This window comes from Rhipicephalus microplus, chromosome 5 (assembly GCF_043290135.1).
Source record: "Rhipicephalus microplus isolate Deutch F79 chromosome 5, USDA_Rmic, whole genome shotgun sequence".
Taxonomy (NCBI): domain Eukaryota; kingdom Metazoa; phylum Arthropoda; class Arachnida; order Ixodida; family Ixodidae; genus Rhipicephalus; species Rhipicephalus microplus.
Genome location: NC_134704.1, coordinates 157,830,051 through 157,902,139, shown reverse-complemented (window position 1 = coordinate 157,902,139; position 72,089 = coordinate 157,830,051). Strand labels below are relative to the sequence as shown.

Sequence of the window (72,089 nt, the reverse complement as noted above, 5' to 3'; positions counted from 1 at the left end):
CGGGATACAGACGCCCAGACACAGAAGAGCTTCATGGACCTTCCTCCATCTCGTCTGGAAAATTCTGGCCCTCAGTCAAGCTCGTCTTCACGGGAATGTCCGCGTACTATGCCTGGTCGCTCACCTTCACCCCGTCGTCGCTCCCTGTCACCCATGCGTCGTCGGCCAGCTCCTGAACACGAGGGAAACTAACCGCCGCAGTTCAGGAGGCAAGAACTGCGCTGTCGAAATGCTCAAGTCCTCGCACATTGCCGTCGAATATTGTCGACGTTTTTGTAGAAGGTAGTCGAGCATATGCTCTAGTGGATACCGGTGCTGCCGTTTCCGTGATAGACGCTAAACTTTGCCGCAAGCTCCGAAAAGTGACGACGCCTCTTAATATGATGTCCTTGCAAATAGCAAATGGGGACCCGGTTCAGCCTGTAGCCGCCTGTACTGTCCGACTGATGATCGTGAAGGACCACTACACTGTTGAGTTTATTGTCTTTTCGTCATGCTCACACGACATCATACTCAGATGGGATTTTTTGTCGCGTAACCATGCCGTTATTGATTGTGCAAGATTGGAGCTTGAACATTTCTCGTTTTACGACCAACCAACCAGCCACATTCAGCCCGCCATACACAAACTCGTCGTCAAAGAAGGCACTGAAATTCTTCCGACAGCAGCTGTGTTGCTCCCCGTGTTCTGTGACGGCATTAGGAACGAAGCTGCATTCTTTGAGCCATCAAGCGTCTTCCTTAGTCGAAGATCACTTCTTCTGCCTTATTCAACCCTCTCTATTTCTGAAGGAAACAGTGCTCTTTGCCTCATCAATCCCCTTCGGTATCCCGTCGAACTGTTTCAAGGTGCATCTCTTGGACACGTGCGTGCCATTATTAAAGAACAAATTTTTACCATGCCGCCAGATTGTTCCGGTGAATACGACGCCATCAGTGCCATCAACCCTTCCAATATACCACCTTGCGAGCTTTTCAATTCATTGATTGCCGAAGGACTATCGCCATCTGAACGCTCTGAGCTTCTTCAGCTGCTCTACCAGTTTCGTGAATCCTTTGACGTTGCTCAACCTACCCTTGGCCGAACTCCCAGTTTTTTTCACTGCATCGACACAGCTTCCCACGCGCCAGTACGACAGCGACCATACCGTGTTTCCGCCATGGAACGACAGGTTATCACCAAACAGGTTGACGATATGCTCAAGCGCAACGTTATCCGACCTTCCCAAAGTCCATGGGCATCGCCTGTCGTTCTCGTTAAGAAGAAGGATTGTACAATTCGCTTCTGCGTTGATTACAGGCGCTTAAGTAAGATCACTCGCAAAGACGTGTACTCTTTGCCCAGGATTGATGACGCCCTTGATTGCTTACAAGGTGCCGAGTTTTTTTCGTCGTTAGATTAGCGTTCGCGGTATCGGCAGGTGCTCTTAGCAGATGGTGATCGTCCAAAAACAGCCTTCGTGACACCGGACGGGCTATATGAGTTCAATGTCAGGCCCTTCGGCCCCTGCAATGGGCCGGCCACATTCGAGCACATGATGGACTCGGTTCTGCGGGGTTTGAAATGAAACATATGCCTCTGCTACTTCGACGATATCGTCGTCTTTGCACCCGATTTCGCAACACATCTTGTACGCCTGAAACATGTCCTCACGTCTCTGAAGAATGTCAGGTCCAACTGAATCTCAAGAAATGCCACTTCGCTGCTCAGACGCTCACCATTCTCGGTCACGTATCAAAGGATGGCGTTCTTCCCGACCCGGCTAAACTACGCGCTGTCGCTGAATTCCCCAAACCGACGACTGTAAAACAGTTACGCAGCTTTGTAGGATTGTGCTTCTACTTTCGTCGGTTTGTGCGCAACTTTGCCTCCATAACTGCCAATTTGACTAAACTTTTAAGCAGTGCGAACGACATCTCATCATGGTCTTCCGATTGTGATCATGCATTTACCACTCTTCGCCGTCTCCTAACATCACCGCCTATATTGCACCACTATGATCCCACGGCTGCAACTGAAATCTATACAGACGCCAGCGGTGTCGGTCTCAGTGCAGTTCTCGCTCAACGCAAGCCTGGATCCCCTGAGTATGTCGTCGCCTACGCCAGCAGAACGCTCAAGAAGGCTGAGGTAAACTACAGTGTTACCGAAAAAGAGTGCTTAGCCATACTTTGGGCGATTGTGAAATTTCGCCCGTACTTATATGGCCGCACCTTTGCTGTAGTTACAGACCATCATGCCTTATGTTGGTTGTCGTCGCTGAAGGATCCATCAGGTCGTCTTGCTCGTTGGGCTCTGCGACTTCAAGAGTATGACATCCACGTCGTGTACCGTTCCGGCCGCCAACATGCCGATGCTCATGCACTCTCACGATCACCACTGTCTGCTGAGGTTGCCTCTATATCTTCTATTGAACATGCGCTGTCCGCTCTTGACATCGACACAATGACCTCTGCACAGCGCGACGATTTATGGATAACTTCGCTTCTGGACGTCTTATTTGGGGTACCGACACTACCCACCACTCGAGCAATGCGACGCCAGGCTTCTCACTTCACCATTTGAGGTGGCCTCTTGCACCGGCGCAATTACTCACCAGACGGCAGGAAGTGGCTGCTCGTTATTCCCCGAAAGCTGCGATCTACAATCTGTCAATCATTTCACTCCGACCCGTAATGCGCTAACGCCGGTGTCTTCAAGACCTGCGAACGTTTAAGGAAGCGGTACTACTGGCGTGGGATGTTTACTTTTGTTCGACAGTTTATTCGCGGCTGCCACGAGTGTCAGCGACGAAAACAGCCACCGAATGCAGGAGCAGCTCCACTACAGCCGCTTGCGTGCCCTGACCGTCCATTCGATTGAGTCGGAATTGGCCTTTATGGACCACTGCCATTGACCACAGAAGGTAACCGGTGGGCTATCGTTGCAGTATATCACCTGACACGGTACGCCGAAACCACTTCTCTTCCTACGGCGACCGCCCAGGACGTCGCATCTTTCATCCTCCATCGGTTTGTGTTGCGTCACGGCCCTCTTCGTGAGCTCCTCAGTGACCGGGGCCGTGTTATTCTATCCGACGTAATCCAAACACTTCTCCGTCAGTACCATATTGTACACCGGATAAGTACTGCTTACCACCCTTAGACGAATGGCCTGACTGAGTGGTTTATTCGGACCCTGGGTGACATGCTCGCGACGCATGTGGCATCTGACCAAACGAACTGAGACCTGGTTCTTCCGTTTGCGACCTACGCGTAAAACACCGCTACCCAAGTCACCACCGGCTTTTCCCCATTCTACCTTCTATACGGACGTCAACCATCGCACACAATTGACACTTTGCTGTCATAAGCACCAGATGTATCTGAGTGCACGACCGTGTCTGAAGCCGTCCGTCACGCTGAAGAATGCCGCCAACTAGCGAAGCAGTTTACATCGGCTGACCAGCAAGGCCAGGAAAAGGCCCGCGATGACGACCATCCTCCAGCCGCAGAGTTCTCCCCTGGAACCCTTGTATGGCTGTATGTACTACCCTGTGCACCTGGTTTGTCTACCAAGCTACTTTCAAATTACCATAGCTATACCGCGTGGTAGAGCGCACATCGCCCGTAAATTACGCCATTGAACCGCTTACGCCACTCGGTGACCATCGTCGGCGTAGGCACGATATTATTTATGTGGACCGCTTGAAGCCATACTTCGACCCGCTCGTTCCCACCTGTTAGATCGCCAGGATGACTTCAACTTTCTCGACGGGGGCAATTATAATGAAGGAATGATTACAACAAAAGACAACAGCAAGCATCATCGCAAAGTAAGGCACCACGAGGTCGGCGCTCGAGCTTCTCCATCTTCCTCGTCCTGTCGCTATCTCGAATCTTCCACCTGCCCGTTTGGTTCGCCCAATAAACCTCTTTACATTATTATTATTATTATTATTAGTATTATTATTATTATTAATATTATTATTATTATTATTATTATTATTATTATTATTATTATTATTATTATTATTATTATTATTATTATTATTATTATTATTATTATAAGACATAATAATATAATATTATTATAATAATCACAAATACCAACAGTAACAGGCAGTCTAAATTGAAAAGAAAGTGTGATTACGCCAAAAATTTGTCGAGCGCTGAAGTGCCAAAGCCTGGTAGGCACCAAAAAAGCAAGCGCGTTACGATGGTCCTAAATTAAGGCAAACAAAATAAATTAACATGATATAGTATAAAAAGTCCTAGTGCTCAATAAACACAAAAACAGCAATAATTCTTAAACAGGATCACCATGCAACTATAATGAAACAAACCTGTATTTTAACTAATTTCATTTGAAACTTTCAACGTGGCACTTTCGAATCCCAAGAGAAATACCACGACACAAATGCCAGTGAAGATGGGCGTTGTCTTGGTTCTATTTTGTTAGTCTGCTATTATTATAATCACGTGTATGACCTACTAGTGCATAACCGATACTAAAGGCTGAAACGCCATCACCAATACTGTGATATTTCAGGTCATTGTAAAAAAATGGTGAAATAATTTCAAGGCGCAAATCGAGAACTTTATTCAGAAATATTTATTGTGACAGCATCCAACGAAGGCATAATAATTCCGGGTGAAACACGATGTTCAAAATAGTTGTACTGGTGGGTGCTCCCAGGTAAATAATCAATTTTCCTGCCCCCTTCGTCCGCGATGCCTGCAAAAAACAAATCGTTTGGCATATTATCAGTACACGCCGCTTTTAACACAGCACGCAAAAGTGTAAAGTGCCGCAGTAACGTAAAACTCACTGTTCAGCAAAATGCATAGACTGATCGAATCATGTTCACGTTTTACTGGACTTTAGTCAAACATTGATTACAATGATTATTCACTTGAACCATTATTTTTTATGTTTAGAACATCATGCTGAGCATTCGAGGCGTGCTATCTACCTAGCGTTTCATCACGACACGAAGGCCTTATGGAAATCGTAGCAGCATGAAGTGCGGAAGGAGTGCCTACGCGGTGGGTACTATGTTGCTGCGGCGAAACTAAAACGGAAAGAGTTCCTCAAAGCGCAGCTTGTTAGCCTACTTCCTTTGCCGTTACGTATGTATCCATTGACGTATGCATCATTTGTGTTATGCTGCGACATTTGGCTTCTTCTCAAGAAGTCCTGCATTTGCATTTTACGTATACCTTCTTTAAATAAGAATAATATTATGCTAAGAAAACCAAAACGCGAATCTATCATTTTTCCATCAGCTTTAAGTCCAATTTTGTTTGTTATGTCGGAGATAATATTGTATTTGTGTACGTGTGACATGCGAACTCTTCGATGAAGCTAATGTGAAGGCAATATGTACATTCCCACACTAAATATTTCTTCAAACTATATACTTGATCTGTCAGCTTTAGTCTATGTTGGTCGCAATGACTAATTTTGCGAAGCTGTATAGTATGAAAACTTGATGTTAGCTATCCTGGCCTAATGCTGCCTATATTCCTCTAAAAAACTAAGCGAAATAACTTCTACCTGTTAAAACACATCGGTGGCACTCAAGACACAGTTGAATTCTTCGTAGACTGTGACTGCGATAATGTTAATTAGTTGGATTGAAACCACAATTTATGAGAGACATTGTACTATAGGCCTAGAGAATTTTGACAATATGGCGTTCTTTAATGTGCACCTAACTCTCAGTACGCAAACCCCATGCATTGTGACCTATATTTCCATCGAAAATTTGGCCTCGGCGGTCAGGACTCACTCTCGCAATCTTCGGGAGAGGAGTCGAGTACCATAACCACGAGACAACCGCGGTCGTTTGAACCCTGCGACGTACATCTCTAATTCGACCATTTTGCAAGTATACTACATTCAATGTGGTAATTCTGAAACTCCTATATTTATTTATTTTCGCTGCTCTGCGCTCCAAGACGCCCATTTTTCCGTGAGCCATGAATAAAAGTGGTTATAGTGATGAACCTGCGCATCCTCTTTCTGTCGCTTTCTTCATCGTTTTATTCCTGTTCTACTTCCCTCTCCTGTAACACGTGCGCCAATTTCTCCGGTGGAGGACGCGATAACTCTGGCGGGGCAAACAAAGCGCACACACCGAGAGTGAGAAAAGGAAATAGGAAGAGATGGGAACCAAAAAAACTGTGGAAAACTTTCGTGAGCCGATGTTCGAGTGCGCTTGCCCGCTATCTGACGACCACCGTCTGAACCGTTCGGCTACCAGCACAGCCTAGTAGAGAATAGTATAGTTGCGAGCCTCGTATATTTTAATGAGGTATAATATTATAGTGTAATATAATTAGTGTAATAGTGAAAGGGGGTGGGAAACAGAAATTGGCTAAAGAAAGCAGATATTCGAGGAAATACGAGGGTAATAGGGGGAGTATTTAAGGTAATGCATTGAAAGAACAGAAAGAGTGAACTAAAGGCAGTAAGTGGCAGAACGATAAAGAAAATCCGAAAGAGTTGAAGTAGGGTACGAGAGAAAGCGATTGAAAGTGAAAGCAAGAAAAAGATGGAGAAAACAGAATAAAGAAAAGGGGTTTAGAAACTCTCAGAATGAAGTAGAAGAAAAAAATTCACGAATCTCCACGAAGTGAATCATGAAGAGTGGGCGTAGCCCTAGAGATCATTCAGTGTTACCGTAAATCACCCGCGACAATATCCCCTCGCGGATGTTATTATGTTCACAACCGCTAGACAACGCTCCTGTTTAGTAAATTTAGTGAATGGTTTAGCGCATTAGAGCAGTCCCCGAACCACATGGATGGGTGGATGGATGAATGAACTTTATTTGAACCTTCGGAATGCGCTTTAGCACGTTGTGGGCCTCCCCTACGTCGAAACCTCTCTGCTGCGTTGTGGGCTCGGTAGACTGCCCATAACTGTTGTTAGAGTCCGGAGCTTGTAATAGCACCCTCCCATTTGGATGGCGTGATGACTTCCCCACAGTGTAACACGGCGCACCGCAAGAGCATATGTTCCAAGTTAGCTATATCGTCGCAGAAGAAACATGTATTGTTTGTCTGTATTTTGGGATAACTTTTGTTCAATAGCACGGGGTTCAGGTACGCTTAATTTCATGTAACGTAGGAACAAAACAGTTTTACCTGCAAGCGTGGAGACAATATTTTTCACCACACTGAAAACTAAGCAGACCTCAGGATCTGACACTCAAGCTTCTTCAGGCCCGAACCACATGTCGGACAAAAAATAACTATGAGGATTTTCAATTGTGTATAGAAAGAGAGTTTGCAATTTAGAGTACTTTGTACTCTAGCATGAAAGAGTAGAAAGCCGTCCGAGTTACCAGGGCATTACTGTCTGGCTGTACGAAGAGATAGCGGCTGCTTTTTGTGCATTGAACTTCGGAATAGTCTTAAACGTTATTTCTTTGCCACTTTTATAGTGTTGTGGCCTTTCATTCTGTTTTGGTTAGCAGCCTTTTATGTTTTCCTTATTGTTAACCCTTTGTTTTGCCATGCTTTGACTGATGGGTGGATGAATGCAGAGCTGTGAGCCACCGAGCCGCACCGCCTTAACCGCCTGTTTCCGTTCAAGCTGGTCGCGCTACCACCGAAGTTTTGAAAGGTACCCCGCCGCCACCGAGCAATATTTGGCGGCACGCCTCCGTTAGTCTTTTATTCAAGTCAGAACAGAGAATCTCGAAGTAAACTTCTGCACCGGGCGATCTCTTCTCAATTTGTGCATCTAAATTAACCAGTCCATTTCAGCCACTGTTCATTTGAGGAAGCTCAGCAAGCGGCGCATCCTCTGTTTCCGTTTATTTTTTGTCAATTTGACGTCACGCAGATGTCGTTAGTCTTGACTCAAGCTAGAAGAATTGAAGGCGCTTCAACTAAAGAGGGAAAAATATGAAAGACAGTGCTCTTGGCATCAATAAGCCAACCACTTCTCAAACCCATATCCCCTCCTACTTTTCTCACAATTTCCATGTGCTCTTATATTCTTTTTCCTTGGTGAGCTCACGGGAACAAAACAAATGTTCAAGAGCGTGCGCGTGCCTATAGCACCCAGTGGCCCACACACCGAGTTCCCCCGATTCAGCTCCCCCCTGAGCTCTCGTTACAGTATACAGCAGGCTCCTCTTTCATATTTTATGGGTGGGGGCTTATTCTCAGTGTGTGCCCTAAGAGGACTGTTTATTAAGGCGCAGCTGAGTGGCTGGAGTTCAGCGACCAGCGTGCCCCCTGTTTCCGTTTCATTCACAACATCATTTAGACTTCACAAAGCTTTAATAGCTCTCGACGCTATAAAGAGAGTGATGGAATGCAGTTCAGCGCAACGAACGCAGTGCTTAGACATCCTCAGTTAGGCCAGCCTTTCGAAGGCCATGAACAGCTGCTCCTCGCCGCGACGCCGGTGCCACCACACTCCACCTGACTCGCCCACGTTGAGCCCTACCTTCAGAAATCACAGCATTGTTAACCATGGAAGTGGTCGAAGTCGAAAAAACTGAGATCGCCCCTGAAGACGCCACCTTCGAAGCCGGATGGATCTCTAGCCACCGAAACAAGCAACGCAAGCATGCCTCGAACGCTCCGGCATCGCCAACTGGCCAAGGAAGCGCGTCCGATACCCCAATGCTGAGCGGATCTGCCCAGCGTCTCCCTCACAAACCCAGGCAACCGCGTCTGCCAGATGATCATGTGAAAGTTGTGATTCGCCCGAAGGACGGCCTCAATCTCTCCAAAGTGGGGGAAGCACAACTGCGCGATGCTATTCTAGGCGAAGTGGATCTGCACGCAACGCTACTCAAAGAGGACATTTACCGCACATGCGTTGAAGCTAATCTCATCGTAGTAAGCACACCTCATCTATCCAACGCAGAAATCTACAGTCGGATCCCCAAACTACAGGTGGAAACTAAAACCTATGACGTTCGAGCCTACGTTACTTCCTCTGAGAACACATCAAAGGGAGTGATCCACCATATTCCCCCCTACGACTCTCAGCAAGTCTTGTTAATGACCGCAACCCCACGATACTACAAGCTCGCCGAATGGGAAAGACAAACACGGTACTCATTGTATTCGATGCCGACCAAGTCCCTTTCCATGTCTACAATCGAGGAGCCGAATACAAATGTTACCTACATAAGAAGCACACCGAAGTCTGCGACAAATGCGGGGCAGTCGGCCACCGCTCGGATGTCTGCCCCAAACCAAATGCCGTAATCTGCACGCTCTCTGGCTCAGCCAACCCTGCTACTGCTCATCCGTGCACCCTTAAGTGTCTTCTGTGCGGCCAAGCCCACCAGACAGGTGACAAAACCTGTACTCAACGCTACCAGACACCTCGCCTTCTCATTTATTGTCGCGAAGAAAAAGCTAAGCTCCAACAACAACAGTACCTCTTAACCATGATTTCCACGCAAGATGCTCATCCGGAACGCCAAAAGGTGCAGCCCAGCGACACCCGCACCCGCAGTACCAGTCCAACCTCGAAGCGTCGTGACTCATGCAGCAGATCAAAGCAGCGACGCAATAATCAGCCCCAGGAGCTCCGATTGGGATCTGCGGCACCCGAGGCTTCGGATGGTCCCCCCCCCCCCCTTCAGCAGCGGCAACCTAGTCTCACCCTCGCCACCCCTACGGTAAGCTGGGCTAGCATTGCCTCCCAACCTGCTCCTATACATAATACAACCCCTACAAGTACACACACTACCACACCTAATAAGGAAACCATGTTAAGTACTATCACACTGGAGCTGCGTTCACTCCGTACGTTAGCAGAAGCACTTCGCGTTGAAAACGCTGCTCTTCGAAAACGACTTGCCCAGCAACCTCCGTCCTCTTCTTTGATTCACTCCGCTGACCTCCACGCCAATACCACCCCACACCCCTACCCCCTAAACGAAAGGCTCCAGACAGAGAAGAACCAGCCATACCATCGTCGCAACCACCTACCGCCTCAGCACCCATTTTGCCTGTAGAATCTGTACCGCAGCAGCAACTCCGCGAGACGATTCAAACCATACTTGAACGGCAGTTACCGATAATGCTTGAACAGACCATCGCGCAAACGCTAGAGCAATCTCTCGATTTAATCCTCACAGCAAAGTTAGAGCACCAACTCACCTTAATGCTCGACGGAAAGCTGGAAGCCCGAGCGACAATTATCCAGAACAACCTTGAAGCCACACTTTCGAGTCTTCTTGCCAGCTACAATAGCAGAGTCACGGAGCTTGAGCGGTGTACACATCGCTCTCGCTCACACTCGCATCAGAAGCCTTATAGGCCGCATTAACCAAGATGGCCGTGAGTAATCCATACACTCAGTACAGCATCTGGCAGTGGAACTGCCGTAGCTACCGCCGTAAAAGGAGCGTGCTACAACAATTTCTATCAACACTCAAAGAAACAGATACACCAGATATTATTGCGTTACAGGAATCAGGCGGACAGGCTAAGCTGGTCGGATACGCCTCCTTTACGGCTGCTCAAGCCCCTGACAGTCGCGAAGTTCTTACCACCCTCGTGAAATGAAATATCCCTGTAATTCAACACCCCTCGCTCTCTGATACAGTGCCACACATAGTATTGGAAATCCTCTCTTCATCTCACCGGACATCCACCAGTATGTTCTTGGTCAATGTTTACAGCAGCCCACGACAACCACATTGCTTTCACAAGCTCCTGTCTTATGTCAAGAAGTTGGCAAGAATTTCCCCCTCCTTGTGGCAGGGGATTTTAACGCTCCCTCACCCGCTTGGGGCTACATTCCCGACACCAGAAAAGGGCGAATGCTGTGGCAAGACAACCACAACCTTGGCTACACCCTTATCACAGACCCGGCATAACCTACGCGGTTGGGCAACAGCGTTGCCAGAGACACCACTCCTGACCTCACTTTCACTGCGAACATTACGGATGCAGAGTGGTCCAACCTTCATGAACATCTAGGCAGCAACCACTACATAATACAAACGATCGTCAAGGCTGGCCCGCAGCGCAGGAAATCCAAACAGCCTGCCCTCGTTGACTGGGATGTCTTGCGCGAATTGAGGGCAACGGCCTCTCCAGACTCTGCCACCTCGATCAACCAATGAACAGCTTCCTTACTAAGAGACGTTAAGCGTTCTACCAAGACTCCCCCAGAAGACGCCGTAGGCGACACGGTAGACACCAAGCTGCTGCACGTGTGGGAGGCCCTCGCTGGTCTGCGCAAGCGCTATAACTCCAACAAATTAAACCGCTCATCAGGCAAACGCATTGCTATATTAACGCGTCAAATTGAAGATTACGCTTTTCAACCCTCCCGCCAGAACTGGCATCAGCTTTGTAACGTTATGGAACGCTTACATAACGTGTCCAAAACGTGGAATATTCTTCGTAGTATGATAGAACCAACATCGACAAAAACTGCACAGCGCCACTCCTTAATCACCGCTCTGCAGAATTATCCAGGTACCAATGAAGACCTTATTCAAGACGTATCCAGTCAGTACATTGTCAGTGCCACTTCGGTTGATCTCCCATGCTACAATGACATGGATAATCCAGTCCTCAATTCCCAGATTACAAAAGCGGAAGTGAGGTCCACAGTTTCACAACTGAGACCGCAATCAGCGCCTGGCCCGGATAAAATTACAAATAAAATCTTACAAAACATTGACGAAGAATGACTTGAAACGCTCACATCTTATCTGCAAACGGTTCGGGAGTCGTGAGAAATACCAACAACATGGAAAACCGCCACAGTCATTCTGATACCTAAACCAGAAAAACCACTCACTACCGAGAACCTTCGGCCAATATCTCTCACATCCTGTATCGGCAAGGTACTCGAGCATGTTATTCACAATCGACTACAAAGGTACATGGAAGAACATGCCCTCTACCCGCATACAATGCTCGGATTCCGCCCTAAACTTTCGACACAAGACGTGATGCTGCAACTGAAGAGTCACATTATCGACGGTGAAGACGGCTCTCGGTATGGAACACGTGCTATTCTGGGGCTAGACCTTACCAAGGCATTTGACAATGTGCTACATTCATCCATCCTTGCCACCCTCGCCACGCTCAACGTAGGCACCCGTACCTACCGTACATCCGCAACTTTTTAACGGACAGGACAGCCACACTTTCGGTCAACGATTTGCCTGCACCTTCCATCACTCTCGGTGGGAAAGGAACAACACAGGGGTCGGTCCTCTCTCCGTTCCTTTTCAACCTGGCCATGCTTCACCTTCCGCCACTTCTAGAAGATATACCCCACCTCCACCAAAGCATATACGCGGCCGATATCACCTTTTGGATTGCCAGAGGCAGTGACGGAGAGATACAAGATGCATTTCAATTGGCGATTGATAGAAACACGACTTACGCTGAACAACGAGGATTGTCCTACTCGCCCCAAAAGTCAGGGTTACTCGTCTATCGACCTAGATCTCCCTACAACAGAAACCTTCCCACGATAAACCTGCATGTGCAACATCACCCTATACGAACAGTCCCTACCATTCGCGTATTGGGCTTCCGCATTCAGCAGAACGGCGGCAATTCGGAAACAATGCAACTACTACACCATCACGTCTATCAGACTACCAGGCTCATCTCCCGCATCGCCAATAAACAGCACGGCATGAAAGAGGCCAATATCATACGACTGGTGACCGTCTTCTCCATAAGCAGAATCCTTTACGTTGCTCCATTTATAAAACTTACCCTCACCGACAAGAAAAAACTAAACATAATGATCAGGCGCTGCTACAAGTGCGTGCTGCATCTCCCCATGTCTACGCCCAATGCGAAACTCAATGACCTAGGACTTCACGATACTATAGACGAATTCATTGAAGCCCAACGTATATCGTACTACGAACGATCAGGCCAAACTCCTACAGGACGTCATCTCATGTGCGCACTCGGCATACCTTACGTCTCCCAGTTTGGCCAGAAACTCCCAATTCCTTCGGACATTCGCTACACTTTCGTGATTCCCCCCATACCACTCAATATGCACCCTGAATATAACGTGGAAAGACGAGTAGACCACGCCAAGCAACTAGGCAAGCGTTACGCGAAAGCCATGTACGTGGCGTATGTAGACGCAGCGGAACATCCTACGCATCGGGCCGTGGCCCTCGCTGTCGCCACCGGGCCGCAGTACATAATTACCACAACTGGCACCATTCGCGCAAACAAACCAGAAGAAGGCGAAGAAGCAGCCATCGCTCTCGCCTACGCTTCAACTCAAGCATCCTGCATCATCAGCGACTCCAAGACTGCCATCCGCAACTTCACCCAAGGTTTGATCTCCCAACCGGCGCTCCAAATTCTCACAAGTACACGTCTGTTACGTCGTCGCCGCGTTGAGATCATCTGGACTCCGGGCCACTCGGGGCTTGCGGGGAACGAACACGCTCGTGACGCCGCGCGAGCTCTCGTCCACCGGGCACGTCATCCAACAGAGCACCACCCCTCGCGACCTGACGCGGCTGAGCGAGAGATGATGGTCACCTCGTTTCGCGACAATGCGAGGGACAGAATGGTTACCTTTGGAGAAATCCTAATGTATTACCGCAAGGCGAGACTTAAATACCCACCACCAGACAAGTGCCTTAGTAAGCAGCAGTCCACTACCTGGCGTCTATTACAGACACGCACTATCCCCTGTCCGTCACTGTACAGCCGTATTTACCCCGCTATTCACACACCACAATGCAAAACGTGCGGTGCACCTAACGCTGAGCTCCACCATAATATATGGGCCTGCCCCGAAGCTACTCACTCAGTTAAACACAGCACGAACCCTACATTCACAATCACCACGGCCGAGCAGTGGGAGGCTTTGCTGCTCAGCACGTTCCCGGAGGACCAGCTCTGGGCTGTCCGGCTGGCCGAAGACGCCGCCAGGTCAAGGCCTGGCCGCCGCCTGAGGAAGGGGGTTACAGAGGGGCCCGTCTCCCGGCCCCCCGCCACCTTTGACCCCAGCAGGGACACTTGAATAAAGTTTATTCTCTCTCTCTCTCTCTTCCGAAGGCCATGCACAAATTCTGACCGCGTAAGCCATTGAATCAGGTTTAACGCACCTGTGAAGGTCGCTGTGCATTCCCTGCGTCGATCTCAAACATCTCGGACACATGCATATGTATGTTCCGACTTGACAAGCTACTGCAGCCTTAAATTCTATCCATTTACAATGGCAGTTTGCCCGTGAATTTGTTGCATCGACGTGGTCAGGAGCAAACATCACGGCTCCCCCGTTCTTTCAGTAACTGAGAACGCACTGCCGAAACGGACTGTGGAAATCTCCTTCAGATGCGCACATCTGGAGTATCTCCCCAGAAATTGTTGAATATCCTCCTCCAGAACTGATAAGAGTATTGCCAGTTCTTAACGCAGCGGCATTTCCAAGCGTTATTCGGCGAGGACCCAACTCGTGGGATAGCGTATTCGCGGAGTCTGAGACATACGACATCGTTCATACATTATTAAAGGAGAAAAGCACTGTTATCAAATGGGTTAAAACACTACTTTTCTAAATTTTCACTCTAGCAAACCGATAAATATATAGAGAGGTTGGGCAATGAAAAAGTTCAAACAAAAGATAGCTGAGCCAATCGGTAAGTATTCATCTTATTTCACACGATGTGAATTCCAACACTGACAGAAGAGTAAAGTCATGAAAATGATCAGCTATCTCTCACGTAGGCTACCACGCCAAACACTGAGAGAAAATGTGCAGATAAGTTTTTTTTTAAACGCGAAGCGCTGAAAAGACCCGGGCTATCCTATGCTGTTACCGTGTGCTGTTGCAGCTTGGCGTAACGCAGCCGGATCCACGTATAGCATACAGCCATGTGTGGAATATTGAGTGCGCTCTTCTTATTGGAGAAGTCTGCTTCCTCTTGTTCTTCGTTTGTCTTGCTGATTGCATTCAGTGCAGAGCAGTTTAGGGGCACACATGCAGTCGTTGCTTGGCACAACAGAGGCAAAGTCTCTTATAAAAACACGAAAAAGAAATGAGAAGCAGGCATAAACATGCAGAAAGAAATAAAAAAGAGGCAGAAATAGTAAGAATCAGAAAAAAGAAACGAATATATATACGGGTGACATAAATAGAAATAAATAGAGAAAATGAAAACAGCAAAGCAAAAAAGAGAGGAGGAAACAAAGAAAAAGAAATTGGCAGATCCTACGTACAGTGAGAAGTGATGACATGCGAAGCAGGAATGAAAAAGGTTGATATTTCACTTTAAAATCAGCACAACAATACAAAGTGAAGGTAAATGATGCCGTACATGACTTCCGTGTAATGATTATCTTGTTTGAATGTGTCGCTTACATTCGTCATCTATTCAGGACACATGATACCAAATTTATTATATCTGGAGCTAGCAAAACGACCACGAGCATGCTATGAGCGTGGTAAGTTGTCCCGTTCTTACATGAAATGCGTGTCGGATTATCTTGTTTCCACCAGTAATATACTTTCTTCGTCCATTGACGTCACGGAATACCGAATTTCGTATATATGGAGCGAGCAAGATGGCCGCAAGCGCATCTTGAAGGGCCCAGTAACGTTGACGGCAAAGTAACGTTGACGCGCGCGCTTGCTGGGCACAGCGTCGTTACGTTAGCAAAACGTGAGCACTCTATACTCTGACGCCAGGTGCAACCGGTGTCGGCGCGGCCCGACGGCAACTGGCACCGCGAAATGCGACATGATGCATTTGGCGTCAATGCGTTACCCAGACAACACTGCTTCTCCCTCTTTTCGTGATGGAGGGATGCCGGATGCACTGAAACGCGCATGCGTTAAAGCAACATCGGCTTGACCTGACAAAATGAACGCTGGTGAGAGCTCGCACTACGTCGCGTCGAAATTTATTGGCGCCTTGACTGTGACATGTAGTCATGTTCTCACATGACATTCGTCTCATCATTATTAAGCTTGCACAAATAACATACCTTCGTCATTCATTGACGTCCCGTAATACCAAATTTGGCATATGTAAAGCTAGCGGCAAGGCCGTGGACGCATCATGAGTGTGACATGTAGTGATGTTGGTACATGACACGCCAGTCAAGATTACCATATTTGTATGTCTCATTTACCTATGTCCTGCGTTCACTTCACGTAGTACCGAGTTCGGTACATGTGAACCTACCGAAACGGCCGCCAGCGCATCATGAGCGTAGCATGTAGTTATGTTGTTACGTGACACGCATCTCATCTTTATTATGTTTGCACCTCTATCATACTTTCGTCATCCATTCACGTCCCGTAATACCAAATTTAGTGTAAGTGAAGCTAGTGAAATGGCGGCCAGCGCATCATGAAAGTGGCATGTAGTCATGTTACATGACACGTATTTCATGATTATCATGCTTACACAAGTCACCTACCTTCGTCATCCATTGACGTACCCTAATACCAAATTTGGTGTATGTGACGCTAGTGAAACGCCCGCGAACACATCATGAGGTTTGCATGTAGTCATGTTTTTTCGTAACACGCATGTCATAATTTTCATGTTAAGGTCTGTTGCTTGTGTTTGCCATGCAATGATGTCATACCATACCAGTTTTACAGCATGCAATGTGAACTAAACCACCGCGAGAGCTGCAGAACCAAGAAATGTAAATCATGACATTCATGACATACATGTCAAGATTTTCATGTTATGACAAGTCAAATATGTTTTTCATACAGTAATGTTATGCTTTACCAAGTTTGGTATCGATACCATTATTGAAACGGCCAGGAGAGGTAAGAGTCTCAGGCGGCTAGATAGATAGATAGATAGATAGATAGATAGATAGATAGATAGATAGATAGATAGATAGATAGATAGATAGATAGATAGATAGATAGATAGATAGATAGATAGATAGATAGATAGATAGATAGATAGATAGATAGATAGATAGATAGATAGATAGATAGATAGATAGATAGATACGCACAATGTCACCGAAGTTCGCTAAGAAATGCTTTGCATTTAAAATCGAGACCTCCTTTTCACCCGATGTGCGCTATTTCAGTTAGCAGCGTTCGGGGACAATCCTATGTTCGTGTATGCATGCCCGTGCTGTGTTTTTGAAGGCTCGAAAACACGCTCTGAAAACACAAACTCGACTGCGTTATTCTTTGTGCTTTAGTCTTTGTTATCAGCTTATTTTTTTAGAGAGGGGCGCTGTTTGTGACGCCAGAACAGTAATTCACGTCATTTGATTGGGGCACATACTCTTGATCAGTTCATATTCGCGGGATATCAGTTGTGAATAGCCTCCTAACCTGCTTTGTCATGAATTAGCTCATCCGTTCTTCCTCACCTTACATGATTAGCGCGCGCGAACAACTGAATTCATTTCATATTGCGCAAACAGAACCAACAAAGTGTATAGCTAGCAAGCTGGATATTCTGATTCAAAGCTTGGAGCTGGCATTGTAATCTTGCTTTATGAGGAAACAAGTACCGATGCGGTATGGCCAGAAAGCATTGTAGTGAGGGTGAGAACTATACCAATTGAAGAGACACCAGAGTATCTTATTCTTCCAACAGCCGAACATCTTGCAGCGGAGGCGATGTACCTCTGCATAAAAAAGGCCGTATCTGCATGTTTCATTGCAAATTTCGTCCAAAGATGATAGTATTGCGTCTGGAGAGAGTGAGTGAAACGTTTATTTGGTGTTCTGCGCAAAAAAATTGGTGAATAGAATTCTAGGGGCAGTGTTTCGATGCACGCAGCGGATGCGAATGAACGCATCGAGGCACTCTGCGGTGTGAGACATGAGCGCCGTCTGGCAGTTACCTTGGAAAACGAAGGGAGAGTCTCTGATATGGCAAGCGCGTGGCGTGCGCGCCCGTCTAGGAGGCCATATTCTGTAGAATGCAAGGCGATGGGTAATTGCCACCACCACATCGTCTTAGCTTAAGTCAGTGTATATGCTAAAGGTAGCACATACACTATATCTTGTCTTATCCAGAGCCATGTCTTAGCAAAGCGTTGGAAACACTTGCCTTCTTGTGCATAGCGTCGTTGCAGTGTCAGCGTAGCGTAATAAACTCTACAGTCCTTAGAATTAATCATTCATGCCCTCTTTAGTATGATGAAACACAACGCATCGTATTCACGTATCGATATTGCGCCTCAGACATGCGCAATATGTTTATTCAATAATTACGCTAGTATGAACGCAGAAACCAGAACAATAATGGCATGGTCCCTAGAATATATCCTAGGAACAATAATATTGGTGGGCACTGCGGATGTGGTTGGATTTGAGCCGTTTACGGTATCGTTTCGGGGAACAAGCAGACAAACAGACAAAGAGACCCACAGACTAGAATTTTTGCGTCGAAGTACCTCAAGAAAGATTAACGTCATTAAAAAAAGAGGGAGGGGGCGGCCTGCTTTCTTGATTCCTATGTATTTTTATCGCAATAACAATAGCATCAACACTCTGTACAGGTTTGTAAGACCATCGCTATCATACGTATAACTTCTAAATCAATAACCTTTGCACGCGCTGTATGTATGCTGCACTGGTGAGTAAAATCTCGCGAATGCTAGCGAGGTAAACACTGAAGCATAGCTAAGCAAGCTGCCCATCTGCGTCGCACGGAGGCGCATGCGATAATTTCACCTGGCAGACGAGGCCTGCCGACGATAGCTCCTCAGTTGGTAGAGTATCTACAATTTCGTTCTAGCCACCCTATTTTCAGTCATAGCTGCAGAAAAAAAACGTCCTGTCCGCCTTTCACTGGACCAATAATTATGAAGGGGCGCCGAGGTAGGAGGTCTGCGTGCCCGAACCACGACCGCGAACTTTGCTTATAAGGAAACTTTGTCTTGGGCGATCGCGCGCCAAATCTCGGCGGGCATCACCAAGCCGCTCGTATGCGCATTTTATACGCACTATATGATCTTACCGATCATGTTATAACCACTGGTACGCTAAACTGCATGAAAACTTCTGCTTTCCCGGGGGCAACCCTATTGCCGTACAACAGAGTTTTGTAGACTTAAGCAAGGTCACAATAAAAAGAAATGACTCGTAACTTTAGTTCGTTCTAACATTACAACATGCTTCGCTCTATCAAGAAACTAATTTTTTTTTTCAAAATTAGAGGAACGAAGACCTCTCCCCACCAGCTTTTGTATCTCCACCCCTCCCCGCGCCACGCCCCGATCAGATGAACCCCGCGTCGGTGACGCGCCGCCACCGCAGGTAGAAACTTTGGCGCGTCGCCGCCGGCAGTATGGGTACTGGCGCACAGGTCTAGTTGAATGTCCCTGTTTTTACAGTGTTCGGGCCCTTTGTTTTGTTTTTCCTGGTTAACAGACCCTTTTTAGCCTTTTTTTGTTTTTCACAGATGCTTCAGCTTGCTCCCACGCACCTGTGCTACATCTGCTGTATATACGCCAGCCGGCGCATTATATGCGGTGTTAAGGTACTTCGCTGCTATAAAATAAAAATATGCAGACATAAAACTGGCGTTCCCGTGGTGGTCTAGTGGCTAAGGTACTCGGCTTCTCACCCGCAGGTTGCGGGATTGAATCGTGGCTGCAACGGCTGTATTTTCGATGGAGGTGAAAATGCTGTAGACCCGTGTGCTCTGCTTTGGGTGCACGGTAAAGAACCCTGCGTGGGTCGACACTTCCGGAGCCCTCCACTACTGCGTCCATCATAATCATGTGATGGTTTTGGGACGTTACACACCACATATCAATGAAATCAATAAAAAAATGAAATGCAATACACAGCGAAATAGCAACAGCCAAGACTGCCTAGCAGAGTATGAAAACTAATGCCCATCAGTTCTACTCTCTCTTTCTATGGTTCTTCGAGTGTAGGCTACTCAAATTCGGTTTTCGCTTGTACTTTTTTCTTCGTAAATTTTTGAATTTCTGTTTTCTATATCTGTATTTTTTGTCATAATTCTTCAACCATCTTAAAAATCAGAGTTTTTTTTTTTTTTGTTGCGTGGGAGAGCCGGGGGGGGGGGGGGAGGGGGTAGTATCAATTGACTCAAAATCCACGCACTTGACTGCACCTTTCCTTTACAGTGAGACTTGGTAAGTTTGGGTACAAAAAAAATAGCGGTGCTGCTTCTCAAAACATTGCTAAAAATAGCAATGCAGCCCGAGTATTCTACCTACGATAACAAGGCTTCAGTGGACGGCTTCAAAACAGCTCAAGCGCTTACGTTAACTTGTAATACATAGTATTTTCTTCGGCGCTTGCCCTGCCACACCAGAACGTGTTTGTAGCAACACATGGCTTAGATCTAACTTATCGCACGAGCAGATGCCATGAGCGAATAACGGCTACACTTTAAAGGGTCCCTGAAACATTTTTTTCAAGTAACCTTGGAATGAACTCTCTAAAAGAGCTTATTACCTCACAGATTAAACAGCGCAAAAGTTTTAAGAATCTGTCCTGTGCAAGTGGAGTTTCAAAAATTCGTCGCATGCAGCAACTGCATTCTCTCTTCTTTCGTCCCGACAAGAGCGCTGGAAGCTAAGCAGTGAGGGATTGCAGGTGCAAAGAAAAATGTCATGGTTGCCTCTTGACCTTGAGCACTTCTTTTTTTTTTTCTTCGATTGCGCGCCTTTTTCAGTGACACCGTAAGCGCACGCGTAGACAAGTTACGGCTCGACGCGGAAATCTCTGTAACGACTGAGCGTGCCATGTTCAAATTAGCCAATGGCTGATAGATGGGCTTACTACGAGTAATTTTTGGGATTATTGCGGGATTTCTGAAGAGAAGAAAAAAGCAATGTTTAGCTACTTTGGTAATTTATTTTGAATTCGAGGCCACTTGCTGTGCTATAATATTAGGCTTGCCTGTTGTCGGGAGAATCTACCACCGATCAGCAGCGCTTTCTGACCATGCTCAAAAAGTGTCGCAGGGACCCTTTGAAAAAAACAGTTATTATACTTTTTTTTGCTCTGACTTGCGAGTATAACTCTCTTTTTAAAAAATCACGTTCTCCATATCTGTGGGTCACTATACTCCCATCTCAAACTTGTGTTGCATGGGTCCATAGGTCGGCAGAAAACGTGCTCATTTATACTCACTCGTCAAATTCATTTCGCCTTCGGGACTCATTCGGACATAGATACACCGAAATGTTGTCCCACCACATTCACTAGGGCTGCGATTGAAGTAAACTTTTCGTAGCCAGTGTCACTCGTACGCACTCAGGAAACTTTTTCTTAGCTGGACTCACTCAGACTCAGACTGTGGCTCTTATTGGAGCGTTTTTTATATCGTACTTTAAAATATGAAATCAAAGGTAACAATCCATTCTGTACTTTCTTGTTGAAAGAGATGGCTCATACGGAATATGTTTATTGAAAATTCTCGTAAAGGAACTTACGGGGCTGTGTTGAAGTTACGCCCCCCCCCCATTCTCCGTAACTCACGCTTCCTATAAAAACAATTGAACCATCTCCCGCTAAATGTAAGCATGTGTAGATGCGAAGCAGTGGTCGCGAACGCTTACACTGGCGGCGACGTTGCACTGGTGCTCGATAAGCGAAGGCCGAGCAAAGACGCTGTTGACCGATTCCAGTGCGTACATATATGGGTGGCCAGTGAACGGTTTTACAGTGCGAGGTGAACGGTTTTGCAGCGCGAGCAGCCAGATTTTACTAAGAGACGCTGCCTCCGTGGGCCTTGCGAGGCGAGAAAGGGGAAAGGGAGTGACAGTTTAGTGCGTGTCTTCATGGGCCCGCACGAGACACGAGCATGCGCGTGTCGGCACGAGATGCGAGCATGTGGTGCGAAACACGATAGGCGAGCATGCGCAGTGGGTGTATACAGTGGGACAACATTACAGACTAGTCAAAGAGCTGCTTCGAAATTAAAAATATTGGTTTCCTTTACGAATGGTGGTGCTTTGAAGTATGTGTGTGCACGTGTAAGTCTAAAAGCTTATGCTTATGTTTAAGTCAAGTGAAACCATATATCGGCAAAAAAGTGTGAAGCTCACTCAGACTCACTAAAGAAGCACATTTTGGAATAGGGCAGCATTCCGACTTACCAAAATTTTCATTACCTGGACTCAGTCAAACTCAGATTCATTAAAATGTTTCTCAAGTGGACTTCTTCGGACTCAAGCTCACCGAAATATTACTCAGCCGGACCCACTCAGAATCAATCTCATGCGTCAATCTGAGTCTGAATACGCGAGTTTGAGTGAGTTTTCTGAATAATGAGTGAGTTTACAGACCTACGCTTAAGTGTTACCCACAAGTGTGAACGCGCTTCTTTGAAACGTCATACATGGCAGACTTGGACTACCAAGGAGTCACACATAGCTTTTTTTTCTTCTTCTATAGTGTATGGGTGCAAGAACATCAGCACGATATTTACGAAAAGCAATAAAACATTCGCCACTGCACTTAAAGTTTTGAAAAAGGGCTCGTACTTGATTGTTTACTCTACGAACGGCCAATCTCGCATCAGAACTTAAACAGCGTACTTCCGTTACATCCAATAGACATTCTGGATAACCACGTACAGCTATCTTTGCAATGAACTTCTACATATGTTGTATCCAGCGATCATGGTACTGCTTTGAAAAGATTAAAGGACGGTGGAACTAACGTATCCAGCATCTATTCATAATCAACATACTCCTCGAAATTTTCTCACAATAATGCCGCACAAGCATTGCAACATACCTGTCACAAATATTAAATGCGAAGCATTTTTCATCAAACTTCAATGACTTTGAGCGCATCTATCTATCTATCCATCTATCTATCTATCTATCTATCTATCTATCTATCTATCTATCTATCTATCTATCTATCTATCTATCTATCTATCTAGCCGCCTATGACATTTAGCTCTCCTGGCCGTTTTAATATTGGTATATATATCAACATTTGTATAGTATAACATCTCTGTATGACGATCATAAACCAGTAGTCATAACATGAAACTCATGACATGCTTATTGTGAATGTCATGATTTACATTTCATGGCCTTGCTGCTCTTGAGGTGGTTTCGAGAACATGACATGTTGCAAGACTGGTATGGTTTGACATGATTGCACGGCGAACACAAGCGATAGACTCTAACATGAGAATCATGATATGCGTGTCATGTAACAACATGACTACATGCCACACTCATGATACGCTCGCTGCCGTTTCGCTAGCTTCACATACACCAAATTTGGTATTACAAAACGTGAATAGATGACGAAAGTATGTGACTGGTGCAACATGATAATCATGAGATTCGTGTTATGCATCAACATGACTACATGCCACGCTCATGCTCACGGCCGTTTCGCTAGCTCCACTTATACCAAGTTTGATATCACGGGACGTGAACAGATGACGATGGTATGTGAGTGATGCAAACATTATATTCATCAGGTGCGTGTCATGCAACAACATGATTACATGTCACACTCATGATACGTTCGCGGATTTTCCTAGCTTCACATATACCAAATTTATTATTACGGGACGTGAATGGATGATGAAGGTATGTTGCTGGTGCAAACATAATAATGCGATGCGTGTCATGTAACAACAAGATTACGTGTCACACTTACGACGCACTCGCGCCCATTTCACTAGCTTCACATATACCAAACTTCGTATTACGGGACGTGAATGGACGACGATAGAAATGTGACTGGTGCAGACATGATATACATGATATGCGTGTGATAAAACAATATGACTACATGCCACGCTCATGATGCGCTCGCGGCTGTTCCGCTAGCTCCACATATAAAAATTTTGCTCTTACGTGACGTCAATGAACGATGAAGGTATATGCCTGCTGCAAGTATGACAACATACCACGCACATGATGTGTTCTCAGCCATTTTGATAGCTCCGCATATACCAAATTTTTTATCACGTAACGCGAATAGACGACAAAGTTAAATGACGCATTCAAATATGATAATCATGATATGCATGTCATATAAAGCATGACTACATGCTATGCTCATTGTGCGCTCACGGCCGTTTCGCTTGCTTCACATATATCCAATTTGGTACCAGGTGACGTGAATAGACGACGAAAGTTAATGACACGTCCAAACGGGGTAATCGTGACATGGAAGTCATGGACAGCATAATTTACTTCCGCCTTGTAACCTTGTGCTGATTCCATAGTGATATCTCAACCTTCTTCATTCGTGCTTGGCATATCATCGATTCCAATTGTACGTTAGATCTGCCATTTTTTTTATCTTGGGATTGCTTGCGAAGTATGCATTTGAAAGATAGACAAGGGACGCGAGTGTGGCAATATAAACACACTTTAGCACCCAAAACAGACAATATAACACAGAATTCGCGTTAAATCAATCAATAACAATAACACAAAAAAATTCAAATATCACTCAATACCTCAACAACTATCCACGTACATGGGCAAACCCAAACTGGCTGATCCACCGCTAGCCCTAGCCGCTAGCCCTAAGACAATATATGGTGTCAACAATTGAGCGTTCTTGAAGTTTTCGCGTTGCGACTCGTTGCCCCTTGCGTGTTGACGTCTTGTCAAGTCCTCCGTCTTTGACGGGCTGCTCTACTTCTTTATGGTAGCCATCAATTGCTACCACTGGCCGAACCGCTCTTGCTTATTGCCGGTGTCCCGGTCTTCATCTCAGTCTTCAGCCTCTCTAGGCCCCACTCGTAAGGGACTCCACCACTGACGTGTCCACCGGGCTGACTGGTGTGAACTGCTCCCTACCTAGCGCGATGTGGGGAAGCCGCAAGTTCACCGGAACATCTGGGCAAGCTTGTGGAAAGTCCGCGCAGCCTCACTTGGGACCTCAGAGGTCGACGGCCACTTCCCGGGTTCCTCGCACCGACATTTTTTAGAACCAGGCGGTCATGCTGCTCCCGCCGCCGTAGCGACGCTCGTTTCCCACGTATTCGTAGCTCTACGTACTAACACACAGAGCCAACTCATCTTCTGGGATTTTCCTCTCGTGCCACGAGCCTTTGTCCGACTAATCTCTTGCGTCTACGGGACTGGTGCGCGTGCTCTCAGATGACTCCTCTCACCTCGTGCACCGTCACCTCGCTTCGGCGTTCGGCACGCGCCTCGTGCCTCTCCTTTCAGGAAAGAGTCCCACATCAAACTGACCCACTCTGAATTGCTTTGTAAACAGCGGCAGCATTCGATCAACCTGCTCCTAGTTTGATACTTTCATAAAACATGAAAACGTGTTTCAATTAGTGCGAATGGTCCTGCCATAACTTCGTCCCGTTACCGTAACCAACGACCTAATTAGATATAAGTAAAAATTCAGTGATGAAGGCTATATACGAGTTCACACATGCTACATTACGACGTTTCCGTCTGTTTTTGGTCTTTGGGGTTCTCCAAGGTGGTCTTGTTCGGTCTAGCATTCTTGCTTCGATAACTTGCCTTCGATATTGCAACAAAAGCCCTGACGACTGATGTGCGCATTGGAGCACACATAGAATAAAAACAAACACGCTTAACACAAATACCGAGCTGAAAGAAAAAGTATTCATAGTTTCTCATGAATTTCTGGCTCTGCACTTCTCCACGAGCATTTTTTGAGCCTTATAGAAACTCGATTAAGAAAAACAAAATCTAAAATGAGCGTTCTCATTTAAAGACTGTTGTTTTGCATGTTTTAAATACCTTCGTTTTCGCGTAGCCCTGACGCTCGTGTAAACTGATTTGCCTTTGTAGTTCACTTTTTTTAAAACGCAAAAATAACTAAAAGTGAAAAGTATCTTCTTTTGGCATAGTTTGTTGTTTTGATTCCTACAAGAACATTTAGGGCTCTACGTATTGTCGTGTCTTTACAGCCAGCTTAAACTGAAAATCTTTTAGTAATCACTTCAAGGAAGTATGCATCGTAATTCATTTGGGAATATATTGGCTCGAAAACATACGGGTTCATTAGTCTCACCGCGTGCTGCTGAAACTAATATTAGGCGTACGCGATGCTTGTACGTTCAACGTCAATACAATTCTTAGGAACATTTGCATTTGCTATTAGCACTCTGCTATTGCATGTCCACGTGCCAGGTGCATGCTACAGCTAAGTTACAGCACTATTGCTCATATGGCCCTACGTTTTTGCACCGTTTTCTTTTAAATATTGCTGTGATTTCATCGATGTTTGCTGACTAAAAAGCTAATCCTCTTTTTACTTTTAGTTAGGAGGTCCCCCTGACATTTTTTACTTTGAGACCTCCGATTGTTCATTCAACATGCAAAAATGTATTCATAAAAATGTATCTATTTTTGAATAAACAACAACAACAACAACAACAACAACAAGTCTAATTAGTACCCAACAAGCTAACGTCACGGGCTTTATCGCCAGCCACTGCACAGACGGTGTTCGTGATCGGCGACGTCTGTTTATTCATATTGAGAGTTGACTTCCTCGGTGATTTCTAAGTCCATGTGCGCGTTCGCGATCAGTGCCTTAAGGACAACGCATCATCGCTCGGTGTTACTTAGTCTTTGGTCTCAGGAATCATTGAAATTCTCAAGCATGGATTGGAAGAAAGAAGTGTCAGCCGATTTTTGGTGGTGGACAAATGTTTTATATGTGTTGTGGTGACCCTCGTCCGTAGGCGCCATGCTGTTCATGAGAAGCAGAGCCGAGCACCGTTCCCACGCCCGGAACCCCAGTTCTCTCGGGAACAAGCGTTCAGCGGAGGGGGACCAACAGCAGAATGAGAAGACGATATGAGAAGCGAAGAAGAGGACCCGGCACTCGATCGCCCAGCTGCGTCGAAGGTCAAGGGATCAACTCAGCGAGCCAGTGCCCTTGGCTTGTGCTCGTGCCCGCCGCCCATTCTTCATATTTTATTTACAACACACTAATGTGGCCACAAAAACTTATGAAGTACTGCCTGCTTCGAGAAGATACAGTTTACGTACCGATAGCTTGATGATGGAGCCGGATGCCAACTTTAAACGGCACGCTCATGCGATGTTGTCGCGGCCGGGAAGCAGTTCGGTTACGCGAGCTATCTTCCACGTTATTGGCAGTGAGTCACCGTGCGCCAAGACAACTTCGCCGACTTGAAGTCGGCGAAGTTGTCTTGGCGCACGGTGACTCACTGCCTTGTCTTGGCAGTGAGTTGTCTTGTCTTGTCTTGGCAGTTGAAGTTGTCTTGGCGCACGGTAGAACCCCGTGGCTTGCGTGTTCAGCCACGGGGTTCTACCCCGTGGGCTGAACACGCAAGCAACAAGTACTCCTTTCTCCAGCGTTTCCAAAGATGATTCATCAGCGCTTGTCGATGGCGCGCTCGACGTCACAGATCGGCGATTGTTGACAGAGGTATAGCCGCGCCAAAATGTTGCGGCAAGCTTCTCGCCTTCCGTATTACAGGCACTGGATCTTTACCTCAAGGCAGTACCTGTGGAAGGCTTCTCCTGTGCATTGTTGAACAATTAAAGCTCGCAGCGTGCGGGTTAACTAAAAGCAAACTGCGGGTCTCTTTGCCCAATCAGAGTCTTCTGTCTCTCATTGCCCATTAGCAGCGACTGGCATGTTCCAGTACAAAACACTGGTCAATTACTGCGTGCTTTGCGCGTCCCCTGGTTTCTCTCCTGCGCAACGCCACGAAAAAGAGAGAGAGAGAGAAAACTTTATTAAAAAGTCAGTCAATTGTTCAGGCAAAGCCCGTCACCCCTAGCTGTCGGCCGGAATCCCTTGGGACGCGGCAGCAGCAAGGGCTTGACTGATGATGTCGCGCTGGACGTTGGGGTCTGGGATGCGGAGCAGGGCCTCCCTGGACCCTACAGCGTGAAAACCATTGTTTTGACTTTGACATGTCCAAACCATGTGAACCAAATTCGCTACCTCATCACAAAATTTACACTGGGACTGGAAAAGGGCGGGCTGTTACTTGCTGTAAAGTGTGGGGTTTGGAAAAACCCCGGTCTGTAACTTTCGCCACAAAACCTCGTTTTTCTTACTCAGTGAGTTGTCCGCTCTCGGCTATACTTGCTGATTCAGCCTGTGGTGTCAACGATTTCATGGTATGTGCGCATATCTTCACTTCTTTGTTCGGTAATTAGGGATGTTCCAGGTGTCGACCGGTAGGTGAGACCTCGGGCGACCGAATGAGCCTCCTCGCTCCCTCTAAGTCACTGGTGAGCTGGAGCCCAGATGAGCAGAACCTGCTCTTTGGGTACTCCTATCATGTTTAATGTACGGACGGCAGTCCCCGTCACTCTTCCCGATTCATAATTTCGCACGGCGTTTTTGTAGTCGCTGATGACCACCCTGACCCCCTTTTGGCTGATGTCCAAAGCTATGGCCACTTCCTCGGCCTCTACAGTCTCGACACCAAGGACTGTGCAGCACGCAATCAGGCCACTATCTTCCCTGACCGCCACTGCCGTGTGTGCCGCTTTGCTTTCATATTCCGCAGCGTCTGTATACGCGATGTCCTGTCGACCGGTGTACCTGGATTGTAATGCCTCTGCCCTGGCTTTACGCCTGCCTTCGTGAAAGGTAGGGTTCAAATTTCTGGGTAGCGGAGGTATCTTTATCCTGTGCCTGATCTGTATCGGTATGTCTTTTGAACGCGCTTGCTCACGCGTGAGTTCATAGCCTAATATCTTTAATATTGCTCTCGCCAATTCAGATCCGAGTTGTCTTGGATGTTGTGCGGTCACAGTAGCCTCAATCAGCCCATCGAGTGTGTTAGATACCCCTAACTTCATAAGTCTGTTAGTGGAAGTGTTTAGGGGCAGTCTGAGCGCGACTTTCACACTTTTCTTGATAATGGTGTCGAGTTTGCCTCGCTCCACTTGGTTTCATTTTATATAAGGTGCCACGTACACTATCCTACTTATTGTGAAGGTCTGCACTAATCTAAGAAGGTTCACCTGCTTCATCCAAGCATACCTGTTTTCTATTCGTCTTATGAGACGACATAGCTGATTAGAACTGGCTTCTAACCTAGCAAGAGTTTCAGAATTCTTATGGTTAGCCTGAATTCTCAGTCCAAGGACACGGATACTGTCGACCATGGGGATCTCTACGCCGTTAACATACAAGTGGATGTCCACTTCAGGCTTGTTGTGGAGCCGCCGTTTTCCGGCGGGCATGAGGAAGAGTGCTTCCGACTTTTCGGGCGAGAATTTATGCCCTTTGGGTTCCAGGTAGTCCACGATTTTATCAATGGCGATTTGCAGAGAACCTTCCATTCGACCGTCACTGCCCTCGTTCATCCATATAGTTAAGTCATCCGTCTAAATGGTGTGATTTAAATTCTCAATATCCTTTAACTGTTTAGGCAGTTTCAACATCACAATGTGGAAAAGGGTGGGTGATAACACCGAGCCCTGAGGTGCCACACTGTTGCCTAATTCATTGTCCTCGATGGATTCTTCCCCGATTTTTAGAGTGGCTGTCCTGTTCGAAAGGAAGTCCCTGACGTAGTCATAAACTCGCTTTCCGATGTTCAGGGAGCTCAGATTCTCCAAGATCGATATGTGGCTCACGTTGTCAAATGCTTTTGCCACATCTAACCCCACGATAACAACTCCGTTTCACGTTGGCTTGTCTATAATTTGTTCCTTGAGCTGAAGCATCACATCGCACGTCAATAGTCGGGGTCGGAAACCGATCATGGTGCCCGGATACATACCATTGTCTTCCATGTACCTATTGAGCCCCGTCTGAACGACACACTCCATGAGCTTACCAACGCAAGACGTTAACGATATCGGCCTAAGATTCTCGAAACCGAGATTTTTACCCAGTTTAGGAATGAAAATTACATTTGCGAAATTCACCCCTGCGGTATCGTCTCTTTTTCTCAACAGTCCTGCATGTACGTTGCGAGGTTAGCGATGGACCTATTGTCTAAATTACGGAGCATTTTGTTGGTCACTCTGTCCGGCACTGCCGCTGATCTAGTCCTTAGCCGATTAATCTCCGCTCGCACCTCAGCCAGAGAGATAAGAGCGTCGAAGGCTGCATTTTCCCGTCCTCCATGATCTGGGAGAGGTTCGGATCCAGTGGGATTATAGTATCTGCTCCGAACCTCTTCTAAGAGTCCCTTTCTAGTGCCTTCAAATTGGTGCGCCATCCGTTCCGATTGCTGTTTAGACGCTGTCTCCGTGCTCTCCGGTTCTAAAAGGTCACGAAGAAGTCGCCACGTCCCGGCCGTTCTTATATTTCTATCCATCTCCTGACAGACGTTCCCCCAGCTTTGCTTCGTGAGCGTGATGGCGTGCTCTTCAGTTTGCCTTTTTAAAGCCGGCATTTGTTTCCTTATACTCCCATCCCATCTCCTCTGTTGGAGTCGGCAGCATCAACACAGCCTCCAGTGTAAGCGTTCGTGCCGGCTGCTTTGCATCTGCGCATGGTTCCCCTTAGTGGGAGATGGTGTCAATTTCGCCAATAGCCCTCATCAGAATGCCGCCACCGTTGCCACAAATAGAGCCCACGCCCTCACGCTTTAGAGCACGAAACGATACTGGGAAAGCTGCTCCAGTGGGTACACCCGATAAGCAGAAACTCTATACTATGTTCGTCGTCTACAAATATTTGAGGCTAGGAAACTCTCCCTGACTATCACGGTGCACGAAAACGTCTGAACGTGTATATTGCGCTGCCACAAATTTCGAAGATTTTCAGAACCATAGAGCAAGTGACTGGTAAGACGGTGAACACACATTTATCACGCGCAAACACCTCTCAAGAAGCCAGTGATACCAATTACTGGTCCTCGCGTTTTGATTACTGAGTGGTGGGCCCTCTCTACTCAGCCCACATTAGCATGCGAGGTTATGAGGCCCCATGTTTATCGTGCTCTGGTCCCACAAAGGTGAAAATTTGCTTTAAGAAAAGCTAGAACTATGATCTAGTTGAATACGCGAAATAACAAACCTTCTAAGCATTTAAATAAAAACTGAACAATTTAAAACAGGCAGTAGTACAAAGGGGGCACTGCTTATCAAATAATTTCTTGCTTACTAAGCGACATCTCCTTGTAACAGTGGTAATTTCGCGTCTGTGAAATTGCGCTTCAGAAACATGCTGAAAATTCTTTTTCTTTTTCGCGTTCTTTTAACCTAGCTACCCGCGTATTTGTGCTCTTGGAAATATTATCGTAAAAATTGGGAGAGGCATGCCTGCGCAACACCTTTTTAACTAGCTTTAAATTGCTGTTGTGATAGCTCATGACGCCTTTGTCACCTCTCGTAATATCTGGCCAACATGCTCGGTGAGGATTTACGTACATTGCTGCATAGAGTAACTTCGGAATAGTCTGTTTCGTCGATTCTATTTATTCTAACTCTTTGAACACGTTATGGAAGAGATGCAAGGTATATTTTGCTGTTGTTTGCAACTGATATTCAGCATCGACACTGTTGTGGCCCGGGGTCTATTCGACGCTTTCCCGCTGACGTGGGTTGCCGAAACGTCAGGGTTACGTCGGACCCGGATTCCTGTGGTAGCGTGGCGCAGCTTCGGGTGGAGGAAATCAACGCTGACAAAGAAGGAAGTGAAAAAAAGGGTTAGTGACACTATTTATACTTATTTACAGCATAGAGAGCAAGATGCCAAGTTGGGCCAGTTATATTACGTTCATAATTGAAAGTTTTGTGAAAGCACACTAAAAACAGACAGACAGAAGAGGCTGACTCACCGTCTCGCAAGCGCTGTTTTTGTCAGCCTCTTCTGTCCGCCTGTTTTTTATTGTGACAAAACAAAATTTGCAAGTATGATATCATAGAGGGTGTAGGAGTTTCACAAATCACGATCGTGGTGGTTGAACCATCAAAGCATAGTTCAAAGCAACGTCCAGCACTCTTCAGTGTCGTTATAAGCCCTCTAGGGCTCCTCCTTTTTGATTAGAACACCAATCACGCACACAGGACACCGTCTTCTAGGGCATCAGTCAATAACACACAGTCACCGAATAGGCGTCGCATCTCCCAACGCAATGCTCCTCCGGGCCAATCTTCACTGAAGAGAGGGTAAATGGTTCCCTTCACTGAACAAGTTTGTGCTTGGGTGGCTGCTGCTGTCTTTCCTGGGAAGGGCAGCCAAGAAGAAGAGACTTTAATTGCGTAGACATGGCCTGTGCGGCCGGTCTGCTTCGCCGTCTCACTAAACAAGCCATCAAGACGAAATGCTTGTCGGGACGTTGGCTCAAGGACCATCTTCTAATCCTTTCGTCGCATCCCGCGTCTGGAAACTCGTTCCCTAAAGAACTGTGGTTCCGGGCGTGGGAACGCTGCTCGGCTCTGCTTCTTATGGACAGCATAGCGCAGCCCCACCGCGGTGGTCTAGTAGCTATAAGGTACTGAGCTGCTGACCCGCAGGTCGCGCGTTCGTATCTCCGCTGCAGCGGCTGCATTTCCGATGGAGGCGGAAATGTTGTAGGCCCGTGTGGTCAGATTTGGGTGCACGTTAAAGAACCCCAGGTGGTCGAAATTTACGGCGCCATTCACTACGGCGTCTCTCATAATTATATGGTGGTTTCGGGACGTTAAACCCTATATATCAATCAATCAATCAACAGCATGGCGCCCACGAACGAGGGTCGCAACAGCTTCCCCCTCGCCATATGAGTCACAGAGGGCAACTGTCGCCGCTACTGCTCGAAGCAACGACGGAAGTTTCCGCAGTAGAATGCCAGGAACTCGCCTTCACTTGTCACAATGTCTGGTAATCGCCGAACTACGGCAACATCTCTGAAAGTCGACCACATGCACAAGCGAGCACACGACACCCCTCCTAAAGAACCAAACCAAAAGAGCGATGGCAAACCAATTTTCATTATTAGCTCAAACAGATAGCTCACACTCAAAACTCTTAAGACTCACTTGTACTGGAAAAGCAGACGTGCCACCTTACACAATCACATAAGTTGCACAAAAAACTCAAATATCAATTTTGATACATCAAGAGCACCCCTAGATAGCTTTTAAAGAGCGGCTGAGTACGTCAGCGTTTTCATTGAATTTTTCCTTCTTAGTTATTGTCAAACTGATAATTTTAAAGAGTGAAGCTCCACCTCACAATGCGACTGTTCTTCGATGTCATGGGTTTGCAGCCACGTAAGGGGAGAATGGTTTGTCTTTTTTTTTAATTTAGCACTTCTGAAATAACACTGCAACTGATGAATGGCCTACACAATGCAAGCGCACTACTTTACTGAAGCGCAGTACGTCATCTAAAAAGCGCCCAATTTCTGGCTCAAGTAAAGCGCATCATACGTGTTACCTCTGTCATCCTGACATTGAACGGCACCTTGGCCTTGATTTTTTGCATAACACTGAACCGTCAATACCTAAGTCGTAATCTGGAGCTTTCATAACCGAACAGCTGCTCGGCACTGCCTCCTCGCTTAAAGAAAGCTGCTTCTTTCCTTTCGTCACTGAGCACTGTCATCGGTTCTGTCTTGCGGAGAACATCAGTCCAGGACCTTATGAGCGTTGAAGTATCTCTGATTCAGCGAGCGCTAAAATTGTACTAACATCCGTGTATGTTTACGGCCACGAATAACCCTCTGTTACTGAGACATAAGGCTCGCCACCTTCACTGAAACTTTGGATCATGGTGTAGCCTCAATAGTCTTCGATTGCACCAACCTCAACATTAAAAAAAGCTTACTGTTCCACTCTTATGATCTTTTGGCCAACCATTTTCAAAGAAGAACAACAAAACATATGTGAGAAACACTGCTTTCTGTTTATTTGACTGGTGAGGTCCTATGCTTTACGGAGCTCCTCATCATTAGCCTCCAAATCTATAATCACTTGTATGATTATGGGTTTTTGTGCCAAACCCTTCGTATCAATCCCCAATTCCTTACAAAACAGCAACAAGTCTGGCTTCTGCAGCCCCCATTACTCCATGATTGTACTGAGTGCTCGCTACTTCCAAAAATAACTTCTCGAAACAGCAAAACCGAGTCTTTCGGCAAAGTCAACTAATAGTGCTCAAAACTACTTTCTTTTAGAACCTGGTTCACTCAGAAGAAAAGACAAGCAGTCATCTATACGTGATCCATGTCTCGAGACAGCTGCTTCCTGTGGGCCGACTGTTGTCACTTGAAGTTTTGAATCCGCGCGCCTATTACGAGTAGTTGCTTCGAATCCCATCGCTGATCACCAGTTGTTGTGGCCGGGGGTCTACCCGACGCTTCCCCGCTGACGTGGGTAGCCGAGACGCCATGGTTACGCTGGACCCAGATTCCTGTGGTAGCGTGGCGCAACTTCGGGTGGAGTAAACGAAAGCTGACAAGATGGGCAAACAGAAAGAAAACAGGTTTACTGGCCCTATTTACACTTGTCTACAGCGTAGAGAGGTTAGGAGTTTTACAAACCATGAGGGTGGTAGTTTAAACGTTAAAGCATGGTTCAGAGCAACGTCCAGCACTCTGCAGCGTCGTCGTAAGCCCTCTCGAGCTCCTCCTCCTTGATTGGAACACCTTGACGATGTATTTCCACCATGCTAAAATTTTTTACAGGGATTGCAGTATCTGTAAACAAATAAAATAAAATAAATAATATCACATACACACCACACTGCCCTCTGCGGCATTAGTCAATAACACATGGTCGCCGAATAGGGGTCGCACCTCCCAATGCAATGCTCCTCCGGGCCGAGCTTCACTGTGGAGAGGGTATACAAGTTCCTTCCCGTAACAATTTGGTTGTTGGGGGCTGCTGCTGTCTTTCCCGGGAAGGGCAGCCAATGAGTAGAGACTTTATTCACCTAGACACCAACTGTGCGGTTGGTCTGCTTTGCCGTCTCGCTAAACAAGCCATCAGGACGAAATGCTTGTGGAGTCGTTGGCTCAAGGACCGTGTGTTGTAAATAAAGGAAGACGAAGGGGCCGTGGGCATGAGCCCGAGCCACGGGCGCTAGCTCGCTCAGTTTATTCCTTGACCTTCGACGCAGTCAGACGATCGGGTCACGGGTCCCCGACGTTTCTTGTACTTTCGTTCTGGGGCCGAAACCCACCCGATCTTCTGGCCCTCGACTTTCGACAACGTACCAACTTCGATTACAGCGTGGCTTCTGCTGGAAAGCCATCACCAAGGCATTATCGACTCTCGACACCCTACTGGCAGACTCGATGACCCCTGATCAGACTCCAGGAGCTCATCGACATCATTGTGGCGAAACATGCCCACCTCATCACCTTGGACAAGGATATTCAAGCTGCGCTACACGGTGAGGACCTCGTGGCAGACCTGACCTCCGCAAGTGAATACGAAGATCAGGTCATGTGCGCTAAAGGAAAGGTACGCCGCGCAGACGAGCCGCAGTCGCCAACCTCACCCACATACGTCGACGTCACAAATGCTTCACTCAGAGACCCCCTCGCAGGGACATCGAAGCAAACCGCAACCTTACCTTCGCTCGGCCTTCCGACTCCTACGACGCCGTCTCGTCTCGCACTGGCCAAGCTGCACATACCGAGTTTCTCAGGCAAACTACGCAACTGGCAAGAATTTGGGGACCAGTTTCAAGACAGTACGCACAACAACAATAGGATCCCGAAAATCGACAAGTTCCAATACCTATTGATGTACCTGACTGGAGCAGCGAAAGTTGCCAATCAAGGTATTACCCTGGCCGAAGCGAACTATGACATCGCCATTCAGATCGAGTCGGACCACTTTGGTCGTCGCGACATGCTAGTCGACGACCATCTAAACAGTTCATTGTCAATCGCACCATTCCAAATCTCCACAGACCTAATTCTGTTAAGAAAGCTAAATGATGAAGCCATATTCCACACCAACACCCTGGAAGGTCTCGGAGTATTTGCAGGCGAATACGCCACGGTGCTGCGGCGTGTTCTCTTAAAGGCAAGCAAAACTGCGATTCGGCCTAGTTGGAATCTATCCATCCTGAAAATGTATGCGCAGGCGAACAAGGACAAAGAAAGGAATACAAACTGGCGCAAAGGCGTTACTTAAAGAGGCGTTACTGGAAGTAACGCCTCTTAAAGGCGTTACTTCCAAACCTCAGTATACTCTATCGCCAACGGCAAAAGGATTTTATGCTAACAATGAATGCCACAGCCTTTCAGGAAGCGCAGTCACAAGTGAAAAACCTCATGAGCCTTATAAAAATACAAGTAAAGGCACGGGAGAAAAGCGGTCTTCAGCAATCGATATTAGCGACAAGCCGGAGGCTTTCGCAGCAAGACTTGGTGATTGGTCAGCCACACTTGTCCTTCACTGCGGCCTTATCAGCTGAACTTCTCGCACCCCTTATTCCTGCGCACCTCTCCCGAACACACTCTTCAGGATTTCTCCAAACTTTTTCCTCTGGAAAAGATTCAGAAGAGGCTTCACGAAGAAGAGCTATGTTTTCTCTGCGGCAAACGCAACCATTTCTCCAATGATTGCCACTCCGCCAGAACCCTGCAATGCCGCCGATGCACGGGACAACATCTCACATCTCTGTGTGACATTAACAATACAACGAACCACTCACAGCGTGCCAACAACACGTCGGTGTGAAAACATTCCGCACCATCGTCCATAACCGCTCCTTCTCAGGTGACGTCCTTCTCAACTATCGGTGCTGGTTTGACGACCGTACTACTGCAGAGTGCACCAGCGAAAATAGTTCTGGCTCGGTTCTTGCTCGACACAGAGAGGCAGCGTGCGTTCATTCGGCAGGACATTGCTCGAGATTTGAAATGTCTAGTTCGAGGCACTGAGCCCCTCGCCTTGTTTACCTTCGAGCAAACGAAACGGCCCGCGACCTTCACCTGTGAGCGCGTTGCGCTGACATTGTGGAGCCAACACAGCAGTAACAAGACAGCAATAAAAGCACTGGCGATAGCAAAAATCAGCCCGGTGACATGTCCGCCATGTGATGGTGAAATCGTAACCATGATGATACGGAAAGGGATGCTCCGCCCCTATGCACGTCCCGACGCGATGACATTCCATGAGGACGACATAAGCGTACTAATAGATCAGCCTTCTACTGGGATGTTGCAACCGGATTTATAACATGTCTGGCTCTTCAGATAACGGCGGTGGAAACTCTCCTCGGTTGGACCATTCAGGATTTTCTACGCAACCTAACCCAAGGATCGGGCGTGCGTGAAACCTCCCTTTTTATTGCTATCAAAGAGGCCTCCGACCTCGATGCCGCCTTGGAGGCGTGAATCCCTAACTTCTGGCGACTCGACTCTCTGGGAATTCAGGATGATCCTGACGGCAGGCAAGGCAACAGCATGGCCCTCGCACAATAACACATGTGTGTTCTCGTTGTTCCTGGGTAGATACTAAGTGCGAATCACCTATGGCACATACCCGCATTAAAGTGGCACATACCCGCCCACATAACAGTGGCACATACCCGTAGTAAGACGGTAAGTTGGGCCAGTTTGGTTAGGATCCATCGTGAACTTATTTACAGCACAACACCAGAAAAAACACAGGACAAAGAAGGAGAAAAAGAGGAAGCACCGTCTTTTTTTCTCTTTTTCTCCTTCCCTGCCCCGTGTTTTTTTTGTGTGTTGCGCTGTGAATAAGTTCACGATGTATGCACATACCTGCCCGTGGTATGCACCATAGTCTGGCGGGACGTGTTTAACGACGTAGGCGACGGGATCGTGACATTATTCATATCTTGACCAGTGCGTCATGTTCGTCAAACTATCTTACCTTCCCATGGTAATTTTGGCTCAGGCCAGGTTAACGGGGTGACCACGAAAGCATTCAAACGTACACAGACAGACAAACAGACAGACAGACAGACAGACAGACAGACAGACAGACAGACAGACAGACAGACAGACAGACAGACAGACAGACAGGCAGACAGGCAGGCAGGCAGGCAGGCAGGCAGGCAGATAGATAGATAGATAGATAGATAGATAGATAGATAGATAGATAGATAGATAGATAGATAGATAGATAGATAGATAGATAGATAGATAGATAGATAGATAGATAGATAGATAGATAGATAGATAGATAGATAGATAGATAGATAGATAGATAGATAGATAGATAGATAGATAGATAGATAGATAGATAGATAGATAGATAGATAGATAGATAGATAGATAGATAGATAGATAGATAGATAGATAGATAGATACGCTCAAAGTCACCGAAGTTCGCTAAGAAATGTTTAGCATTTAAAACAAGGTTTTGTAATAGGTTGGAGCATTGCACGACCCACTCGGTACGCTATCCGCATTGTGCGATGACAGCTTGTAATTTCGCTGTTACAAAAATCATTTCCGAAGTAGAAGAACGCTACGAAGTTCCTCTCCTTATTCAGGAGCCCAGTTTAGGCAATGAACAGAGCAATTACATCCTCGACAAACAACGGCTTCTGATGCAGCTACGCCGCTTTTCACAGCAACCAGATTTTTTGGCTCGTTATGCCAACACCATCAAGGCGTACTTCAACGACTACCATGCGGAAGAAGGTCCAGACGAAAATCTCTCACCCAAGTCCAACACATACTACATGCCGCATCATGGACTATTTCGTCGTGATGCACTTGCCACCTAGCTGCGGGTCGTCTTCGACGCGTCTTCTCACGCTCATGATCAACTATCCCTGAACGACATGCTCATGAAGGGGCCTAAGATAGACGCCGACTCACTTAAAATCCTACTAAACTTCAGAATGCATCCAATCTTCATGGTATCTGAAGTCAAAAAGGCTTACCTTCAGATTAGCGTTCGCCCGGACAATAGGGATGCATTGCGCTTCCTATGGGTCGATCATCGTCCGACGGAACATGATCCGTTTCTATCAGTTGTTCACTGGTGAATGACCCGCGTGCTCTCCGGTGCCAAATCGAGTCCATTTTTGCTCGCTGCGACGTTACATCATATTTCCGACGCTTCAAAAAGCGATTGCCTGAAACAGTGGACAGTTTTAGACAGTCATTTTACGTCGACGATTTAGTGTTTGCAGACAGCCCAACAAACTTAATTAGAAGCAAAGACAATACTAGCAGACGCCGTATGAAGATTCGTAAGTGGGCATCAAACAGCTCCTTGCTAGAAGAACAGTTCCGAAAGGGTCAGTTATCACTAAAAGATAACTGAGGTGATCTGCATACAACGAAGGTACTCGGGCTCTGTTGAGAAAGAAACGATGACTCAGTTATTGTGAGCACCGACAACATCCTCAAGTTACTGTCGGCTATGCCTACTACGAAACGAACATTGCTTCAAGCATTCACAATCTTGTACGATTCTCTCGGCTTTCTTACGCTGTTCACTCTTCGATCTAAACTGATTTTCCAAGATGTCTGGAAACTAAAGCATGCTTGGAATTGTCCACTAACACAATAACAGCACGCAGCATGAAACGCCTGGTGTGCCGAGCTCCCGTCGCTAAACGAGATTTGCCTACCACAACAAATCAAGGAGGCGCTAGGTTATCTAATCAGAACTACTAAGCTACACGTCTTCGCGGATGCCAGCCCACGAGTGTACGGTGTAGCTGTCCACGTATGTACTAAATCGCAGCCCTTACAAGAATGCAGTACATACCTTCTCATGACAAATCGCACCGCCGAAGGTTCTATTTCTGCCTCATTTGGAGCCGCTTGCCTGCCTTACAGCAGCCCACATCTACGACCACATCAAGAGCATTCCATGTTCTTTTGGACCGACTCCCAGATTGCCATCCACTGCATATCGCGAGGTATATGTCAGAAACCGCGTGGCATAAATACAGCAGCACACAGTGGGCCATGCGTGGCAGCACTGCAAAAGAAAGAAAAAATCCGGCCAATCTACTTACAAGAGGTCTCTCGGCTGTCTCGATTGTGCGTTCATTTCTGTGGTAGGAAGGTTTTGCATAGCTTTCTCATTTCGATCACACCTGGGAACCTGACACAAGGGCTACAAGTCTCGAAACACCCACTGAGTAATTGGTACCGGAGGCTGCTTGTGTCGTCCAGTGGCGTATCAACTATGACCTTCCCCAATCGTCAGCCCATCTCTCTCTCTCTCTCTCTCTCTCTCTCTCTATATATATATATATATATATATATATATATATATATATATATATATATATATATATATATATATATATATATATATATATCAAGAGAGAGCGAGACAGAACTTGTTCGATAGTGTAAAAAAGGACAGACACTTTTCAGCAGCGTGCACTGGGACGACGCGTATATGTTTGTCATGCTGTCATGCAGGATGAGTTTATTTATACTACACGCGATGGTTTGTATGCGCTACCTCACAACAATCGCATGATTACAACTATATTGATGGCGCCTTACTCAATAGTAAATCATTTAGCATTGAATTGAAGTTTTATTCACTAGAAACAGTTCAGACAGAATTCAGTCTTTAAATGTCAAGCACTGCTTGAGGAACCACCGGTACTTTGAGCATTTCTATCTACTTAGCTTCCCACAGAGCTCGAGTCCACTGTTTTATTCGCCACCACTTCTCAAGCTGCCTCCATCACTCCAAGTTGCCATAAGTAAGACTGATCAGATTCATTGACGTTTAAAGTGGACACCGGCCTTGGCGCTTCCAGTATGGCAACACTAAAGTACTTAGAAAGATCAGTCACAATCATGAGCTCACAGCAGCTTGACAGAAGAGCGGTAATGGTAATCCTTTTTTATGAACGAAAGTGATTTTTCTGAAGCAGCAAATGTTTTGAGTGGTCGATAAAAAGTTTGTTCCTATCTATAACTGCATCGGCCAATCTCAGCAGAATAAAAACACGAAACACTGCAGTGACATACCAACTCTTTCGCGAGTCGGGGGCAAACCTACTTCACTCCTCAGCTGGTTAGAATATATATATATATATATATATATATATATATATATATATATATATATATAAAGGGTGTCACTTATTATTAGCCGGAGGTTTGAAATATGCCGTAACACGTAATAATGACGTGACGAAATGCATGTTGCTCAAAGTTGCCTGGAGTCAGACTACTTCTTTGTGTTCTTCAAAATTATTTAATTAGATATGTATAAATAACTAACTTTTGAAGGAACGAAGATGGATAAATATTTCCAAGCAGAAAGTTGTAGATTGGTTTGCAAAACGTCTTAATAAATAGTTTTGATCTTTATATCTGTTACGTATTAGTGTTTTTCTTCTCATTGAAAATGCCCTCGAAATAAAAAAAAAAACACGTGGCAAACCCGCCCGCGCCTCAGTGCGCACGATGATTGTACTGCTCCCAAACAATTCGCGTATGAACGACACGCTTCTCTCTAACCCGTTCATTGCAGCGATAAGCAGGCGCAGTGGTTATCGTTTTTGTGGCCGATAGCAAAACTTGTTCATCGTAAAGCCACCACCAGTGTTGCAGCCCAGCCGAGACAGCACAATGCAGCCAATGGTATGGTAGTTCGTACGCGGAACGTTAGGGAACACTAGAATCATCATGTGCACTGGCGCACGAGCGGGTTCGTCACGTGGTATTTTTTTGTATCGCGCGGGCATTTGTAATTAGCAGAAAAGCACCAGTACTTAACAAGTATAAAGGTCGCACTATTGATTTGGACGTTTTGTAAACCGATCTACAACTTCCTCATTGAAATTCTTTATCCATTTTCGTTCCTTCAAAAATTAGTTGAATAAACAGATCCGAATCAACAATATTTAAGAACACAAAAATAGTCTCAATAACTCCAGGCAACGGTGAGCAACATGCATTTAGTCGCGTCGTAATTACGTGTTCCGCCATATTTTTCAACTTCGGGACACCCTTTAAAAATATATATATATATATATATATATATATATATATATATATATATATATATATATATATACTTAACTAGATCCACCGTGAGCAGTCACAACGTGGTTTATTTCGACGCTTCAGCCGAAGTCTGGCCTTCATCAGGATCGAGGGTACAGTTTGTTGGTGCTCAGCTTTATACACTCTAGATCAGAGGGAGAGAGAGAGCAAAAAGAAAAAAGAAAGAAAAAACTGAAAAAAAAAGAAAACGAGAATATTTGGTGGACTCTCCCGGGTGCCCCCTTTCACTCTTCCTTCCCCTTCCCCTCTCTCTCCCTTCTCTATTTTTCACCTTCAGAGTGTGTGCGGTCTGTGTATCCTTCATATTACTAACGCATTCTTCCCAACCAGATGGCGCCTCCTGGCTCTGGCGGTTCAGTGTGGGGGAAAAGAGCTGATTTGAGAAGTTTAAGCCTTTAACTACTCAGCGCCTCGTGGACATATCGTCGTTGAAAGAGGAGCGCCGCGTACTGCCGCAGAGGCTGGCAAGCGGGTGCAATGTCAATTCTTGCCCGCTTCGGGATTACGCGTGCACTAGGCACCTTCCGATTGTGCACAAGTTTGCTGTTGGGCATGACATATTTGGCACAAATTATTGGATAGTAACGTAAAAAGAGAAACAGGCGACAGCTGTACTTAGGAAGAGTAGTTACACTTGGGAAATATTTTGAGTTGTCCAGTGCCCTTCGCAGCTGCAGTGCCGTGAACTCAGTTATTATTTTCATTATTGCCGTTATTGCGTATTGTTTTCTAATGCTTTAATTGCTGCAAGTGTACCCGGATTCTCATTTATTCTTCTATCAAGGGTGTTAAATCGGTGGATAAGGTATGACTTTCGTTGTTCACGTTCTCTGTTTGATTTAAATGCCGTCTCTAAGAGTGTTACTGATAGTTTGTCAAATGCATGGTCAGGAAGAATGAGATGTTTTGATAGAGGTTGACTTGGAGCTGATTTCGCATGCGCTCTGCGAATATTGAAGTGAATACTATATGGTGCTTCTGTTTGTCCGATGTACTGCATAGTGCACACGTTGCATTCGAGCAGGTATACCACATTAGAGAAATGGCATGTTAGGTTTTCTCGTATATTAATATAAACTTAGATTGTGGGCTGGTTGCTTTGTGTTTCTCGCATCGCTTTACATACAAAACATCGTGACTTTAAACAAGGTTGGCATTAATAATTAGGGGGTGAGGTATTGATTTGAGAATGGACAAGTGTGTCTTTGTGGTTGCGTGGTCGTCGGTAAACGACGCCAGGAGCGGATGGGAATGCGCATTTGAGACGTTCACTTTGTTCCAGAATGTTGTAATGTCGTTGAGGGATTTTGTTTACATTGGGGAAGTTTGTGATGTAAGTTAAGCAGAGGTTTGTTCGTTGTGGGTCTTCTTGCGGTGGTCGCTTCATAAGTCCCGCTTCAGTTTTCTGGCTTTTTGAACGGCGTCATCAATTACTTGTGGGGGGTATTTTCGTTTTTGCCTTTGTGAGCTTGTGTCAAAATCAGCGTCTTTTGAGCAGATTCGCTTAAACCGGTGAGCTTGGCTGTATGGAATACTGTTTTTACAGTGGCGCAGGTGATCGCTTTGGTAATGAAGGTATTGTTGTTGATCCGTTGGTTTGCGATGTAGGGTTGTAGAAATCCTGTATTCTTGAATCGTTATGATAACATCAAGAAATTTTACGGTTGCTTGCCAGTAGGTGTGTGTGAAAAGTATGTTCGGATGTACAGCATTTTAAGTGTCGATAAAGCTGAGAAGTTCATTCTCGCTGTGGGTCCAAATAAGAAAGATATCATCTACGTATCTTCTGTATAACAGTGGTTTCAAGGAACTTTGTGCAAGAAATTCCGATTCTAGCTTTCCTATAAATATGTTGACATGATTGGATGCCACTTTGGAGCTCATAGTGGTCCCGTTCTTTGTCGAAAATATTCTTGGTTAAATTGAATTCGAGGAACATCCTCGTGAAAGTTGCAATGGCAGAGAAATCTGGGGTGTTAGATTGTCTATGGTTTGTGTACATCTTTTGTAATGCAGCGATGCCGTCATCGTGAGGAATATTTGTATATAATGAAGAGACATCAAGAGTAACCAAGTACGAGTTTTTCGGCACACAGATACCTGCAATGTCTCGAAGAAAATGTCTGGTGTCTTTTATGTACGACGCGAGGGTGCATGGAATGTGGCTTATTAGTTTGTCCACGTACCCTGATATGGGTTCAGTTATTGTACCGATGCCTGATATGATTGGTCGACCTGGGTTATTGGGTTTACGAATTTTGGGGAGGATGTAAAAGTGACCTGGATGAGGGCATGCACATCGCATCAGTTTGTGGTCAGTGTTGGTTATCTTTTCTGCATCAAACAGTTTGTTTAGTTCTATTGGTACAATACGTTTGTATTCGTCTTTCGGATCACCTGGGAGGCGTTCGTAAAATTTTGAGTCGTCTAGTTGGCGGTATGCTTCTTGTAAGTAGTTGGTTGTATTAAGGACTACACTTTCTCCTTCTTTGTCAGCGGGTTTTATCGTTATATCTGTCCTAAATGCCAGAATTCTCATACTCATTTCGTTCAGATTTTGTCAAGTTTTCTCGTTTTCCTTTATGTTTGTGGTATCCGTCTACTATATCTTTATGTACTGCGGTGATATAAAGGTCCAGGAACTTGTCTCGATTACTGTTCGGTGCCCAATCATTAGTTTTAGGAGGGTGAATTCTTTCGTGGTTAGAACGCCAGTCCAAGAAATATTCGCGCAACCTTAAGCTTCTAGCGAAGTTGTCGCGGTCACGGAGCAAGTGAAATTCATCGAAAAATTTTGTGGTGGGGCAGAAGCTTCGTCCTTTAGATAGCAGTTTTTTCTTCGTCAGATGGCAAACTCGTTTTCGGTAGGTTTACAATCACAGTTTCACAGGGTGTGTTCATAGGTGGGTGCTCGTTTGTACCGTTAGTGGTTTCCTGGGTAGTGGAGTTGTAGTCATAAGGAACTATATCAGGGAACGCGGGGTTGGGCACATGGTCTCTTTTGAGTTTATGAATTTTCGTGGTCATGATGGCTTGGTATTTATTATGTTCAAATTCTGTTTACCGGGTGATTTCTTTGTTCGATAAAGTGTTCTGGCAGAGGATGGTGCTGGTCATAGTGACCAGTTTCTTTACCTACTCAGTGTGATTGAGAGCGATTGCTGGTAATTCAATAGATGCCTCAAAAAGGATATTTTTCTATGTTATTTGGTCGTGTTCGTCTAGGTTTGTAGCGGCGGGTGTGAGAGAGAGTGTCATACCCTTGGGGGCTATTCTAGCACGAATGTGCACTTGCAATGTTGATTTATGCATTTCATGTCTAATTCGTTTCTCAGCAAGTTTTCGTACTTTAAGGAAAGTAGCACTTCAACTGGGAAGCGATGAGCTGGACTTAGATTTCAGAGGTCAATCTTCTTTTGGGTGTGGGGATGGCACTGATGAAGTGCGCAGATTGTAGTTATGTCCGGCAGGCCTTCGTCGTTGTAGGGAGGATTTCGGCGTTAGGCTCCCGGCGAAACGCGATCGTAGGGAGTTCCGTTCCCGGGGTCCGCAATACAGGGACTCGGCTTCGTAGTTCGGCAGGCTTCCCTTTTAGGAGTGGTGTAGTGGTTCTCTCTTGTAGTGCTTTTGGTCTCGACATCCGCAATGAAGGGCCGCGTGATAGCTATCCATCAGACTGCCCCCCTAGTAGAAGTGCGCTGTTAATGATGGTGGGGAGGGGGAGGGGTGCTGTGGCTCGCGTGTGTCACAGTTTCACCGATCGTCGGGAACTTGTCTGTGATGTTGGGTGGGTGCGCGGCTCCTGGAGTATGTTGATATGCATAGTTCTTTTCGTGGGCTCCTGTAATATGTTGATATGCAGAGTTCTTGTCGTGGGTGTCTTGTTGTGATCAACGGATATTGACTGGAGCTACTGGTTGAATCGACCACCCTGTGGTAGCTTCGAGGTCTCCGCGACCGAGTGCACTCTTGATAGTTTCGGCAATCACCGCGACACCTATAAAACACGGATGAATCCCATCCGCAGCAAGAAAGCATCTTGGTGGCAACTCCTCGAATTGATAGTCGATGTATGACACCTTGCTGGGTTTTTGGCAGTAGGCCTTGGCTGTCTCAGAGAATTGACGAGCGTCCCGGTTGAAGCGGTGCCCAAATTGTTCGTTTGATCTCTGTATGTGTTCTTTGAGTTAACGGGGCAGCACGCATGATACAACGAGCCTTTCGAGTTCTTGGTTTGTCCGAAGCGTGTTGTTCACTAGGCGACGAAGGCGGCGTAGTGATTCCTCTAGTCTGTACGACGCCAGCTCACTCGTACCGACGTGCAAAACGAGCGCGGTCACAGATCGCGGTATGCCAGCCAACTCTTTCTCAATGCCAAATGTGGAGGCTCCGTCGATAGAAATTATCGCAGGTGTCGCCTTCTCAATGGGGGGGGGGGGGGGGGTGCAAATGCTGGTGCAAATAACTTGTTTGCGAGTTTCCGATGGTGGCTGGTGTTGATTCATGTTTAGGGAACTTCCGTGAGATCTGCTTGACTGGAGGTGCGCCTGTGGCCTGTCTTCTGTAGGCAGGCATGGTGGTTGAGTGGCCGTAGCGTTGCAAGTAGTCAAGTAGATCCTCCGTGAGCAGTCACAACGTGGTTTATATAGACGTTTCAGCCAGAGTCTGGCCTTCATCATATATATAAATATATATATATATATAGGCAGGCATGGTGGTTGAGTGGCCGTAGCGTTGCAAGTAGTCCAGTAGATCCTTCGTGAGCGGTCACAACGTGGTTTATTTCGACGTTTCGGCCTAGAGTCTGGCCTTCATCATATATATATATATATATATATATATATATATATATATATATATATATATATATATATATATATATATATATATATATATATATATATATATATACATATGTATATATATATATATATATATATATATGTATATATATATATATATATATATATATATATATATATATATATATATATATATATATATATATATATATATATATATATATATATATATATATATATATATATATATATATATATATATATATATATATATATATATATAGGCAGGCATGGTGGTTGAGTGGCCGTAGCGTTGCAAGTAGTCCAGTAGATCCTTCGTGAGCGGTCACAACGTGGTTTATTTCGACGTTTCGGCCTAGAGTCTGGCCTTCATCAGGATTAAAGATACAGTCTGTTGGTGCTCAGCTTTATACAATCTCAAATCGGAGGGCAAGGAAAGAGGAAAAAAGACAGAAAAGAAAAGAGGAAAAAAAGAGAAAAAGAAAAGAAACAAAAGTAAAGAAAAAGGAGGAAAAAAAAGAGAAGAAGAGAGAAATAATATAGGGTGGATGCCCCTCGGGTGCCCCCCTTCCACTCTTCTCTCCACTTCCCACCTCCACTCTTCCCTCCACTCTTCCCTCCACTTCTCCCTTCATCTCTCTCCCCCTTCTCCCCTTCACCTTTCTGATGTCAGCGGCCTGTGTATGTTTCCGTTCACTAACGCATTCCTCCCGATCAGACGGCCCCTCCTGGCACTGGCGGTTCGGTGTGGGGCAAAAAAGAGCTTTTCAGGAAGTCCTAAGGCTTTAACTACTCGGGGTCCTGTAAACAATTCGTCGTAGAAGGAGGGGTGCCGCGTATTGTGGCAGAGGCTGGTAAGCGGACATTTTAGGAAGTTCTAAGCTTTTAACTACTCCGCGCCCTGTCCACATTTCGTCGTAAAAATAGGGGTGCCCCGTATTGCGGTACGCTGTGCAAGCGGGTGCAATGCGAATTCCTTGCCCGCTTCTGGATTACGCGTGTAGTGGGGGCCTCCCGGCTGTGCACAGGGTTGCTGTTGGGCATGTCATGCATGGCACAATTGATTGGGTAGAAAATAAAACAGAAAACAGACGACAGCTGCACTTACGAAGAGTAGTTACACTTGGAATTGTTTTGGGTTGTCCAGTGCCCTTCGCAGCTGCATTGCCGTGAACTCAGTTACTATTTTCATTGTTGACGTTATTGTTTTCTAATGCTTTAATTGCTGCAAGTGTACCAGGATTCTCATTTATTCCTCTATTGAGGGTGTTAAATCGGTGTATAAGATATGACTCTCGTTGTTCACGTTCTCGATTTGATTTAAATCCCGTCTGTAAGAGCGTTACTGATAGTTTGTCGAATGCATAGTCAGGAAGATTGAGATGTTTTGATAGACGTAGACTTGCGGCTGATTTCGCATGGGCTCTGTGATTATTGAAGCGAATCCTAAATGGTGTTTCTGTTTGTCCGATGTACTGCATGCCACACACGTTGCATTCGAGTAGGTATACCACATTAGAGGAATCGCATGTTAGGTTTCCTCGTATGTTAATCGAAAACTTGGATTACGTGCTGGTTGCTTTGTCTGTTTCTCGCATTGCCTTACATACAAGACATCTTGGCTTTAAACAAGGGCGGCATGAATTATTGGGGGGTGATGTGTTAATTTGGGAGTGGACAAGGGTGTCCTTGAGGTTACGTGGTCGTTGGTAAACGACGCCTGGAGCGGATGGGAATGCGCGTTTCAGACGTTCACCTTGTTCCAGAATGTTGTAATGTCGTTTAAGGATTTTGTTTACATTGGGGAAGTTTGTGCTGTAAGTCAAGCAGAGGTTTGTTCGTTGTGGGTCTTCTCGTGGTGGTCGCTTCATAAGTAAGTCTTCACGCTTTAGTTTTCTCGCTTTTTGAACAGCGTCAATTATTACATGTGGGAGGTATTTTTGTTTCTCGAGCAAAAGTTTTAGCCTCTGTGAGCTCGTGTCAAAGTCAGCGTCGCTAGAGCAGATTCGCTTAAACCGGTGAGCCTGGCTGTATGGAATACTGTTTTCACAGTGGCGTGGGTGATCGCTTTGGTAATAGAGGTATTGTTGTCGACTCGTTGGTTTGCGATATAGGGTTGTAGAGAGCTTCTCTTCTTCTATCGTTATGGTAACATCAAGAAAATTTACGGTAACTTGCGAGTATGTGTGTGTGAAGTGTATGTTGGGATGTACAGTATTGTAAGTGTCGATAAAGCTGAGAAGTTCGTCCTCGCTGTGGGTCCAAATAAGAAAGATGTCGTCTATGTATCTTCTGTATAACATTATTTTCAAGGAACCTTGTGCGTGAAATTCAGATTCTAGCTTTCCCATAAATATGTTGGCATATTTAGGTGCCATTTTGGTGCCCATAGCGGTCCCGCTGATTTGTCGAAAATACTCTTGGTTAAACTCGAATGAGTTTAATTCGAGGACCATCCTCGTGAAAGTTGCAATGGCAGAGAAATCGGGGGTGTTAGATTGTCTATGGTTTGTGTACATCTTTTGTAATGCAGCTATGCCGTCATCGTGAGGAATATTTGTATATAATGAAGAGACATCAAGAGTAACCAAGTACGAGTTTTTCGGCACACAGATACCTGCAATGTCTCGAAGAAAATGTCTGGTGTCTTTTATGTACGACGCGAGGGTGCATGGAATGTGGCTTATTAGTTTGTCCAAGTACCCTGATATGGGTTCAGTTATTGTACCGATGCCTGATATGATTGGTAGACCTGGGTTACCGGGTTTGTGAATTTTTGGGAGGATGTAGAAGCGACCTGGACGAGGGTATGCTGCTTGCATCAGTTTGTGGTCAGTGTTGGTTATCTTTTCTGCATCCAACAGTTTCCTTAGTTCTGTTGATACGATACGTTTGTAATCGTCTGTCGGATCACCTGGGAGACGTTCGTAAAATCTTGAGTCGTCTAGTTGGCGGTATGCTTCTTGTAAGTAGTTGGTTGTATTAAGGGCTACAATTTCTCCTCCTTTGTCAGCGGGTTTTATTGTTATGTCTGTCCTAGATGCCAAATTTTTCATACTTATTTTTTTTAGATTTTTTCAAGTTTTCTCGGTTTCCTTTCTGTCTGTGGTATTCGTGTACTATATCTTTCTGTACTGCGGTGATATAAAGGTCCAAGCACTTGTCTCGATTACTGTTCGGTGTCCAATCATTTGATTTACGATGGTGAATATTTTCGTGGTTAGAAGGCCTGTCCAAGAAATATTCGCGCAACCTCAAGCTTCTAGCGAAGTTGTCGTGGTCACGGAGCAAGTGAAATTCATCGAAAAATTTTGTGGTGGGGCAGAAGCTTCGTCCTTTAGATAGCAGGTTTTCTTCGTCAGATGACAAACTCGTTTCCGGTAGGTTTACAATCACAGTGTCACAGGGTGTGTTCATAGGTGGGTGCTCGTTTGTACCATTTACTAATGGTACAAACGAGCACCCATCCAGTTTAACCAAGAATATTTTCGACAAATCAGCGGGACCCCTATGGGCACCAAAAGGGCACCTAATTATGCTAACATATTTATGGGAAAGCGAGAATCTGAATTTCATGCACAAAGTTCCTTGAAACCAATATTATACAGAAGATACATAGACGACATCTTTGTTATTTGGACCCACAGCGAGGACGAACTTCTCAGCTTTATCGACACTTACAATGCTGTACATCCCAACATACACTTCACACACACATACTCGCAAGTTACCGTAAATTTTCTTGATGTTACCATAACGATAGAAGAAGAGAAGCTCTCTACAACCCTATATCGCAAACCAACGAATCGACAACAATACCTCCATTACCAAAGCGATCACCCACGCCACTGCGAAAACAGTATTCCATACAGCCAGGCTCACCGGTTTAAGCGAATCTGCTCTAGAGACGCTGACTTTGACACGAGCTCACAGAGGCTAAACTTATGCTCGAGAAACAAAAATACCCCCCACATGTAATCAATGACGCTGTTCAAAAAGCGAGAAAACTAAAGCGTGAAGACTTACTTATGAAGCGACCACCACGAGAAGACCCACAACGAACAAACCTCTGCTTGACTTACAGCACAAACTTCCCCAATGTAAACAAAATCCTTAAACGACATTACAACATTCTGGAACAAGGTGAACGTCTGAAACGCGCATTCCCATCCGCTCCAGGCATCGTTTACCGACGACCACGTAACCTCATAGACACCCTTGTCCACTCCCAAATTAACGCATCACCCCCCAATAATTCATGCCGCCCTTGTTTAAAGCCAAAATGTCTTGTATGTAAGGCAATGCGAGAAACAGACAAAGCAACCAGCACGCAATTCAAGTTTTCGATTAACATACGAGGAAACCTAACATGCGATTCCTCTAATGTGGTATACCTACTCGAATGCAACGTGTGTGGCATGCAGTACATCGGACAAACAGAAACACCATTTAGGATTCGCTTCAATAATCACAGAGCCCATGCGAAATCAGCCCCAAGTCTACCTCTATCAAAACATCTCTATCTTCCCGACCATGCATTCGACAAACTATCAGTAACGCTCTTACAGACGGGATTTAAATCAAATCGAGAACGTAAACAACGAGAGTCATATCTTATCTACCGATTTAACACCCTCAATAGAGGAATAAATGAGAATCCTGGTACACTTGCAGCAATTAAAACAACAGAAAACAATAACGGCAACAATGAAAATAGTAACTGAGTTCACGGCAATGCAGCTGCGAAGGGCACTGGACAACCCAAAACAATTCCAAGTGTAACTACTCTTCGTAAGTGCAGCTGCCGTCTGTTTTCTGTTTTATTTTCTACCCAATCAATTGTGCCATGCATGACATGCCCAACAGCAACCCTCTGCACAGCCGGGAGGCCCCCACTACACGCGTAATCCAGAAGCGGGCAAGGAATTCGCATTGCACCCGCTTGCACAGCGTACCGCAATACGGGGCACCCCTATTTTTACGACGAAATGTGGACAGGGCGCGGAGTAGTTAAAGGCTTAGAACTTCCTAAAATGCCCGCTTACCAGCCTCTGCCACAATACGCGGCACCCCTCCTTCTACGACGAATTGTTTACGGGCCCCCGATTAGTTAAAGGCTTAGGACTTCCTGAAAAGCTCTTTTTTGCCCCACACCGAACCGCCAGTGCCAGGAGGGGCCGTCTGATCGGGAGGAATGCGTTAGTGAACGAAAACATACACAGACTGCTGACATCAGAAAGGTGATAGGGAGAAGGGGGAGAGAGATTAAGGGGGAAGTGGAGGGAAGAGTGGAGAGGGGATTTGGAGGGAAGAGTGGAAGGGGGGCACCCGAGGGGCGTCCACCCTATATTATTTCTCTCTTCTTCTCTTTTTTTCTTCTTTTTCTTTACTTTTTCTTTTTTTTCTTTTTCTCTTTTTTTCCTTTTTTCTTTTCTGTCTTTTTTCCTCTTTCCTTGCCCTCCGATTTGAGATTGTATAAAGCTGAGCACCAACAGACTGTAACTTTAATTATTTTATTTATTTTTATTTATTTATTTATTTAATACTGTAAGCCTTTCTCAGGCTCATACAGGGTGGGCGAGCAAATATACACAGTCGCGTACAAACCAGGCAATATCGCACATAGCGGAAGAAACAGAATCACAAGAAGATGGTGAAAATAAAACTTGTACGATGAAAGCAATTGTACAAAATCATGGACAGGTCACAAAACATCAAGGTATCAGCAGGGGGCACTGTGATCAGTGTGTTCGGAAGCGCTCACAAACATAAAAAAAAACAAAAGTTGCTTTTAGTCTTCATAAAACAGGCTTTCTACATTCCGAACAAATGAATCTACAGAGGAAGCGCTCACAAACATAAAAAAAAGTTGCTTTTAGTCTTCATAAAACAGGCTTTCTACATTCCGAACAAATGAATCTACAGAGGAATGATTAACGCATTCACGTGGCAATTTCTTCCACTCTTCCACTGCTGACGGGAAGAATGAATATTTAAAAGTGTCACAGCGTGACATAAATGGTCTAATGCACTTATTGTGGTTGGTACGACGGGAGTGATGGTTAGGCGGCTTTATATAGTTGTCTTTATCTATGTTTAAACCGTTGTGATACAAAAGAAAAATAAACTTTAAGGAAGAGACACGGCGACGGGCTGCAAGGGTCGGCAAGCATGCCCACCTGCGCAGCTCAGTGACACTGTCATGCCTCGAATACTTAGAATAGATAAAGCGAAGGGCCTTGCGTTGGACCATTTCTAATTTGTCGGAAAGGTATTTTTGGTGGGGGTTCCAAACAATGCTGGCGTACTCGAGGATCGGCCTTATGAGAGATTTATATGCTATCATCTTTACATTAGGAGGCGCCAATGCAAGTTTTCGACGCAGGAACCCCAGCTGGCGATAGGCTTTTGTGTATGTGCTGCTTATATGTGCATCCCACTTCAGTTTACTTGTAAAGGTAACGCCCAAGTATTTAACAGCGTCGTTTCTTGCAATGTTTGTGCCGACCAAATTGTAACTAAAATGCTGGATTGTTTTTCTGCGAGTTATGCTAAGGCAAGCTGTTTTTGACACGTTAATTTCCATTCCCCACTCAAGACACCAACATGCAATATTAGCTAGTGTGGTATTAAGTCTAAGCTGGTCATCAGTTGTGCGGATAGTGGGGTAGATCACGCAGTCGTCAGCGAATAATCTCATTTTAACGTTAGGCTCAAGTCACATATAGATATCATTAACATATATTAGGAACAAGGTGGGTCCTAAAACAGAACCTTGTGGTACTCCGGAAAAAACTTCCAATGAATCAGAGGCTGTGTTGTTTACGGTTACATACTGGCTTCGATTTGATAGATACATTTTTATCCATGCTATTATGTTACTGTTAATACCAATAGACACAAGTTTGTCAATCAATTTACTGTGAGGCACCTTATCAAAAGCTTTGGCGAAGTCTATAAATATGGAGTCGGTTTGCAATTGTGAGTTAATAGTAGTTACGAAGTCATGCGTTATTTCCAAGAGTTGAGTAACGGTAGACAGGTTTTTATGGAATCCGTGTTGGTTTGGGTGCAATAAGTTGTTGTCTTCTAAATAAGTAATTATTGCCTTGTTGATTACATGTTCCAATAATTTACAGCAGCAGCTAGTTAGAGAGATAGGCCTGAATGTTTCTATGGACAGCTTGCTCCCGCCTTTATGAATTGGAATAACCTTTGCACACAACCAGTCGGCAGGTAAAGAAGCTGTTAGCAGGGATGCTTTAAAAATTGCTTCAAGGAAGGGACATAGTTGCTCTGCGTAGCGTCGAAGGAATACATTTGAAATATTGTCAGGAGCCACTGATTTCTTAACATCGATCTGCAACAGCAGGTTCAGAATACCTTCCGTAGTGACAACGACATCGGGCATTAAAAAAGGATGCACCGGAGCAACAGGACTGCTTGGTGCGCATGCTCGTGTAAATACCGACTGAAAATATATTGAAAGCATTGGAAACGGTCTGCGCGTCCTTTACGATAGTACCCTCAATTTCTACTTCAGTTGTTGGGTTTTCAGGCCGTGCCAAGAAACGCCAAAATTTTTGCGGCTGATCCGTCATGAAGCGAGATAACGTATGTGAAAAAAAAGTTTGTCTTGCATTTCTAATTTCCGCCTTAAGCTGAGATGCAAGTTCCTTTAAGATGATTGGATTCCTCTTTTTCCTACGCATTCTCTGTACCCTTCTTTTAAGGTGAATAATACGGCGATTGATCCATGGTGTTTTTCTTTGTGTGCGTTTTAGTTTCGTTGGGATAAAATTTTGTTCACAGTACGTAATTATTTTTTTCAGTTGAATCCACATACCATTAACACCCTCACATTCCTCTAGAGAAAACGACTCGAGTGCTGTGTCGAAGTAATCAATAACACAAACATCATTAGCTCTAGTGTAGTCTTTCACGGCTATCCGTGAATTTGTGCCATCGGGTTTGGTATTTAAGCATTCAAGGTTAAAAGTTTTGATTAACATTTTGTGGTCAGATATTCCATCTTCTACAGTGGCTTTACCGGATAGCTTATCGGAAAGAACAGCTAGGTCTAGTATGGAGCGAGTGTTTCCTTGAATTCGGGTTGGTTCCTGGACCAACTGGGACAATGAAAAATTGAACATTAAATCGTATAATATCTCGCTGTTGGCGGTATTTCTAGTACTTGTTATCCTGATGAAGGCCAGACTCTAGGCCGAAACGTCGAAATAAACCACGTTGTGACCGCTCACGGAGGATCTACTCGACTATATATATATATATATATATATATATATATATATATATATATATATATATATATATATATATATATATATATATATATATATATATATATATAGGAAGGTATATAACAGCTGTATCTTGCTGGTACTTAGCTACGGAGCAGAAACCTGGAGACTTACAAAGAGGGTTCAGCTTAAATTGAGGACGACGCAGCGAGAAATGGAAAGAAAAATGGTAGGTGTAACCTTAAGAGACAAGAAGAGAGCAGAGTGGATTAGGGAACAAACGGGGGTTGAGGCTATCATAGCTGAAATCAAGAAGAAATGCACATTGGCCAGGCATGTAGCGCGTAGACAGGATAACTGCTGGTCGTTAAGGGTAACTAACTGGATTCCCAGAGAAGGAAAGCGTGTTAGAGGGAGACAGAAGGTTAGGTGGGCAGATGAGATTAAGACGTTTGCGGGTATAAATTGGCAGCAGCAAGCACAGGACCAGGTTAACTGGCGGAACATGGGAGAGGCCTTTGTCCTGCAGTGGACGTAGTCAGGCTGCTCATGATATATATATATATATATATATATATATATATATATATATATATATATATATATATATATATATATAGATGAAATAGATGATCAGAGTTTCTTCCGGCTACCGTAATAAAAGTTATAAACTTCGAGAATAGTGCAGTATAGGAAACAAAACAATAAAATATTTATTTAATCCTAACAGTTTCGGCTGGTGGACCAGCCTTCTTCGGAGGATGTAAGTGAAATGATACAAGTTCCCGTAGCAGAGGGTCACCCTCACAGTTTAAAGACCCTCCAAAAAAAGAGAGAGAGAAAAAGACAAGCGGGCGAACGAGGTAGCAACAGACAACAAGAAGCAGAAGAAGGAGAGGAACTAGAAAGGAGCGACGGAGAGCCGCCGGAAACGAGCGGGTAATTCTGGCATTGTTGCTGCGTATAGGTAAGACGCGCCGCCAGCGGAGGCGACCAAGAAAAACGGAAAAATGTGGAACATGTTGCCGCTTACTCGCATCTCACACATGGATCGAGTTTAAGTTCACGTGGTTCGGCGGCTGGCCCGTGGCATCGGGCCACACACACACACACACACAAGAAGCATACGACCCGCTCCAGCTTTCGGAATATAATGGCCACGTTGGAAAGCTAATGTGCCCTCTCCCCCTCCCTCCACCTGCCCTCTCTTGCAGAAAAATGTACAACCAGTCATACTGAAAATAAATAAATGGGTATTCTTGTAAAGGATGAAAATATATAAAAATAAATAATACTAAAAAGTACTCAGAAATGAAAATAAAGTTTAATAATACTAACACAATCCGTTCGGTTTACGTAGCATCGAATTCGTTTAGTTTCGCTATATTTACTAACTTGCGTGTGCGACTTCACGTATGTATAAATAAATTAATTGAGTAATTCAATTTCTGTGTTTCACGAAACGTCGCGGAGACACGTCAGTCGCCCAGGGCTCTCGTTGATTCCGTGGGTAAGTGATCTGAATTTCTTTATAAAGTATGACTCCCGCTGTTCGCGCTCCCGTGTGTTCTGGAAGCCGGATTGTAGGAGTATGACACGCGTTCGAAAGAGTGACCAGGAAGATTGATATGTTTGGAGAACGGCAAATTGGGGAGGCCCTTTACGTGTGCCCTGTAGTTGTTGAAACGCAAACGGAACGCGGTTTCCGTGTGTCCAATATATTCCTGTTTGCACACCTCGCAGCGAATTTTGTATACCACATTGGCTGAGTCACAGTTAAGGTCGTCTTTAATTTTGTACACATAGTCTGAACAGGAGGCTTCGGCCGTATCTGTGGTCACCATGTGTGTGCACACCCTGCAGCGAGGTTTCCCGCACGGTCTACAGCCCTGATGGTGGTCGGATTTGTGTGTTTTCGCCCTGACCAGTAAGTCTCTCAGGTTTTTATTTCTTCGGTAAACCACCTTGGGTGGAGTCTGAAAAATGGCAGAGAGGCGACTACTCTGTTTAAGTATGTTGAAGTGGCGGTTTAGTATAGAATTCACCCGAGGGGCGGCGGCGCAGTATGTGAGGATTAAATTTGCCCCTGAAGTTATATCATCTTTATTCCCACCTTTTTCTCCCATTGTTGATTCTCGGTCCAAAGAGCGAGCGCGCTCAATTGCATTGTCAATTATTTTTTCGGGGTACTTTTGACGCAAGAAGGCTGTTCTCAATTCCTGTGCGTGGGTGTCAAATTGCGTGATTTCAGAGCAAATTCTTCTGTATCTGTGGGCTTGAGAGTAAGGAACACCTGTTTTGCAGTGATGGGGGTGACTGCTATGGAAATGCAGATACTGTTGACGGTCTGTTGGTGTGTGTGTGTGTGTGTGGCCCGATGCCACGGGCCAGCCGCCGAACCACGTGAACTTAAACTCGATCCATGTGTGAGATGCGAGTAAGCGGCAACATGTTCCACATTTTTCCGTTTTTCTTGGTCGCCTCCGCTGGCGGCGCGTCTTACCTATACGCAGCAACAATGCCAGAATTACCCGCTCGTTTCCGGCGGCTCTCCGTCGCTCCTTTCTAGTTCCTCTCCTTCTTCTGCTTCTTGTTGTCTGTTGCTACCTCGTTCGCCCGCTTGTCTTTTTCTCTCTCTCTTTTTTTGGAGGGTCTTTAAACTGTGAGGGTGACCCTCTGCTACGGGAACTTGTATCATTTCACTTACATCCTCCGAAGAAGGCTGGTCCACCAGCCGAAACTGTTAGGATTAAATAAATATTTTATTGTTTTGTTTCCTATACTGCACTATTCTCGAAGTTTATAACTATATATATATATATATATATATATATATATATATATATATATATATATATATATATATATATATATATATATATATATAAAATGAACAGCTCTGTTGAAAAGCTGAGCGTTCGACTGTACTTGAGTGCACATTCGTCACCACTTCGCACACGGCTGTCAGCGCTCCTAGTTACCAAGAGCAATGCTGATAGAATAGCAACTAAAGTGGAAACTTTTTTCCGCGCTTGCAGTATGGCATAACTGAGACATTGAAAAAGATTCATCACAATCATCGGCTCACAGCAGCTTCTACCGAGCAGCGGTGAAGCTATTTATTTTCGTTGAAAGAAAATGATTTTACGGAAGCAGCTCAAATACTCTCACTGGTGCATAAAACGATTGCTCGTTCCCATCTATAACAAAGCAGGCTACAGTACACGAAGGTCTCACATCTTGTACTGTAGCTTGCTTTGCAATGCTAGAGCCTAAGGCGCGAAAACGTCGCATAGGCGGCCCACACCACAAAGAGGCTTCGAAAAAATTATCACAGCAGAAATGCTGGAATAATTTCACTATATAAAACGTTCTCTGGTAACATTTTCATTTCTTCGTAACAATATATCTGAGTAATCACTGTGGGGAAGGACAACTTTTCCTTAGTTGTGTGCTTCCTCAGCATGCAGCCGACAGCGACCACTGTCGAGAGTGGAAGGCTCAGCCCTCCCTCCAACTTTTATCAGTTGCGGGCTTGTGCCCCCTTGCCTCATCACTGACTGCTAGGTAACATTAGCCAACACGTGCTAACATTTTTTTTTTCAACACAACCCATCACTATTTAATAATGTTACGGGTAACTTATTTAATAAATTAAAAACGATGCACTGTGCTCGGCGAACAAGATGGCGACATTTCATTAACAACCAGCCACCAACGTCGTCTTTCTCTTTCTTCCAGACAGGCTGTGCCGGCTGTTGCGTATCATAACCCCCCGGCGGTGAATGCACCGTCTCGGTGCTGGAGCAACTCGGATGCGGTAGAAGGAGGGTGAGAGGGCTTGTGTCGAGCTATGTGAACGATGTCACTCGAAAGTGACGATGATGACGTTGAATCGGCTGGAACGATCTCGTATGTAACGTCAGTCACCTGGCGAACGACGCGGTATGGTCCAGTGTAGCGTGACAGCAGTTTTTCAGACAGCCCTACACGCCGAGTGGGGGACCAGAGGAGGACAAGGCAACCCGGTGAAAAGTGCACGTTTCGATGATGGGAATCGTAGAGCTGTCTTTGGTGCTCCTGTGAAGCCTGCAGGCGGCTGCGGGCGAGTTGGCGTGCGTGGTCGGCTCGCGCGATGGCTTCGCCGGCATACTCCGTGACCGAGGGCAGCAAGGTGTCAAATGGTAGGGCGGGTTCTCGGCCTTATAGAAAATAGAATGGTGAATAGCCGGCAGTGTCGTGACGTGACGAATTATATGCGAACGTCACAAATGGTAAGTGAACGTCCCAGTCCTGGTGGTCGGCCGCAACGTATTTAGAAAGCATGTCGGTTATGGTGCGGTTTAGGCGCTCCGTAAGACCGTTCGTTTGCGGATGGTACGAAGTGGCAAACTTGTGCTTGGCAGAGCAAGAGCGCAGGATTTCATCAACGACAGCTGATAGGAAGGTACGGCCCCGGTTAGTGAGAAGTTGGCGTGGAGCTCCGTGTACTAAAATAATATCATGTACTAGAAAGTCCGCCACATCGGTTGCGCAACTCGTCGGAAGTGCTCGTGTGATAGCGTACCGTGTCGCATAGTCAGTGGCGACAGCGATCCAATTGTTGCCTGAGCTGGAGATCGGGAATGGGCCAAGCAGGTCGAGGCCAACTCGAAAAAAAGGTTCAATGGGAATGTCGATCGGCTGAAGGAATCCAGCTGGTAGGGAAGATGGCTTTTTGCGGCGCTGGCAAGGTTCACAAGCGGCGACCTAGCGTCGAACAGAGCGGGCAAGACAAGGCCAAAAGAAACTACGACGTACACAGTCGTATGTGCGAGAGACGCCCAAGTGGCCCGCCAAAGGAGCGTCATGAAGTTGGTTGAGAACAGTCGCACGGAGATGTGCTGGTATGACGGGGAGCAAGTCATGGCCATATGGATCGAGGTTACGGCGATACAGGATGCCGTCTTTTACCAGGAACATTTGTAGAGATGCGTCACGAGGCCTTGACTCAAGCTTGCCAATGATGGTTCGCAGGGAAGCATCCAGGCGTTGTTCGTGACCAAGGTTTAGTAGCTGCGTCACAGACAGAAGGTCTGGAAAGGTGTCAGTATGGGCAGCCTCTTCCACAGGGTAGTGTGATAAGCAATCAGCATCTTGGGGTGACCGCCCTGTTTTGTACGTTACTGTGAACGTGTATTCTTGTAATCGTAGGCACCAACGAGCGAGGCGTCCTGTGTAATCCTTGAGTGAGGCCAGCCAGCAGAGCGCGTGATGGTCGGTTACTACCCGGAATGGACGCCCGTATAAGTATGGGCGAAACTTGGCGACTGCCCACACGAGAGCGAGACACTCACGTTCCGTGATTGAATAGTTGCGCTCGGATGTAGATAGCAGGCGGCTTGCATATGCTATAACACGGTCATGTCCGCGTTGATGTTGCATTAGCATTGCCCCGATGCCATGCCCACTAGCGTCAGTGCGAACCTCGGTTGGAGCTGATGGATCAAAATGGGCTAAAATCGGCGGTGTTGTAAGGAGCGTCGTGAGCTGGAAAAAAGATGAGGCTTGATCAGCGCCCCAGAAAAACTGGGTGTCCTTCTTCAGGAGGTTTGTGAGTGGGCGTGCAATGATGGCGAAGTCCTTAACAAACCGTCGAAAGTAGGAGCACAAGCCCACAAAACTGCGAACGTCCTTTGTTGACTTCGGAACAGGAAAGTCCGTGACGGCGCGAATTTTTTCGGGATCCGGGTGGACTCCTGCGGCATCGACGATGTGGCCAAGTACGGTTATTTGACGACGAGCAAAGTGGCATTTCGACGAGTTCAGTTGAAGTCCGGCTCGACGAAAAACTTCAAGAATCTCCGATGAACACTTGAAATGGGAGTCGAATGTGGGCGAGAAAACGATAACGTCGTCTAAATAACATAAGCAGGTTGACCATATAAACCCTTGGAGCAACGAGTCCATCGTTCTTTCGAACGTGGCCGGTGCATTACAGAAACCAAAGGGCATAACTTTGAAGTGATAAAGCCCGTCAGAAGTGACGAATGTGGTCTTCTCATGGTCCATCTCATCCACAGCGATCTGCCAATAGCCAGATCGAAGGTCGATAGTGGAAAAATACGTAGCACCGTAAAGACAGTCTAAGGCATCGTCGATTCTAGGCAACGGATAAACATCTTTCTTCGTAATTTTGTTGAGATGCCTATAATCTACACAAAAGCGCCATGTTCCATCCTTCTTTCTGATCAGGACGACAGAAGAAGCCCAGGGGCAACAAGAGGGTTCGATTATGTCTTTTGCAAGCATCTTTTCGACTTCCTGTTGTATGACTGTGCGCTCGGACGCAGAAACACGGTATGGACGTCGGTGAATGGGACTCGCATCACCAGTATTTATGCGATGAGTAACAACCCTCGTTCGGCTTAAAGCCATGCTGGCGAAGTCGAAAATGTCACTATAGGACTCCAGGACGTGACGAAGGGCTTCCGCTTGATCAGGAGCGAGGTCTGATGGTACTATGTGGTCAACGTCGACGCCCAATGAACGTGATAAAGTTGGTTCATTGTCTGAGGTGCAGCAATCATCCACTCTGAAGGGTTCAACCGTATGGTCTTGTAGAGCAGTAATTTCGGCCAGGGAGATACCTTGTGGAAGAATTTGGGCAGTCAGGGCAAAATTGACAATAGGAAGACATGTGTGGTTTTCAACAATTGTCAAAATGGTGTGCGGAACAGCGACGTCATGCGTAAGCATCACGGCATGAATTGGCGCCACCATGTAATCGCCGTCAGGTACAGGTGGTGTAGAGAAGAGGTCGATATGTGTGACACAGTTAGGCGGAAGGCGTGCGAAATCAATGCAGCAAAGGCGACTTTGGGGTGGGTTGGTAAGATCAGAAAGTAGAGGCATTTCAAGGTCAAGACAGCCGGCTGAGCAATCTATAAGGGCCGAGTGAGCGGTTAAAAAATCCATGCCTAGAATTACTTCATGAGGACAATTTTCTATAACGGTGAAAAGAACAGCAGTGCTTCTATCGGCGGTAGTCACACGGGCAGGGCACATGCCAATAATCGCGGCAGTTCCCCCGTCGGCGACTCGAACGGCTCGGTTCAAGGCGGGTGTGACAACTTTCTTTAGGTGGCGACGAAGAGCAGCACTCATTATGGACACATGCGCGCCGGTATCGATCAACGCACGCACAGGTACATTGTCTAAAGTAACGTTCAACAGATTCCGGGTGGTCGGTAATGTTACACGAGGATTTCTTGCAGAGGTCGTCGTCAATGCAGCTTCACTTCCAGAAGCTGCACTGCTTAGTTTTCCGGTCGGGGGCGCTGCGAATAGGTCGGAGAGGCAGGACGTCGTTGTGGGGGCGAACGAGATTGACCGCGAGCAGGGGATAGTGAGCGGGCGTAGCCAGGTCTCGTCAGAGGTGCGGCAGAATCATACGATGTGGTTGGCATAGGGGAACCAAAATCAAATGTTGAGGACGACTGGTGGTCAGAAGTGGCTTGGGTAGGAGGCCCATAGCGTGCCGGTGGAGCCCAGTGATTGCGGCAGTGGCGAGCAATATGACCGACACGTCGGCAGTTGAAGCATATGGGCTTGTCATCCAGTGTACGCCATTCGGACAAATTGCGCTGTCGAGAGTAGTTGGAACCAAATCGAGGAGCGGATGGACGACGATAAAAAGGCTCGGCAGAGAAGACTGGTTGAATGGGGTGTAGGCCGACGTTCGATAATTCTTGACGAACGACGGCTTCTATCAGTGAGATAGTGGTCGGTGAAGAATCAGGCGTTGGAAATGGAGTAGCTACTGGTTGAGCTGCCTCGACCTCACGACGAATGATGCGGGTGAGGTTGTCACATCGGGGAACTGGGCGGACGGAGTCATCACAAGAGGAAGTAGCAGCTGTGTTCGGCAGGCGCGTGATGCCGTGGGTGACGCGGCGGGCTTTAGCCTGTTCTAGACGGCGGCATTCTGTCAGGATCATGTCGATGCTCGTGACATTATTAAAAACCAGCAGGTTGAAGGCATCGTCAGCAATCCCTTTGAGGACATGGTTAACTTTTTCTTCTTCTGACATGCGCTGATCGACCTTGCTACAAAGCGCCAAGACGTCAAGAATGTATGAGACGTACGATTCAGTAGACGTCTGGGCGTGAGTTGCGAGAGTCTTCTTGGCAGCGAGCTGACGACCAGATGAATCGCCGAAAAGATCACAGATCTTCGATTTGAAAAGATCCCAGCTTGTGATTTCGGCTTCGTTGGCTTCGAACCATGTCCGCGGCGTGCCGTCGAGGTAGAACACAACATTGGCAAGCATGAGAGTGGGATCCCAGCGGTGGGTAGCACTGACTCGCTCGTACCGGTGCAGCCAGAGGTCAACGTCGATGGTGCCGTCAGCGGAGAAAGTTCCAGGATCCCGCAGGGGTGGCAGGGTGACGTAGGTTGTCGACTCGGATCGAGAGACCGGTGGGGATGAGGCACTGGCAGTTGAAGTAGCCGAAGAGTCCCCGGTGTAGCGACCACTGCGCGTCTCCATCTAGGTACGGGAGTCGTCCACCTCCACCAATAATGTTACGGGTAACTTATTTATTAAATTAATTACAATGCACTGTGCTCGGAGAACAAGATGGCGACAGTTCATCAACAACCAGCCACCAACGTCGTCTTTCTTTTTGTTCCAGACAGGCTGTGCCGGCTGTTGCGTATCAATATTAACCACTACTAGACACAGCCTTCTCCCATTAGCCTAAACCCGCAGCAATTTTCGCCGAAAACACTGCGCGTTTAGTTGGCTAAGTCAACTTTGCAACACCAGAAGCCAACATTCGCAAGCCTTGGCCATCAATTAGCCAACTTTGGCCAGTAAAATCTGCCAACTCCTCGCACAGTGGCGAAATATTGACAAATTGTTCACCAAACATTAACATTGTAGTCGTATGAAAGAAAGCACTACCATTGGGGGTTTAGTAAACCATTTGACTGAGTCGAACACTTTTATGACAGTAGATTTGAAAAGTATCGTGAATTAAAAAGTATTCGAAGAGTTATTGACTAATCGTATAAGAAACAAATATTCAGAAACTTCGACGAAAGAACACAACCATAACTTTCAATCAAGAAAAAAATATGGAAACTCAGGTGATCTCGTATATACCAGCTACGTATGCCTTCACAGTATTTTATAACTTAGGTTCAGCAGTGAGTGTGGCGTTCAGCCTGGTACTTTGCCATTACAGTTTAGATGCTGAAAGAAATCATGTTCCACAAAACACTACACATTCACTTAAAATTTAATGATGCATATGATTCAGTTATCATAGTCGGGCATCATCACCGAAGCCATGTACACTACAGTGCTGAATGCTGTCAATAAATAACACAAATGAAGCAGTTGCTCCAGTTTTTATTGGTGTGCGTGCAAGAAGATGTGCTTCTGAAGATGAAGGCAGTTGTAGCCACCACAATTTTCGATGTTGATCAATATCACGTCTAGAATAGCAGACTGATTGCACTTTCATTTCAACGGCAATGAATTTTCAAGGAAAATCGTCTCCATCCAGCAATCTATACACTATTCATAGTACCATGGCTCCACAAATTCATGGGCTACACAAATTCAGGTAAATAAGCTTATTTGAACCAAGAACAACTAAGCATCGCCTTTCTGGTCTGTTTATTTGAGTTTCTCATTGGATTCTGACTGTTAAAAGAATCATTATATAGTCGGTTAACTAGGTTTTGAGCATCAAATAGAATAGAAAGCTACCATATTTTGTCATTTTATTTTTAATATGCGAACACTTGAGAATGTACGGGCAGTGTCATCGCATAGTTGTCACGACACTTGAAGTAATTAATATTTATTGAGATATCCCACTTTATATAAGACCTCAGTGATATCTAATACGTTCCTGCAGTGAACCATTCGTAGTCAACAAAAATGGATCGGCAGGCGGCCCTGACGCAAAGCTTTTCCCTTTCGCCAGGTGTTACTCTGACGGGCACAGAGCGATGTCCTCCGACTCCACGGAATAGCCACTGCGACATCGATGCTTCGGAACGAAAAAGCTACTGTACGAAGTAGATGGTAATGTTTAACGCTCATGTAACAAAACGACGTTTGATACAGCATCACTGCAGGAACGCTTTACTAAACCACTGCGGCTGCAGAATCTGAAAATAGAACAACGCACATTGCTTTACTTTTTCCAGAAAAGTTAGAAGAACACAGGATTGCTATGGCATCGCCAACGTCGCGAAACAATGGGGTATAATAGCCACAATGACAGTTCAAAGCAGTACGAAAGTTGCTCGTTCGTGGTATCCTAGCACAAAACATCTTTTGCGGAATAAATTCTCTATAAAACCTCTAACCAACAACTTGGTCTTACAAACGTCCTGAATGTTCTACAGAACTGCCATCTAAAAGTAGGTGTGCACACAATATGAATTCTATATTTTCAAAGTTGCTTTCTGTTTTTCAGTGTAATATCAAGTAGGTCACAAGAGCAGGTGGAAGCAGCCATATTGCTTGAACACTGAATGTCTTTTCCACCTTTCTTTGCTTCCTTCTCTCTATAGCAATTTCTGATGTTTGTTTCAGGTTTACAGTCCTTACAGCGACCTATGTAAAAAAACTTTTTCATTGACCTCAAAATGATAACATAATTTTGATAGGCATGTATGACATGCTTATTTATGAGTAACAAAAATGTACACAACAACCACTCTTTGCAACAAAAAGGCCTAATGAACTGAAACGGCTGTGTTTAACAGTCTTTCTTCTTTTTTTCTCTGAACGAGTGCTCCAGGTTATTGTCGGAAATGTAGCAGTAAGAGCCGTCCTGCCATGCAATGTTGAGAGAACCTTTGTTGTCAGCTTGAGATATTAAAATGGTTAGTGATTCCTTATTTCGACGGTCAGCCAATTATTAGTGCTTTAATTGTTTCATTCTTAGTAGAGTGCTAGAAAGGCAAGGACCAGAAAAAGCGCAACACGAGTGCGTATACAAGAAAGCTTTATTGCTCGCAAAGAGAATATATACCAAAAGGCAACAACACCCGCGCATACTCACTGTGGACAGAAGAAAACACGCAGAAGTGCGCTTATGTCCCCACCTTACATCGCAGTTGTTTGAAATTGTGCAGGGCGGAATTTGGACATGACAGCCGATTTCAGCCACTACAGAGCCTTTTCGTTTTTCGCTGGCTTTGAGAGGACGGAAAGGTAGATCAAGAGCTGTCTAGTAGACCGTGCTGCATCATTTAGAAACACTGCTGTCACTATTCTCTGGTGTTGTACGCCCCAAAACCGCGAAATGAATATGAGGAACACTGTTGTGGAGGGCTCCGGAAATTTCTACAGTCTGGTGCTCTTTAATGCGCACTGACGACTCGAAGCAGGTGGGTCTTAACCATTCCGCCTCCACTGAAATGTAACCGCCGCAGTGGGGAACAAACCCATGACCTCCGGGTCAGCAACAGCGCACCGTAGTTACTGATCCCGTGGTGCACATTCAGCTCACACGCTGGAAGAAAACATGCAGGGGTTGGTCGAGAAATATTAGTGTTATGGACAGTCATTCCGCATTCAAACTTCGAACCACCACCTGATTCGGTGAAGGTCTGTAGCACACCTTTACGCAATTCAAGAAGTGTATTTTGTCCTGAACATTTGAAAAATGCCACCCGCATCTTTCTATAGGGAGAACTTGAGTAAATGCGTAGCAGAGTAGGGGGTTATCACACGAATTTTGCGTTATTGGGTATTGTTTGGGAATACCTAATTGTCAAGTCATCTGTTTTATTCTCATTTACTGAGTGAAGGAGACCGTTGCTTTCTTGATTGATGATTAATTGATTTGTGGGGTTTAACGTCCTAAAACCACCATATGATTATGAGAGACGACTGCTGCTTTCCACAAATGGTGGGACGCTGATGTTGGTTTCTGACCATCTACTAGTGGAAGGTACTGTTGCTTCCATCGCATCTACTTGAGTCAAACAAAGTGTCAAGTCAAGTGAAAGCCAAGTAAAGACGCTCTTGACTGAATTCCGAACGCGTGATGCGCTGCTTATAAACACACCTCCCGCATTCCAAGGCGATGAATACGGAGGAGAGATCCGCACATCCACTGCGCACGCTCGGCTGGTTGAACGCCCGATGTGTCCTATTCTTAATTACCTCCTGGAGTGACAGTTTTACGGAAGTGTTCCTAGAATCTCGATCAGGTGTCGAATAACAAACGGCATAGAGGCGGCGCGCTCCTGCGTATACTGATTAAAATACGTAGGAGCGAGGGGATGGGCCAATGACCCATTGGATATCATGCTACTTGTCCGGTCGCCAACAATTTTTGCTATGCAACGATCACGTCTGTGAAAGACTGAACGTTACGTCCGCTGCGCCTAAGGGATCCTTTTTGGCACCGATAAAATTTCTTCTATTTAAATATTACCTAACAACCAACATTAACGTAAACATTAGGCTTTTTGCAGACAACTGCATTTTATACAAAAAGATGAAAATCTTCAGTGACCAAGTTGAATTTAACGATGCCCTAAATGACGTTGTACGATGGGGCTCTAACTGGCAAATCGCGAATTATTCTGACAGAAAAGTCATGATGCAAGTCACGAAAGAGAAATCGCGCTTACCCTTATATTATGATCACAACAACACCGGGCTACAAAATGTAAGCCAGTACAAATACCTTGGTGTGAATGTAACTTCCGATCTCAGTTGTTAAGTGCACATAGAAACCATAGCAAATAAGGCCTTACAGAGATTGTTTTTCCTTAAGTGGAAGCTGCGAAGCGCTGACCGTGACACTACGCATCTAGCGTACGTCACACTTGTCAGACCGATTTTGGAGTATGCCAGCATAATCTCGTTCCCCTTCACGGGCAGCAGTGTCAGCACTCTTGAAAACGTACAGCGTAAAGCAATTAGATATATTTTCAGCCAATATTGCCACCTCGACTCTCCAACTGAATTACTACGCCGCGCTGGTTTGCCTACACTTGAAAGTCGAGCGAAAATTGATATTCTGAAGTTTCTATATCGGTTATTGCACAATTGTTTTAAGATAGACCACACAAGATACGTGAAAACCAATGCGACAAGAGAAGCACGTCACACACTTGATCACACTCTCCAAGAATACTCGTGCAACAACAACACATTCTATCTTTCTTTTTTTAAGAGATGCATTTGAGAATGGAATGCCCTTGACCAACTTGTAGCCGAACAGCGTACACTTGATGACTTAATAAAAGTGTTGCAAAATACACATATCATTTAACAATAAGCATGATAACATAGTACGCACTGTATTTTCATTTTACGATTGTCCCTTTGTATTGGGTTGATTGCCAATATGTGTATTTGCACTAACCGTTACAAGTGTGTAAGCTTTTCTCCACGCATTGTTAGGATTGTATAAAAGTAACAATGCATCCGCTGTCACCTAATATATGCATGTAGTTTTCTTCTTGTTAACTTTTACTTGTTCATCAACGCAGCTCCGACCAAAATGTATGGTAATGTTACTTTTGATGTGGCTGCTTTTTTGCTCTTTTCTTTTTGCTCCCACTCCTGTAACAACCCTACAAAGGATTAACAGTGTGTTGAAAATAAATAATTAAATAGATTTGTGGGGTTTAACGTCCCAAAACCACCATATAATTGTGAGAGACGCCGTAGTGGAGGGCTCCAGAAATTTTGACCACCTGGGGTTCTTTAACGTGCACCCAAATCTGAGTACACGGGCCTACAACATTTCCGCCTCCATCGGAAATGCAGCTGCCGCAGCCGGGATGAATAATTAAATAAATATATAGAATCATGTTTCTAGGGAGCCCAACGATAAAAAAATACTCGTGACAGCCGCGCGGGGCGAGAGTACTCACGATAGGCGTGTAAGAGTGGGCGCAAGAAGGAAAAAAATCTCAGCATATCCACGAAGTGAGAGATGATGAGTGAGGCGAAGCTTCGGAGGGATTTATCGGTAAACCGTGACTCGTCCGTTCGTCCGCTGGCCGCACCTGCCTGCCTGCCTGCCTGCCTGCCTGCCTGCCTGCCTGCCTGCCTGCCTGCCTGCCTGCCTGCCTGCCATTCTGTCTGTCTGTCTGTCTGTCTGTCCGTCTGTATGTCTATCTGTCTGTCTGTCTGCCTGTCTGTCTGTCTGTCTGTCTGTCTGTCTGTCTGTCTGTCTGTCTGTCTGTCTGTCTGTCTGTCTGTCTGTACATCCATCCTTCTGTTGCTTTGTGCATTTGTCCATCCGTTCAACCGTCCATCTGTCTGTCCATTTGTCCATCCCTACTTCCATCCATCCATCTAGTGAATACTCCAAGTACCGCCATCTCGCATCCTCTAATACTATATACGGATAGATGGATGGATGGATGGATGGATGGATGGATGGATGGATGGATGGATGGATGGATGGATGGATGGATGGATGGATGGATGGACGGATGGATGGATGGATGGATGGATGGATGGATGGATGAATGGATGGATGGATGGATGGATGGATGGATGGACGAATGGACGGACGGACAGACGGACGGACGGACGGACGAACGGATGGATGGATGGATGGATGGATGGATGGATGGATGGATGGATGGATGGATGGATGGATGGATGGATGGATGGATGGATGGATAGATGGATGGATGGATGGATGGATGGATGGATGGATGGATGGATGGATGGATGGATGGATGGATGGATGGATGGATGGATGGATGGATGGATGGATGGATGGATGGATGAACCCGGTAGTGCCCTTCAGAGCGGGTGGTGGCTGACGCCACCTAGCCACAAATTCAGGCGCTCTCACTATGTACTATCACTATTTATCACATATAAGTACTGCCATTTAGCAGAAATTCTAAGAACTAAACAAGAAGTGGCTACTACATACACCAAGAACGCACGAGCCACGGCTTAAAAGCCAACTCCAGCGAGCTTCGGAGATCTATGAATCTTAATAAAATTTGCTGTGAGCGTTCCTTTGCACATTTTCATCAATTATGACAAATTACAGACTTCAGAGATTCCCTAATTGTTTGTAAATTAATTTTAAAGATTGATTTGATACACTCACCTAGCTTGCCAGAATTAAAAGTAACGCTATGTGTATAACGTCATCTTTGGTATGTCAACGGAAGTGATGCAGCCGGTGGCATCGCAACTTTGGCCGCTACAGCATTTATTCTGCTGTCCACAAGAAGACGGCGGCGGTGTTTAGCACAAACAAGATACCATCCTTCCTCTGTGATGCTTGACCGAGGCTTTATGTATATGGCTGTCCGAGTTTTCATACTCCATGCCAGCGGAATCATTATACGACTTCCGGTTCTTACCAAATAGCACCTGAAACGTAGAGAGCATGCCCTGTTGGGTTTCGGTATTGCACCTTTGTGCCTATTACAAATCATTTTCTAATTTTCTGGGTATTCCAGCTATTTGGCTCGTGAAAAAGGCGTATTCATATTATCAATCAGGTAATAAAAAATTGCTCACAATGCAGCCAACCACTATATATAGCCTTCATAGATTATGAGAAGGCATTGTATTTAGTACTGATATCAGCAGTCATGCAGACACTGCGCAATCAGTGCGCCAAAGAAGCATATATCAATATTCTGAAAGAGATCTACAGAGGATCAGCTGCCACCATAGTGTTCCATTAATAAAACAACCGAATACCTATCAAAAGGGTGTAAAACAAGGGGATACAATATTTCCAATTTTATTTACCGCGTACTTACAAGAGGTTTTCAGAGGCCTAGACTGGCAAGGGCTAGGGATAAAAGTTAACGAAGAGTATTTTAGTAATCTGCACTTCGCAAATGACATTGCATTGCTGAGTAACCCGAGGGACGAATTGCAACTCATGATTACTGAATTAGCCGAGGAAATCAAAATGGCAGGTCTTAAAATTTATCTAAAAAAACGAAAGTAATGTATAACAACCTAGGAAGAGAACAGCGCTTCGAGATAGGTAATAGTGCACTTGAATTTGTAAAAGAAGATGTCTACTTAGGATAGGTAATAACCGCGGAGCCGAACCACAAGACTGAAGTAACTAGAAGAATAAGAATAGGGTGGAGCACATTTGGTAAGCACTCTCAAATAACGACTGGTAGATTGTCACTATCCTTCGAGAGGAACGTACATAACCGCTTCAACTTGCCGGTACTTGCCTGTGGAGAAGAAACCTGGAGGCTTACAAAGAGGGTTCAGCTTCAATTGAGGACGACGCAGCGAGCGATGGAAAAGAAAGTGATAGGTGTAAATTTAAGAAACAAAAAGAAAGCAGATTGGATAAGCGAACAAACCCGGGTTGAAGATATCATAGTTGAAATAAAGAAGAAGTTGATATGGAGCGGGCATGTAGCGCGTTAGCAAGATAACCGCTGGTCATTAAGGATAACTGACTGGATTCTCAGAAAAAAGCAATAGGGTTAGAGAGAGGCAGAAAGTCTGGTGGGCAAAAGAAATCTGGAAGTTCATGGGTATAAAATGGCAGCAGCAGGTACAGGACCGAGTTGACTGGCGGATGATGGGTGCAGCCTTTGTCCTGCAGTGAACGTCATCAGGCCGACGATGCAGAGTGTAGCAGGAACACAGAAATATTGTTACCTTGATGAGGTCGAAAAATCGCGTGAGTTGGCCTCTAAAGAGCCTCGCCCCTAAAAAATAAAAAAACGGCAGAACCCACGTACAGTGGGAATCGATGATATGCGAAGCATGAATGAGGAAGGTTGATACGTCACTCTAAAATCAGAACAACGTTACGACGTGGAGGTAAATGATGGAGCACATGACTCACGTGTCATAACTATCATGTTTAGATATGTCGTTTACCTTCGTCATCTATTCACGTAACGTGATACCAACTTTAGTACACGTGGATTAAGCGAAACTGCCGCGAGCTCGCTATGAGCCTGGTATCTTGTCCATTTCTTGAACGACACGCTTGTCAGCATTATCATGTTTGCACCAGTGATATACTTTTGTCATCCATTGACGTAACGAGACGCCATATTTCGTATATTTGGAGTTAGCAAAACAGCCGCGAGCGCATCATGAAGGGCCCAATATACTTCTACAAATCGTTGACGCGCGCGCACGCTGGGCACAGCAACGCTACGTTAGCAAAACGCGAGCAGGCTATAGTCTGACGCCAGG

The 72,089-nt window shown here is 45.6% G+C and overlaps 1 long non-coding RNA gene across 2 annotated transcripts; it reads right to left on the bottom strand.

Annotated features, from left to right (window-relative positions):
* Positions 1–33,559: 33,559 nt before the first annotated feature.
* On the bottom strand, positions 33,560–39,738 carry LOC142817422 (uncharacterized). 2 transcript variants are annotated; one of them, XR_012895223.1, is made up of 4 exons: positions 39,529–39,738; positions 38,693–38,887; positions 34,356–34,511; positions 33,560–34,266 (listed from the first exon to the last, which is right to left on the bottom strand). It is a non-coding gene; the product is annotated as an uncharacterized LOC142817422 (long non-coding RNA). The 2 variants fall into 2 exon arrangements; XR_012895222.1 differs by having other exon boundaries at positions 33,560–34,511.
* Positions 39,739–72,089: the final 32,351 nt, after the last annotated feature.